General features: G+C 37.5%; 4 protein-coding genes, 2 long non-coding RNA genes and 1 other non-coding gene across 9 annotated transcripts; 3 read left to right on the forward strand and 4 right to left on the reverse strand.

Annotated features, from left to right (window-relative positions):
• Positions 1 to 6,668: 6,668 nt before the first annotated feature.
• Positions 6,669 to 11,902, reverse strand: LOC133796676 (replication factor C subunit 4-like). Its single transcript, XM_062234294.1, has 12 exons — positions 11,702 to 11,902; positions 11,517 to 11,595; positions 11,349 to 11,428; positions 10,654 to 10,776; positions 10,490 to 10,559; positions 10,325 to 10,398; positions 9,217 to 9,337; positions 9,041 to 9,103; positions 8,098 to 8,157; positions 7,355 to 7,480; positions 7,200 to 7,283; positions 6,669 to 6,882 (listed from the first exon to the last, which is right to left on the reverse strand). The coding sequence occupies exons 1-12, from the start codon at positions 11,743 to 11,745 to the stop codon at positions 6,778 to 6,780; spliced, it is 1,029 nt and encodes a 342-aa protein (XP_062090278.1). The 5' UTR covers positions 11,746 to 11,902; the 3' UTR covers positions 6,669 to 6,777.
• Positions 11,903 to 28,497: 16,595 nt separating this feature from the next.
• On the reverse strand, positions 28,498 to 30,702 carry LOC133795238 (uncharacterized). Its single transcript, XM_062232694.1, has 2 exons — positions 29,258 to 30,702; positions 28,498 to 28,723 (listed from the first exon to the last, which is right to left on the reverse strand). The coding sequence occupies exons 1-2, from the start codon at positions 30,700 to 30,702 to the stop codon at positions 28,498 to 28,500; spliced, it is 1,671 nt and encodes a 556-aa protein (XP_062088678.1).
• Positions 30,338 to 30,444, forward strand: LOC133798819 (small nucleolar RNA R71). Its single transcript, XR_009876037.1, has one exon. It is a non-coding gene; the product is annotated as a small nucleolar RNA R71 (small nucleolar RNA).
• A 303-nt stretch (positions 30,703 to 31,005) lies between the features above and the next one.
• On the forward strand, positions 31,006 to 33,583 carry LOC133795239 (uncharacterized; the record flags this gene model as incomplete). The annotated part of the gene is made up of 2 exons (XM_062232695.1): positions 31,006 to 31,095; positions 33,113 to 33,583. Coding segments are annotated over exons 1-2 (561 nt in total), but the record flags the coding sequence as incomplete, so codon positions are not given.
• Positions 33,584 to 41,571: 7,988 nt separating this feature from the next.
• On the forward strand, positions 41,572 to 43,681 carry LOC133796679 ((+)-neomenthol dehydrogenase-like). Of its 3 annotated transcripts, none has more exons than XM_062234297.1 (5): positions 41,572 to 41,672; positions 41,777 to 42,032; positions 42,262 to 42,342; positions 42,788 to 42,961; positions 43,201 to 43,681. In XM_062234297.1, exons 1-5 carry the CDS (start codon positions 41,632 to 41,634, stop codon positions 43,576 to 43,578), a joined length of 930 nt encoding a protein of 309 aa, XP_062090281.1. In that variant the 5' UTR covers positions 41,572 to 41,631; the 3' UTR covers positions 43,579 to 43,681. The 3 variants fall into 3 exon arrangements, with proteins under 3 accessions (XP_062090281.1, XP_062090282.1, XP_062090283.1); XM_062234298.1 differs by having other exon boundaries at positions 42,262 to 42,334; positions 42,792 to 42,961; XM_062234299.1 differs by lacking the exon at positions 42,262 to 42,342.
• A 4,679-nt stretch (positions 43,682 to 48,360) lies between these two features.
• LOC133793653 (uncharacterized) lies at positions 48,361 to 48,919 on the reverse strand. The gene is made up of 3 exons (XR_009874911.1): positions 48,688 to 48,919; positions 48,505 to 48,582; positions 48,361 to 48,382 (listed from the first exon to the last, which is right to left on the reverse strand). It is a non-coding gene; the product is annotated as an uncharacterized LOC133793653 (long non-coding RNA).
• A 152-nt stretch (positions 48,920 to 49,071) lies between these two features.
• On the reverse strand, positions 49,072 to 51,412 carry LOC133793654 (uncharacterized). Its single transcript, XR_009874912.1, has 3 exons — positions 51,316 to 51,412; positions 51,119 to 51,198; positions 49,072 to 49,114 (listed from the first exon to the last, which is right to left on the reverse strand). It is a non-coding gene; the product is annotated as an uncharacterized LOC133793654 (long non-coding RNA).
• Positions 51,413 to 60,948: the final 9,536 nt, after the last annotated feature.

Here is a 60,948-nt window from a genome sequence, read left to right on the forward strand (position 1 = left end):
GGGTTAATTGTGAGAGTGATTAGACTGAAATTCTGGTTGAAAAATGCAGTTGATATTTTGCAAATGATGACAATGTGTTGTGGATAAAATGGAGGCTTAACTGTTTGTGTGTCGTGTTATGTTTTAAGTCTAAAGTCAATCCTTACTCGAGGGCGAGTAAAGGTTAAGTTTAGGGGAGTTTGTTGAGTCTAGTTTTTGTCATGTTTAGGTGGTGTTTTAGGTAGTCTTTTATCTCATTTTTCTTTCATTTAGTACGGGTTTATGCTGTTGTTTGTTTGTTTTTGTAGTTTTTGTGAATATCAGGAAGATTTGAGTACTTAGAGGAAAATGTCCAAAAAAGAGAAGAAATATCCAAGTTTTATAATACTTTTGAGAAAGGATGGAACTCAACATGATTTGGAGGCATTGGTGATTTTTCGGGCTTAAAATTTAAAGAATTAAGAAATGTCTTAAGGGCCATGGCATGAGCAATGTAGAGCCGCGGCTAGCCCTTGAAACAGAACCTATGTTTTGGAGGAGAAACTTGTGCCCCGGCATGGCTAAGGAGAGTCGCGGCATAGAAGGGCAACAACCCAGAAATTAGAGACACGGGCCGCAGCATGGTTGACAAAGGCTGCGGCCTGGAAAGGAAGATCCGTGAAGGTTTTAAGACAAGGGCCACGGCATGGTACATATAGAGCCGCGGCCCGCCTCTTCAAAAACTGAAATTTTTTTAGGTTTTATAAGGAAGAAAGAAAGGAAAAAAGGACGACGGATTTTTGTTGGAGAGTCTTGGAGGCTAGAAGGCTTGGAGAATTCAAAAACTACATGTTTTTCATCTATTTTATGATGTTATTTTTAATTGTCTTTGTGATTAGAATTATGATTATGAACTAATTTTCTGTTTAGGATTTTTAATTGAATCACTTGAATCCCTATTATGAATTAATGCAATTTCAATTTTCTTCTTAAATCTCCTTCAATTCCGTATAGCCTGTTCTTATTGATTGATTATCGATTGGCCATCTATAGTCATTATTTATATGTTTTTTAATCAAAATCTGAGAAGTGCGATTTAAATTTGCTTTGGTTATATTGGACATAATTCTAATATTGGAACGAGAGTATCCATATTAATTGTGTAACTATTTATTGAGTTGTTGAGATTAATGCTATCTTTGTGAGTCAATTTACCATTGAAATATAGGAAATTGTCACTTAGGTTGAGTTTATAATTCATAATATGATTATAAGCTGCTTTTGTCAACTCGTTAATTGAAATAGGCAGAAAGAAGAAGAATTTAGTATTTTGTATTAGGGAATGATAGGGAGAATAGTTGATGAGATTAAATATCCTAATTATTCTTTCATTGTTTAAAACTAAGGTTTTGCTATTATTTGTTATTTTATTTAATTTTTAATTATTGTTCCTACATATTATATTTTCTTTAGCTTTGTCTATAAGTATCGAAATTCTAATTGACCAAATAGAAAGAAAAAAAAAAGATTAATTGACTGGTAATTGAGGATTCAATCCTTGAGGACGATACTTGGTTTTACCAAGATTATTACTAAATTGCGATACATGCACTTGCGTAGCATATAAAATCCGCAACATCTGTACAGTTGTAATGATATCCGAGAATATCTCTTCATTATGACCTGCAGATCCATTTATTAAGGATAGATATTATTTCTTAATTCATGTAATCTTTCTTGAGCCTATAAATATACAAAAAATAGCTCAAGGAAGGGGATCGATCTTTTCCTTTTAGAATTCTATTACTACTATCCATCGTTTGTATTGTTATCTTCTTCTAAGGTCTGTGAAACTCAGGAACCCTAGTTCTTTGATTACACATTTGAAGCTCAATACTAATAATAGTATCAAGTGGACATAGGTTCTTACCAATCACTGGGGCCGAACCACTATAATTCTCTGTGTTCTTTATTTTCCATTAGATCATTTTCTCAAGCTCGATATTGCTTTCCTATCGTTTTCTAAACTCCGTGTCGTTGACCAAAATCAGGGTCAACAACAGTATACCAAGATATTTGTAATCCATTTTTCTTAACCAAAGAGAAAAAAAATACTAATATAAAAGGGTACCAAAGATACCACTTCACTATTATAGAACCAATACTAAAACATCCTATAAATAATAATATTAAAAAATATATATAATAGTTGCATATATTTCAAAACAATCTTATTTAATATTGAGTTCGAGTATAGAAAAAAAAATTCAAAGTAGAATCTCGCTCCGCTTAAATTAAAAGTGGGGTGGGGCAGGGCAACACCCCGTTTTTAACGAGGCATAGTTGTCCAATTTCACTGCCCCATTTTACCATGCCTACATGTACATGTGATCAATTCATTCACAATGAGTGGGCCAACGAAGTGTCGAGCGAGGGTGAAAAGTTATCAGAAGAGCGAGTGGAGGAGGTAGTAAACGTGTGTTTTTGAAAGATTACAAAAAAGGCAAGTTAAAAGCAGAAATCAAAGGATGGCCTGCACACATGTCAGCTTACAAAGTATCAAAAGCTGCCATGAATGCCTACACAAGGATTTTGGCCAAGTATCCAAATATTTGCTTTAGTAGTGTGCATACTGGCTGTCATTCACCAATATGACTTTCAATACTGGCCAGTTGACCCCCACCGAAGGCTCTCAAACTCCAGTGAGGTGCGCACTCCCAACAACAGAACCAATCTTTCCGGCCTTTTCTTTTCACAGCCTAATCAAGTCTTAGCTTCATGAATCATCCATATATACATATATATATTATGTATGTGATCACTAGTTTGTTTATTGTTGTAATTTATTAAAGAAACTTAGGGTGTGATTGGTAGGGGATTCAAAAACAGTTTTATCATTTTCAGATTTTAAAAAATGAAAATTTGATTGGCACACTTGTTTTAGAAAATAAAAAAAACCATTTTTGAAAACTAAGTTAAAATCCTTCAGCAAAAGAGAAAACAACAAATTGTTGTTTTCTTTCTATTCTATAGATTTTAAATTTTAAAAACACCCAACCATTTAAGATCTCAAAAATTTATAATTTATTTTTAAATTCAATATTTTCAAATCATTTGATTTGAAAATAATTTTCTAAAATTATATTTTTGAATTAACTACCAATTAACCCCTTAATGTTTTCAGTATAATCTTACTATTTAAAAAAAAAAAAAAAATCTTGCTAATTTTCTTTTATTTTTCTTATAGTCTTGATTTTTTTTCTTTTGTCATTTTTACAAGTCAATCTACTTTTTAAAATTTTTATCTATATAAATTTAGTAAAATAATTAATTATAAAATTATATAACAGAATATAATTTAATTCTAATTTAATTCTAATTTACAATATATTTGCTAAAAAAAATCATTGATCAAATAAAAATTACAACAAATAAATAAAAAAATATTTTCACTTCAATTATTATTATACCAAAAATAAAAAAATATATATATTACATATTCAATTTTTAGATTTTCTACCAAAAAATTATTCAATTTTATAAAACTAAAAAATAGTTAACAGACAATACATTCAATCACATTTTCATAAACATATTTTCAGACACTAAATCTAGATTATTTATTCAGAATCATACTTTTTCAAAATACAATTTTTAAATCACTAATCAATCATGTCCTAAAAAAATATAACTTTAATATAAAAAAAATCAAAGTTAATGACAATGCAATATTGTTATGAATTTAATTAATGCACTATTATTAAATTTTAATTTATCAATATAATTAAATTTTACTTTCAGCTAAACCAATCACATATTCAGTTTCTGTTATATTTTCAAATTTAATCTCAATCACAGATTCAGTTTTTTAAAACTCAAAAACAGTTTACTAACATTAAACCAATCACATTTTCAGAAACATGTTTTCAGTCACTAAATTCATATTTTCATTTCAGAATCCCACTTTTCAAAAATACAGTTTTCTAATCGCGAACCAATCAGACCCTTAATTATTTCTGATGAATTTTAATTTGCACGAGTAATGTGAGAAACTTATAATTGATTTAATAACGAACGAAACTATATACGAGTGTCTTGCATATAGATTTCATACCAAATTGGTGATAACTTTGGCTTTGATATATTTATTGAAAATATTGATCATAAATAAGATCATGGTGGTACATATTGTAGTTGGAAGAAAAAAACATTAAAAATTACATATACGGTATTATACGTTTTGACACTAGTAAAATACCTAAACTTATAATTAGTTCATTTGGGTAGCGCAAAAATAAAGCTAAAAAAAGAAAATAAAGGACGGAAGTTCTATAAAGCGTGTACATGCCAAATAAGCTATATGATGTGGATTGTAAAGGGTTTGGTTCGCGATTGAAAAACTGTATTTTTTAAAAGTGAAATTCTGAAATGAAAATCTAAATTTAGTGACTAAAAACATGTTTCTGAATATGTGATTAGTTCAATATCTGTAAACTGTTTTAGAGTTTTAAAAAATTAAATCTGTGATTGTTATTAAATTTAAATGTGTAATTAGTTCAACTGAATATTAATTATTCTATATACATAGATTGTATAATATTAAATTTTGATTTATCAATAAATTTAATTAAGTAAAATTTAATAATATTGATAAATTAAAATTTAATAATAGTGCATTGATTAAATTCTCCTATAAGGGCTTCACTTTAAGCTCTACCGATGGGGCTCTCAGTGTTCTCGACCCGTGAACAGTTTTCGGCGCGATTTTTTTTATGACTGTGTATATTGTAGCTATTTAGGGCATCCTGCAAATTTTCAGAAAATTCCGAATAGTTTACAGTACCGAAAACTAGGTTCAAACATGTTGCACGCGTGACTAATTTTTTTTATGCGCGTGGAAAGCAACATGTTTGAACCGAATTTTCGATACTGTAAACTATTCGGAATTTTCTGAAAATTTGCAGATGCTCTAAATAGCTACAATATACATGGTCATAAAAAGAACCGCGCCGAAAACTGTTCAGGGGTCGAGAAACAGTGAGAGCCCTACCGGTAGGGCTTAAAGTGAAACCCCTATAGGAGAATTGTCTTCTATATATATATATATTTATATAGATGCATCCAACGTACAATATGCATATTTACTTAGTTTTATTTATAATATTAAATAATTTATTTATTTTATTTAAGTTTATGTTTGTTTTAATTTTTGAATTTGAGAGTGATATGAAGATATTATATATTATATGTATAATGTAATATTAAATATTATACGTGGATTTTAAATTAAAATTTTTTGTTAATTTTTTTTAAAAAAGCAATTTGTTACTAATTGATAGTAAAATACAAAATATGTATAATATGATATTATTCTAATAAGTGAGTTTAAGTTTAATTAAATTTTATTTAAGTTATAAAATGTATGATTTTATTATTTTTAAATAATTATCATTGTAAAATATTTCAAAAATATCATATTTTAATTTGTTTAATTATTTATTATTCTTAAAAAATTATCATTATAAAATATCTAAAAATATCCTATTTTAAATTGTTTAATAATTTATTATTTTAAATAATTATTATTGTAAAATATCTCAAAAATATTCTATTTTAATTTTTTTAATTATTCATTTTATTTTATTTAAATTTAAGTGTTTACAAACCGTTAAATATAATAATATTCTGTTAAATATAAAAATATTCTGTTAAAATTAACATTAAAAAAATAAAAAATCATTAAAACCAAAAAATTTCGTTATCTACACATTTATTATATAGAAGAGATATGGAAGACTTTTCAATGGTTACCACCCATAAATGTGTACTAACAATTATAATGATGTGGCAACATAGTGACTTGGTATAGTAAGTCACTAACAAATAAATATTTTTTTTTCTACAATAATTTCGCATTTAGTTTTTTTTTGTCATAATTAATGTCGTTTCCAACTAATGACAGACACTAGCTATATTTATAAAATTGACATACATTTGATAAATGAAAAGTTTACAATATTATATTTTTATAATAAATACACATTTTTCTTCAGACAGCCCTTCTAAAAATTTGAAAAAATCAAAATTTATGTTTAAAAATATTAATTAACAATTATAAATATGGATCATTAATTTTAATCCAATAATACTAAAGTAATCAACCATATATAGTAATCATTAAAAATACACTCATATATATATAAATATATATTATATATACTAACACACTAAAAGTAAGTTACAGTGAAAAAATTGAAAAATAGAGAAAACAATGTTTTGTTGTTTTCAATTATATAGGCAAAAGTTTAAAATCATATTCTGATTTTGTTTTAGGAAATAACTAACCATTCGTGGATTATTGTGGGTCTAGTTATTTTTAGTTTTTGGAAACATAAAATTGAATCTAATCACATACCAATCACACAGAAAATTGCTTATCAAGTAATGAAATGAAGGAGACAAATTAAGGTGTCAATAAAAAAAAATGGACCTCCAATCAGGGTTTTGATTTTCTAGAAGGCCGTGATGAGATATTAGACAGCTATTAGTAATGGTTATGTATTTTGGAACAGTCTCAGATGGCTTATGGGAAAACTTACCATGTTTGAGGTATGAAGCATCAAGATGGCAAACCAAGATTAGGTTGGTTCTAGGGATCTCAGAAACTCGCACAAATCATAATAATTGAGACGTTGAACATGTCAACAATCGATTGGAATGAGGCATTGTTTCACCAAATTAGATAATTTTCAGGCAATTGAATAAGTTGTTTCTGCAAAATCTCACTAAATGGTTACCTGGTTCTAGCATCTCAAACACCTAATTGCTATAAGAGAACTCTTGCGGCATGTTACAAAGAGCACGCATTGTGTTGCTAGCCACATCAAGTAGTTGCAAGTACTCATCCCCACCGTCAACAAGACACTGCAATCCACAAGACAAGTAAAATTGAGTACTAGCACATATTCTTTGTTCAACATGTCTTATTTCTAATTAACTTGCTAACTAAAACAAAAGAGGTTAAAAAGAAGCCACAGTGCCCTTTACGTAATATCTGAGAAACCCAAAGTCGATGTAAGGTTGTTTTGTTACAAAGCAAGGAAATTGACTTTAAAAGATATTTCAAATTGATTCTAAACTTCATGTGATGAAAATGTAAAATACTGTACTTAGAAAATAGAATAATGCCATATAAATCATCATCCTGAGAAGCAAAAATAAGCTATTCTCAAAGGGCTAACCTTATCTGCTTCGCCCAATTTCTTGCATATTCTAGACTTCTGTTCATCTGATACATCAGCTGCTTCTACAACCATGTCAAATAACTGGAAGCAACATAATGTTAGTATGACAGACGAGCGGCTAATGCATAAACAAAAACAATAAATATTTTGACCTGTGAAAGCATCTGAGAGACAGGATATCCCTCCGCAATAATGTTATTGACTTCCTTATTTGCATAATCAAAGTTACCACTCATGCAAGCTGTAAAAACAGCCTCAACAACCTCGAGTGGGATGACCTGAGAATGGGCGTCATAAGCCAGTATAAGTATATCGTACATCAAATAATAGAACATAAAAACTATAAAAAGAAAAGTTGGAGTTTTTTTTTTAATAGAGAAAAGAAAAAAGCCCCAAGAATTTAATTCTCTTTCGTTGCTGTTGGGTTACCAACTTACAACTTAACAAGTAAAAATGCCTGCAATAGCACAAAAAATCTCTTAGATGTCAAGAATGCCTAACTTTTCATTGCAACATGTTTATCAATATTGAAACGTGTTGCCATCAAAAACATCTTCTCTTCAAGGGATCAAAATACCATTTCTTACAATTACATACACTTGAATGCACAGACACAAGATTAGATTACCAGTCGCACCATAATACAAAAGTGAAACTAAAATACAATTTTTCTTCAACCTAAAATACAGTGTATTTCATTTTAAGATCTTTCAATTATAACTCCTTATCACATGTTAACAGCAAAGTTAACTAACAGAAATAACCAAAACTCTTCTCCAAAAAGGTAAAATTAACAAGGAAGAAAATATATATTTATATAAAACAGATCTCTTATTTTTTTATGAAGATAAGAAAAAGATTTCAAATTTAAACAGCATGCAACGTTTTATCTCACCCCAGAAACACCAATCAGATCCCTGGAAGAAATTGATGATCCAAACAAGCGAGCTGCTGACTGCAATTTCAACACAAAAAGTAAGATTTCAATCAGAGATGAGAAGCTCAGCCAAATAACTGGGTACTACCGGCATTGTCTATAGGATTAATACAAAAGGAAAAAGAAACGGTGTGTACGTGTGGGTGTGTAAAACCAAAAGGAAATATAATCCTAATAAATGGAAACACAAAAGAATAGGAGCACATCCTTACATATATGGCAAACCACCAAACACCAATGCTCAACGTGGGAAACCATACTTGGTGATTGGTTTTGGGTAATCATCCTAGAATGTTCGAATATAAATTTTCTGTTCCCAAATTACATGTCTACTCCCTGTCCTTCCACTTAAAATTTGATGATTCATCATTTTTGTATGGAAGTGGGGATTTAAATAAACATGTGAGTGAGTAAATTTAAGTAAATAGCTGATTTGTCAATTTTTAAATGGTAGGACAGGAAGGAAACTAGTAATTTGGAGACAAAAGATTTTTATTCAGATTATCCTAGAATCATCATGGAATTCTGTTAATCACCCTAGAATGCCCTAAAATTATATTTATTTGGAAAATGAGAATAAATTAAGGGAGAGTGTATGAGCAGAGGTAAGCCTAGTCTGACTGTCTTGAGTAATAGCTTTGGCCTTTGGAGAGAAACCAGTCTCTCAAATTCCTAGTAAGTTTGTGTTCCTATTTCTATAAAAATCACTCTCATTTCCTATTATCTAGTGTATTTTCTTATTTGAGCTTCTGTCGTGTATCAGTATACTAGTAAAGTAATATCTCAGTTTTATTCCATCCAAGAATTTGGAGGTGTATGCTTGATACTACAGCTATGGTATTTGAGAAACTTATATATTCGAATAGACGCATAATTTGGAAAGTTAAACAGAATCTATTACCTGCAAGTATGTAATAGCCCGGCGAAGATCACCTTGTGAAATAGAACTTAGAGTTGAAAGAGCCTGCAAAGGCACAGTACAGTTTGTGACATAGAATTAAAAATTTATGACTAACCCACTCATTGATTTTCAAGTCCATGATTTCTAACACAAGCTTTTAACCCTTTGTATCACACCTCTGAATCCAAATTCAGACCTTCTTCATTGCAAATGTACAATACACGACTAGTCATGACTTCTTCTGAAAGTGGCTTGAACCTGAACTTTGCACACCTAGATGCAAGAGGCTCTATGATCCTACACAAAGATGATTATCTACATTAGCAATAGAATAGTCAATGAATCTAAATGTAATCTGAGGATAAAAAACAAAAACTTTTACATACAATTTGACTTCCCCCTGTTAAGTTTGATTTGACAAGCTTTCACACATGAAAAAATAAAATATTAAATTAAAAAAAAAACTCAATTCCTATTTTTTCTTTTCGTTACAATTCCCAATAGCACCAGCGTTGATATATTAAACTTTGGCTCCATATGACTTTGATAAAAGAATCAGCTTCAGTTGTTGATATTATTCCACACTAACAACCAGCGTATTAATTCAGATTAAAAAAAATAAACCAGCGTATTATTTATATGTTAAAAAACTACCATAAATAGAGGATCTTGGTGTCTATAAAATGAAAATATAAGTAAAAGAGATATAGGAAGTTAGGATAAAACTGTAACAAGAGTAGAACATGTCTGACATATTCGATTATTGTGAAAATCAGAAACATCGTAAGAGTAAAAACTAATGTAGGAAATCAAGCTAGTTAATTGTTGACAGATGTTGACAACCAGGAAATTTATGTCAAATTGTTGTTTCAGTTTCCTAGTCTATAGGAATTCCTACTTATTGTATTTAATTTTGAATATAAAGGGGCTTAGATGTATGTTGTATATATAGCCTTGTTCTATGTTGTAAAGAAGATGTAGAAATGAAAATAAATTCTCTCATACCATTTTCTTCAACTAATAATAAACAAATAAATCATTTATGAGAATATGAAACTATTGTTCTAAATTTCATTTCAAACTAGGTAGATTGTTAATCTCACTCTCAAGTTATAATTCATAGGTGCATGAAAAGTTATTAAGGATGCCATGACAGCTAAAAGGAATCTCTCCAAACAAAACAAGACCGCCGTGCGGTATCAAAAGATTTGTCACAGAAACTATTATATTATACAAAATCATATTATGTCAAATTTATTCAACTATAATATCAGTACGCCGTACCTGCTGATGTAATTACATATGAAAAAGAACCTTGTGACTCTGGAATAAGTTTCCATTGTACGTCTAAGGGCATTCTGTACAATAGATACAATCATACATTTAACATGCCATCACTTAATACTTCTTGCTGAAAATACACTAGGTGGAAAAGAGATAGAAATTTGCCTGAGCATCTTCAGTCATGGAATCGGCCTCATCAAGGATAATGATCTTATAAGGTGGACAAGGGTATCCCCTGAAGTTGTGCAGTAAAATAGATCTAATATCTTTCTTAGATAAGAACATGCAAAACAAAACATATAAAGCAAATTCTAAACAAGATAACAGACCCTTGACGTTGGCCAGAGCCCACAGCAACAGCGGCAAAATCTTTGATTTTTGTCCGAACAACATTGATACCACGGTCATCACTTGCATTGAGCTCCAGCACTCTAGACTTGTATAGTTCAGGTCTAAACCAAAAAGTCTCCGGTAAGAATCAAATAAACCAAAGATCGTTCCAAAAAATTCTTACCCCATTTCTTTGTTAGTATGATGCAATGATAAGAACAATATAACCCCCATCACTAACTTCTAAAGTGACAGAAGAATAACGACTTTGAGGAGAAAATAACAACACCCTTTTTTAGGTTTCTTTTTTTCACTAATCAACTTTAAACAAAAACCTAAAACTTGAGTGATTATAATTCAAGTCAGCGGAAAACTACCAATGTGTAAATTTATAGGAAAGAAAAAACAATAATATATAACAATGCAAGCATTAAGAAATTATTGAACCCGATATCAATTTTTCAGGAATTAGAACAATTCCACAAAATCACAAATTTGAATCACATTACACTAACAAACAAGACAATTTCCCATAACCAGCAAAACAAGAATTATAAAGTCAAAAGAAAGAGTTCTAAACCCATATTCCCCATTCTTGAAAGAACAAAAAAAAGGCCACAGTTCAGTAACCCGCAAAGCAAAAGCAAAACGTGAATTATAAATTCAAAAGCAAAAGTTCATAACAGATAACTACCCAAAAAGCTGATGAGCAATGGCGAGAGCGGTGGTGGTTTTTCCGGTACCGGGGGGACCATAGAAGAGCATGTGGGGACACTGGAAAACCCGGAAAAAAAAAAATTTAATTGATTTTTGAACAATAGGGTTTCTGTAAACTGAACCGATTGAAGCTTAAAGGATTTACATTAGTGGTTTCGAGGGTGTTGGTGAGGACCCGGACCACCTCATCCTGGTGAGCCACATCTTTTACTTGCTTAGGTCGACTGGCAACAACGAAATTGAAATCAAAAAGATCATTTTAAAATAAAAAATAATAATTAATTAAAAAAATAACGAAAAATATAGAATTGAAGATGGAAGAGAGTGTACTATTTCTCCACCCATGGCTGAGAGCTTTGCATCACTGTAGCCATCTTCTTCTTTATTCTCTGCAAATTGATCTCTATTCACTAGCCCTCTGCACGCTTTACAGGGCTTCCGTCCTTTCTATTTTTTCCCGCTTTCTTTTTTGTGCGCTACCTAAAGGAACAAGTAAAAATTAATTAGGTATTTTACTTTACTCCCTAAACTAAACCAAATAGCTAATTACAGTATAAGTCCTCAAAAATTGCATTTTAACAATTAGATTTTATTTTTCTAGTGATTCAGTCTGGTAACGAAGGAGTTACTGTTTTACCAACTTGACTATTTTTTTCTGAAAAAATAAATAAATATTAAACTGTTATATTTTTTTTTGGGAGAATAAATATATTTTATATGCGAGTACAAATTAGGGAGGGATTTCTTCTAGCCAACAAAATTCATTGTCTAGCCAAATAGCATGCAAATATATTCTTGGAAATTAGATAAAAGAATTTTCATATCAAAATGACTAATACTCAGATAAATTTATTCAGAAAGCATAATATAGGGAGTACAAATTGGGGAAGGGATTTCTTCTAGCCAACAAAACTCATTGTCTAGCCAAAGAGCATGCAAAGATATTCTTGAAAATTAGACAAAAGAATTTTCATATCAAAATGAATAATACTCAAATAATTTAATAGGTTGAACTATTGTTTTAAACCAAAATCAATTGAAGAAAAATCAAAGAAATAGTCGCAAGAAGAATATCAAATGTTGAGCATAGAAAAGTCTCTTTTAGTTTCACCAGAACTTATGCTTGAAAAGATGATAAGTAAACATGCAACACAAACCAACAAATATAAGTAACTTCTTAAAAGTAAAATAAAATAAAATAAATTTTTTTAAAATATAGGAAATCAAGTCGAAGTTTCATCCTTTGGTTTTCTCTCGAATCAAATTTTAGAAATAAAATTAGTTTTTAAGTTTAGGGGTCTAATCAAAGGCTATTATTTGGTTAGACCCCATTAATTTTGTCTCGAGAGATTAAGAGTAATAAAGTAACAAAACAACCACATCCAATAATTAAAAATAATCAATTAAGATAGCTAAAATTCATTTTGACCCAAAGTGAATTGAAGGAAGTCACTAGCAACATGATTACAGTTTTATAATAGGCAATCTTGTGTGTTGACTACCAATTCATCCAGCCTATAAACAGGCACAAAAAAAAGCCTACAAACAGGCACAAAAAAAAGCCTACAAACAAGCACAAGCAAGCCTACAAACAGGCACAAAAAACAAGCCTATAACACATGCACACACAAGCTTACAAAGATGCACAAGATATGTGAGAGATAGCATATACTCAATTTAGGACTTAAGGAGATACATACCTTTTGGCTTTAACAATATCCAAGAGAAAAACTAAGATTCTTGTACAATGTACCTATATAATTTAAATAAAGAAACTACAGAAAACATAATTATAAAATAATCACTCCTAATAATAAATGAACGCCCTGGTTACCCCAGGACAGTTACGGTGAACCGAAAATTTGACCCGCTACCCGATTCCTTTGGTTAAAAACGTGATCTAAGTGTTATTATCAGGTTAAGGTGAAAAACCAACAAAAATGAAATGATATATTTTATTGAGTACATAAAATTGTTCATGGGCCCATAAAAACATTTACAAGTTATTTACAACTCAAAATGGTCATTACAGTTTCAAATTACAAACCCGCCGACCTAAGCGGCAAAAATAGGGTAAACCCCCTAGTTTCTCTGAGAACTCCTTGGCCGTGGTCGTCAAGCGGCCGCACATGTACACATCACCACCTAAGCTCTCCACTCAAGGTTGGGTGAGCTTTTCTTTCCCTTTACCTGCACCACATAGCACCCATGAGCCAAGGCCCAGTAAGAAAACACAATAAAGCATGATATAATATCAACAATGATCATAATAATCATTCAAGACCATCAGTCCAAACAAATAGGTGGCAGTCGCAAAAGTCACTAAATTGGGTCTAGCTCCCTTTAGCCTTGTGACGATAGGGTCACCGGGGCTTAATAGATAAGTGAACTTTTATTAGTTCGAACAGGATAGGTGCACGGTGACTAGTCACCAATATAACCTTCCTCATGACCTTAGAGTCATAGCCCTGGAACAGCGTTCCCTAGTCATGTGACAAACAGTCACCTGGGCCTTTGGCCCTGGCCCTAGTAACTAGTCTTAGACTAGACAAGCGCTTATAAGTTCGTCGACCTTAGGGTCGGTCCAGCGTTAATGCCTTAGAGCCATTCGACGCTGATATCGATTAGATCTAATCTTCATTTGGCTCGGCGTTCATGACGCTATGCCATTTCTGACTCTTTAGGTCAGTGTCCCTGACTAGTCAGTACATATACAAGTAAACAACAATTGCTAGCATTTAATAGGTAATCCATGTCCACATTTATCAATCAACATGCCTCAATACAAACATGCATGTCATATATACACAGGGTGCAGTTTTCTTACTTCTGGTTCGGGTGAAAATTTAATATAAGAACGACCCTTGAGAACGATCGGCCTTTTAATTCCTTGACGGTCACCTGGTCATAACCAAAATATAGGATTCATCAATAAAATGAATAACAAAGGTTCCCAAACCAAAACCTAGCCTCCAAGACATCGAATCCTACTAAACCGGGTAGTAGGATCGATCCCGAGGCCTAAGGCTTGAATCCCCAAGCTAAAAACTCATTTCTGGCAAAAAATGCCTCGAAGGGTCGCAGCCCTCCCTAGCCGCGCCGCGGCTCGCCCCTCAGACAGAGGCAGCTCTTCCCCAGCAACCAGCGTGGGCCGCGGCTCACCATAGCCGTGCCGCGACTCTTTACTGCAAAACAGCACGAAACCAGTTTTCCTTCCCTGCATTTTTCCTTGAAACCAACCCTTCAAACCAATCCCAAACATCCAATTCAACCCCTAATGTAATGACTCAACTACTCTAGACTTTGGACCATTAACAAAAACTATACATAGACACTAATTTTTAATCAAACTTACAAGTGAAATAATCATTACTTCATTAAAACTTGTAAAACAAATGTTAAACTACATAAAATTTAAAGTAGGATATGGGATCCCATTGTTTTAAAAGAAAAACATAACATAATTGTAAATAAAATTGATTACATAATAAAGTGCGGAAAAATACATATAAAACCATAAGTAAAGAAACTTCATTCTCGAATCGAACTCTCGGCCCTTCGATTCCATTCCGCCTCAATACACATCCCCAAGCTACCAAGAACCTTTCCCGCCACCAAAGCTATTTTCCTGCACATATAAACATAAAGGAATGAGCCTAATGCCCAGCAAGGAAAACCTAACACATAACCCATATACATAAAATTCATAATGCAACATAAAACATATCATAAACATATGTCACATAAACTATAATGGCCTTTATTACTTGGGGTCCCATAAACTAAACAAGTCATATGCCCATTAGATTTGTGGGACTTGCTAGTTAAGCAAGTCATATGCCCATAAATTTATTGGGGCTTGTTAGGTATACAGGTCATATGCCCAAGTCTACAAACATACATAACATCACATAAATCATAGGTTAATCATAACACATAAATTATAAGATAACACATAACATAACATATAGAATCCTATCCTATTTTCCTTACCAAAAGTACCGGGATATGAGAATAGAGTTGGGACTTTGGAACACTCCTAAAAACCATAAATGAAAGGGTGAGTATACTAAAGAAAAAGGGATGAAAGTGATGAAAGAACTATACCATCAAATGTACTTACCAAGAATCTTATGTTCAAGATCTTAGATTTCCTATCCAAGAATAAAGAATAAAGTTAGGGTGTTGAGTAGAAAACTATAAGAACTTAAGGAAAAATAATATCAAATGAACTAGAGTTTGGAATACCTTGAATGCTTCTATGACCAATCTAAACCTTGAACCGAAATGTGCTATAAACCTTACTTCCCAAGTGTTTGGTAAGCTTATAATCCCCAACCCAAGTGTTTACACTCTCAAAATACCTAGCAACTTGCAGCCTCTTAACTTAGCTTGATGAATGAATAAATGGCTGGGTACTAGGTGTAGCACCCTAAGTTGCTAATAAGGTTTAGGACCTTGATTAGCGTGCCTGGAGGGCAATAGGTGAATTAATATGTTAATATATGAATTTAGATGAATATGTGATTAGAATGCATGTTTAGATGGTATAAATGTGCATGTGGGCCCCGGTTGCATGATAGGGGTAAATTGGTAATTTTGGCCCGTTGAGAGCATAAATGTGATAATTATGTTATGTGATTTGTACCACGTGGGTGTGGTGATATTAATGTGATGCACGTGCCGAGACGGTCCTAGCGAGCTAGATAACTCAAAAGTCACAACGGGATTTTATACCCGGCTCAGGAGGAGCCTAGGGGTATTCTGGGGATTTTGTAATTTAGTTCTTGAGGGATAATGGTAACTGGTAATTTGGTAACTTGTGTAACTGTTAGTAACCGCTGAGAGTAACAGGTTTTGATGGAGAAATGGTAGAATTGTAATGGATAAGAAAAGACAAGAGAGCCCTTGAGGTTTAGTTAGGAAAGGATATGTAAGGAAGGGTAAAATGGTCAATTGGCTAGGCATAGATAAGCTTGAGCTGAAGGGAAAGGGTGGTACACGTATAATACTTGGTGATGGTGGTTTATGCTAAATTTTGAGACCTAGAAATAGAGCAAAAGAAAAGTAGAAGAAGGAAGCTGAATTTGGGTCTTGGAAGGAGAATCAAGGGGTTTGAAGTAATCAAAATCAAGCTTAGGCCAAGGTTATTCAGAGGTAAGGATTAGAACTTTGCTTTGTTGAATTTAAGTTTGGATTTTCAGAGATTGAATGTGGAAATTCAAGGATAGCTATGGCTGTTTTGTGGGAATTCAGCTTGTGGGATTATAAGGCTTGACTTGGAGCTGGAAACAAGGAAGCTAGAGGTTGGACTCTTCATTCAAGGTAAGGATTCTGTGTAATTGTAAAGTTTATTTCTGTTATGAATTAGGGAATTTGAAGTGTGGTTTGGGTTTAGGTTTAAGCTTTTAACTTTCTGGTTTGAATTACTAAGGCATGGAACTCAAGAGTGAATTTTGGGAATGATTGTGTAATTGAGCTAGGTTATGATGTTTTTAGTTTGTTGTGTGGTCTATTAGGGGTTTTGAGTTGGTTTTGGGGCTTAGGTGTGAGTTTGGGATGATTTGGGAGTGTTTTGGCTTGGGGAAACGCAGGGGAAAAACCCAGATTTCTGGGCTCGCGAAGGAGCGGCGTGGCCCTGTTCTTGGGCGCCGCGGCGCGAGGCTGTTTTTGGGCAAAGGAGGTTCTCTGACTTGTTGGGCGTCGCAGCCCTCTAGGGCAGCGCCGCGGCGCTAGGCCATTTTTAGAACACAAGATTTTTCAATTTTGGGCCTTTGCTCCTGGGGTTCGGGGGATGTCTTCGATGTATTGTTTTAGGGATTTAGGAGTTCCGAGAGTGTGGGATTGGTCCCGGGAAGTGGTTTTAGATTGGTTAGTGATAAAGGATGTTTCATGTGTGTTGTGACTAGGTTTTTGGAGAGGCTCGGGATAGAGGACCGTGCTCGCGGCTTTGGGGCATCGAAAGCTCGGGATACAAGTAAGAGAACTGCAGCACCTGTGTAACGCCCTGGCTACCCCAGAACAGTTACGGAGAACGGTGAACCAGAAATTTGACCCTCTACCAGAGTCCTTTGGTTAAAAACGTGATCTAAGTGTCGTTAACAGGTTAAGGTGTAAAACCAGTAAAAAGGAAAGGGCACTTTTCATTAAGTAAATAAAGTGCTCATGAGCCTTTTTAAAATGTTTACAAGTAGTTCAAGTTACAAAAGAGTTGCTACAGTTCATATATACAATCCCCGCCGGCCTAAGCGGCAAAAATAGGGTAAACCCCTAGTCCCTCTGAGAACTCCTTGACCGTGGCGATCAAGCGGCCCTGTATGTACATTACATCGCCCAAGCTCTCCACTCAAGGCTGGCCAAGCTTTTCCTTTCCTTTACCTGCACCACATAGCACCCATGAGCCAAGGCCCAGCAAGAAAACATAGCAAGACATGATATAATATCAACAACGTTCATAATAACCATTCAGGACTATCAGTCCAACAAGTAGGTGACAATAGCCAAAAGTCACAATAATGAGCATCGCTCCCTCTAGCCATGTGACGATAGGGTCACCAGGGCTTAACTGATAGGTGATTTCTTTCATAAGCTTGATCAGGACAAGTGCATGGTGATTGGTCACCAACATAACCTTCCTCACGACTCTAGAGTCGAAACTATGGACAACGTCCCTTAGCCTTGTGACAAACAGTCACCGGGGTCATACACCTTGGCTATAATCATCTGGTCGTAGACCAGGCAAGCGCTTGTAAGTTTCTTCGACCCTAGGGTCGGTCTGGCATTAATGCTTTAGAGCCATTCAATGCATGATTCTCGACTTTAGAGTCGGTCCCTGACTAGTCAGTGTCTCAAGCAGGTAATCAGCATTCAATAGCATTTAATATGCAATCCATGTCCACATATATCAACCAACATGCCTTAATATCAAACCATGCATGTCATATACCTATACAGGGTGCAACTGTATTCATACACTGTTTTCTTACCTCTGGTTCGAGTGAGTATTATAATATGAACGACCCCTGAGAACGATCAACCTTTAAATTCCTCGACGGTCACCTGGTCATAACCAAAATATAGGATTCATCAATAAAAATGATAACCAAGGGTTCCCAAACCAAATCCCAGCCCCCGAGACATCAAACACTACCCAACCGGGTACTAGGTTCAACCCCGAGGCCTATGGTTTGAATCCCCGAGCCAAAAACCTCATTTTAGCAAAATTGGCCTTAAGGGCCGCGGCCCTCCCTGCTTCTGCGCCGCGGCGCGCCTCCAGATAGAGAGGCTCCCTGCCTGCCTAACGCCAAGGGCCGCGGCGCTCCCCTGCTGCGCCGCGGCGCTCAGCCCAGAATGGCTAAGTCGGCCACACGAACCAGTTTTTCTCCCTGCACAATTCCCTCTCAAACCAGACCTTTAAACCCTCATAAAACCTCCCTCAAACATGTAATTAAACCCCCACATAACCCCCTTAGCTCACTCACATCAAACCCCAATCAAACCAACACCTAAACCCCCTTTGATTCTCACTTCCCACATCAAACTCCATGAATTAAAACCAAAACGAAAAACAGAGCATGTATAAAAACCAGTGGCTAAAACTCACCTTAGAACTGATTTTGAACCTCCCACACAAGCTAAAACAAGTCTCCAATCTAGCCCTTAAGTTCCTCTAGCTTGAACTATCACCAAGAACACAAAACCATCAAAGGAGCAATGGAGAAGATGAAGCTAAGGGAAGGTACGGGAATGAAGGAGGCAAACCCCTGTTTTTACTCTGTTTTTTCCACAGCCTTCCAATCCACTTATGTCACATATATCCTCCCAAAAAGACCAAAATACCCCTTGTGTCAACTTAAGCCTCCAAAGCCACCCCAAGGGCAAAATTGGTACATTCCGCTAAACCCGTTAATTATAATTAATGCTTCCCATTTCCCGCTAATCTCAATATCCTCAAACTTCAATATTTCATAACCCGTTACCCTAAAATCCCCGATAACGCTATAACCTTTAATATCACCCCGAGACTCACCCCGAGCCCCGAGCTCAAACCTGTTATGACCAAACCGATAAATCACGTTTAAAGATCGTCTCATGTCGAAATACTCGAACCAATCCACATTATAATGTGGTCTCACAATATATCATTATCGCACATACAAATATACAATTATACCCTTAACGGGCCAAATTACCATAATACCCCTGTAAACAAATGTTGACTCACATGCATGCATTTAACATTATATTATAATATAATTCTCATAAACATGCATAAACACATTTAATGGCATAATTAAACAGTTATGGCCCTCCCGGCCTACTAATCCAGCCATTAACCATAATAGGGAATCCGGGGCATTACAACCTATGTTGCAGGCTTGGGCCCATTGAATTGTTGCAGGGCGCGGCCCTAGATTATATTTTTGCTAGGCTATAGCTCTAAATGTATCATTATATGTTTGATTTTTGAATGCGAATGCTATATGTAGTTATAGCTGAAAGAACGGTGAATGGCCGAGAACGGCAGTGGGGCCGAGAATACCACCTAGCACATGGAGTGCTCGTGGTTAGGGTGAGACCCCAGTGGATACCTGGGATATCCATACGGTGTAGATCGAGATTCCAGGCTTTGGTAACGCTTCTGGGACGGCATGGCCGTGTATGTGTTAGTTATATGGACTGTTTGACTAAATTTGAGATATCTGCTGTGATGATTGTATATTATGCATATGTTATGTACTGTTTGAGTTTTCTTGCTGGGCTTCGGCTCACGGGTGCTCTGTGTTGCAGGCAAGAGCAAAGAGAAAGTCAACCAGCCATGAGTACGGAGGGCGTGGGGGCGACGCATACATGTTCGGTCTACCCGACTGTCTTGGTTGGGGATGTTTTTGAGAAATGGTTGTATAAACCCTAGTTTTGATGGTTAATTACTTATAATCTTGCTTTGAGTTATAAATATTTTATAAACTGAGTTATGGGATCCCGAATGTTAAACTCTTAAACTTTTAATGAAATAGAGTAACTTTTTAAAGATTACAGCCTAAACTTTCACTTAATCACACTTTTGTTTTAAAAACCTCGTTTAGCGAGTTGGTTGCACATTTTAACTTCACTTAGTAACGGCTCTAAGGTAGTAGGGCGTTACACTAGGTCCTATTTATAGAGTTTAAGAATGAAAAGATCTTCATTTAACTTGAATAAAATAATGGCTTTTTAAGTGAAAAATATTTGAATTATCGTTCAGCAGAGGCTGAAGACTCGGCCAGAAAGATGCTGGACTTATCAAGAGGTTAAAGATTAAAATGGGAATGTTTTCAAAAATATTCAAAAGTACATTGAAGGAGTCGATATATCGCCCCTTGTAGGCGATATATCGCCTGGGCCAGCATGCCCGAGGCTCGTCGAGGTGCTCGTGCGAAGTTACGTGTTTTTCGTATCCCCGTATTGCGATATATCACCCCCTATAGCTGCGATATATCGACATACGCTGAATATTTAAACATGAAATTGCACATTTCAAGCTTAATTTGAATTGAGTAAACAGCCTTGACTAAGTCCTCTAACGTTTTCAAAGCTACTGACAGGCCCTAGGATATTCAAATATTACTCTTAATAAACTTATTCCTCAAAAATACTTAATTATCATTAAACATACACATGACAAGTGTTACTTTCTTATTGGGTCTATCTAAACCTTATAATATAATAAATATCACCATCAATATCAGTCATATTAATCAAACCTTAGGTTAAAATTAATATTCTTAAACTATAGGTTAAACTTAGAAAATCTACAAGTGTTACTATGAGTGTCCAAATAAATCCCGGTCTGAACCAAAGTCCACAGTCATAAAAATACTATTATCTAACTAGCTAAGTAAAGTTTCTTGGACTTTACACCTAAACTTCATCTATATCACACCCTCATCAAAACCTAAGTTAAACACCAACCAAAACTTCCATTAATTCCAACTATCCTTAACAAAACCACAAGCTGAAAACTTAAACCAAAATAGAGTATAGCTTAAAATTCATGGACAGTTTCTTACCTCAAGCTGGTTTGAATCCTCCTCAATAGATGAACTAAGTCTATAACCCCCAAGCTTTGATTTCCTAGCTTGATTCTTCAATTTGGGACCAAAAACTTCCAAGGAGAATGGAGAGAAAATGATGAACGGTTGAAGGAGAAGAGTGCCCTGTTTTTTGTTCTGTATGTTTCTACAGCCAACCAAAATCAAATATAATCCCAGCCAAATGACCTTAATGCCCCTAGGTCATTTAAAGTTTCTAAAGTCTCCCCAAGGGTAAAATTGGTATTTCCCACCTATCTCGTTAATCATAATTAACGCTCTCCAATTCCCGCTAATCTCAATATTCCCAAATACCAAATATTCTTATCCCGTTACCCTCTAATTCCCGGTAACGCTCTAATCACCAAAACACCCCGAGACTCACCCCGAGCCCCAAGCTTAAGCCTGTTATGACCAAACCGATAATTTATATTTAAAGATCCTCTCATGCCGAATAACTCGAACCAATCCACATTATAATGTGGCCTCACAATTAAACACAAGCATGCACCCAAAATATACAAATATGCTCTCAATGAGCCAAATTACCAAAATACCCCTATCATAAAATGTGGACCCACATGCATGCATTTAACATCATATTATAATATAATTTACATAAACATGCATATATTCATTTAATGACATAATTAAACAATTATGGCTCTCCCGGCCCACTAATCCAGCCATTAAAACACATCGGAGAAATCGGAGCATTACAATAAAAATGAAAAAACAATATTAGGTTAATTATAAAATACCATTTAACTTCCAAATATTTTTTGATCAAGAAGAATGGATTACTTCATTAATCAAACAAGAACAGTACAAACACCAAACCAAATTCACAACTAACAGCGGCTAAGAACAAACAGCCTCACCAAAATATTTTTATTATAATATTTTGTTTTTAACTTCCAAATATAAAAACAAAATATTGTAATAAAAATATTAATAGGTTAAAATCATTTTAATTACATATTACCATTTAATTAATATAAATGAGCAATTAAAATTTTAATTAAAAATTCATTTAATTTCCATATTATACGTTTTTCAACTAAAATTGGAAAAATCTCTCAATTAATTAACCATATTAATTGTAATCGATGGAAAATTTCAACTACTGAATTAAAACTCCTTGGTAGAAAAAACGAATTAATATTAAAAAGTAATAAATATTATTTACTATTAGAAAAAAATTATAAACAATTATACAAAAGCTTATTACAATCAGTTTTATGAAAGATATGATATGCCAAAATTGATTACATTGAACTCAAGTACCAAGAAAACAAAATAATATATCTAATCAAATGATAAATCGACACTACCAATTTATAGAATTTCACACATCTGCGATCTCCCACAGTTGGAATACCAAAGAGAAATCACCATAGATCTAGTCTACTAAGAAATCTTGGTTGAAGATGAATAACAAGAGTCTACTTTAAAAGAAGGTTTTGAGAAGTTTCCAGGCTTATATAATATATATATATATACATATATATATAATACAAAATGCACATAAATCATACAAACAACAATACATGAGATATTAGATATTGTAAATTCAAATACATGAGATTTGAAAAAAAAGAAAAAACATGGGATATTAACAGGAAACTTATCTAATCCATATTGGCAGGGCAGGCATAGTATTTCTTCTTTGAACTAGATCTGCCTGCGATCATGACGGCAGTGGTGTGCGATGCTTGTAGTGGTCACCTATGCGACTGACACTTATCTGCTTTACTGATTGACGCCTTTTCGTCGACTCGGTGCCATCGAAGAACCACCCTTATTTGATTCCCAACAAAGAACTCAAAGCATTTTGGCTTTTGGCACAAATCTAGATTTGATTATATATTAAACTGTTATATTGTGTATTGTTAATCATTCAATCTAATCCAAAAAAAAAATTACACCTAATTGATCCATTACAATTCAATTTAGCTCAACATCCCGTCGAATTAATAATCAAATTGGTTCAATTATTTTATTGAGTTTTTAATTTTTAACCTTATTGATAATAACAAAAAAACAACTAAGCATATAAAATTATATAAAAATAACAGTTAATATCAATAATAAATAATAAATACTAATAAGAAATTGAAATGTAAAAGTAACTAACACAACACAACTACCAAAATTAATCATATATTTATTTTTTTTCTTTCTAAATCAAATGAATGATTCCATAATTTAAGCAAATCTTCATCCATCCAATGCGTATTACAATCACAATTTTTCATCCAACAACATAGGACACCGTATGGGCATTATGAGTTTTTGGTCATGTCTTTTGGTTTGACCAATGCCTCGGCAGCTTTTATGGATCTGCTGAACAGGGTGTTCAAGGACTTCTTGGATCAGTTCGTCATTGTTTTCATTGATGACATCTTGGTTTACTCCAATTCAGAGGCAGAGCATGAGCAGCATCTCCGACAGGTTTTACAGAGGTTAAAGGAGCATCTGTTGTACGCTAAGTTCAAGAAGTGTGAGTTTTGGTTGCCAGAGGTGACTTTTCTTGGGCATATAGTTGGTGCAGAAGGGATTAAGGTGGATCCGTCCAAGGTAGAAGCAGTAAGGGATTGGCCGAGGCCAAGGAATGCCTCGGAGGTGTGGAGTTTCCTTGGGTTAGCAGGTTATTACAGACGGTTTGTAGAGGGGTTCTCAAAGATTTCTTCACCAATGACAGAGTTGACGAGGAAGAATCAGAAGTTTGTTTGGTCGGAGAAGTGTGAGAACAGTTTTCAAGAGTTGAAGCGACAGCTTATTTCTGCACCTGTGTTGAGTCTTCCTTCGGAGGAAGGAAAGTTTGTAGTATATTGTGATGCATCGAGGATGGGTTTGGGCTGTGTGTTGATGCAGAATGGGAAAGTTATAGCTTATGCATCACGACAACTAAAAGAGTATGAGCAGCGGTATTCGACTCATGATTTGGAACTAGCAGCAGTGGTATTCGCACTGAAGGTGTGGCGTCATTATTTGTATGGGGAGAAGTGCGAGATATACACTGACCATAAGAATTTGAAGTATTTCTTTACTCAGAAGGATCTGAACATGAGGCAAAGGCGTTGGTTGGAGCTGGTTAAGGATTATGACTGCGATATTCTTTATCACCCTGGGAAGGCCAATGTGGTGGCAGATGCGTTGAGTAGGAGGGGCCCAGAACAATTGTATAGTTCCACTCAGATCTCGAAGGAGTTAGCGGATGAGATGGCCAGGGCAAAGATAGAACTGGTGGTAGGCCAGTTAGCTAATATTACCCTGCAGTCGACCCTGTTAGAGCGGGTCAAGGAGGGTCAATTAGTGGACGCACAGTTGCAGGAGTTTAGACAACATGTCTTAGCGGGGATAGCTAAGGATTATTCTGTTTCTGAGACAGGTTTGCTTCGATATCAGGGACGGATTTGTGTTTCGGCAGATGAGGGGGTCAGACGAGAGATACTGGATGAGTCTCACACTACGCTATATTCGCTTCATCTGGGTACCACAAAGATGTATCAGGATCTACGCTATATTCGCTATATTCGCACTGAAGGTGTGGCGTCATTATTTGTATGGGGAGAAGTGCGAGATATACACTGACCATAAGAGTTTGAAGTATTTCTTTACTCAGAAGGATCTGAACATGAGGCAAAGGCATTTGTTGGAGCTGGTTAAGGATTATGACTGTGATATTCTTTATCACCCTGGGAAGGCCAATGTGGTGGTAGATGCGTTGAGTAGGAGGGGCCCAGAACAATTGTATAGTTCCACTCAGATCTCGAAGGAGTTAGCTGATGAGATGGCCAGGGCAAAGATAGAACTGGTGGTAGGCCAGTTAGCTAATATTACCCTGCAGTCGACCCTGTTAGAGCAGGTCAAGGAGGGTCAGTTAGTGGACGCACAGTTGCAGGAGGTTAGACAACATGTCTTAGCGGGGACAGCTAAGGATTATTCTGTTTCTGAGACAGGTTTGCTTCGATATCAGGGACGGATTTGTGTTTTGGCAGATGAGGGTGTTGCGATATTTTATTACACGCAAGTGCACGTATCATACAAGTAGTAACTCACACAGGTGAGGTCGAACCCAAGGGAATTGCAGCTAAGTACTAACCAAATTGGATCTATATTTCTATTTGGCAACAATAAAATTTGGTGTTAAAATAATAATGCAGAAAACAAAACAACAATTAAAAAGGGGTTTAACAATGGATGTGAAATTAGGAATATGATTTCAATTGCTTTGATTACCCAATTGTTAATACTAGTTAACTATTCTTCTTCCTCCTATGTGATGACAGATTATAAAATCACCTAAACTCTTTTCAAATCATAAAGGTACTAAATTGCATGTCAACTACTGCATCTCTGAGATAGTATAACAAACAATTCGCATTAAGCAATAATATAAAAGTCACACAAGCTATGCAAATACTTTCGTTTCACATCAAAACCTATGTTTATTCATTTAGAGCATTCCTAATATTCACTTTTCAGATTTCATATTAGGATCATGAATCATGCTTAAGGTGATCAATCTCAAACATGTATTAAGCACAAAAATGAACAAATCACATAAACAAGGAAGAAAGAACAATCAAATAGCATTAATCCATGGAATAATCTCAGTCAATATCCATCAAATCCCTAAATAGGAGTTTAGCTCATAATCTCAGTATTCATATCCATAATCAAACTAAACATAAACAATAACATAGAAAATTAAAGAAAAGGAGAATGAAACTAGATTGGGAATTGTCACAGATCGCCCATGCTTGCTCCAAGCTTCTTCTTCTTCTTTCCTCCACTTGTTTCTGTCTCCACCTTCTAATTCACGTTTTTCCCCTCTAAAAATCGCATAAGAAATCCTAACCCTAAATTATCCCATGTGAATTAACCAAAATGCCTTTCATTTAAAAATTTGCCGAATTTCAATTTCCAGCAACCTAGCGCGGTCGCTCTCTACAGTAGCGAGGTCGCTCTACTCTCTCAGAAAAGGCATTTTTGACAGCTTTACTAATTTTTGTGCTTTTTTGGCATCTTTTTTTCATTCTAAATCATCCCAATCCTTCAAAACCTGAAAATAAACAAAAACAACACAAAACAAGCGTAAAATAGAACAAAACAACCCTAAACCTCTAAAATACTTCCTAAGTAGACATACTAAAACAAGTCTAAAACTCGCTAATCAAATTCCCCCAAACTTAACCTTTACTCGCCCTCGAGTAAAGAACTCTAAACAAACCTAAAAACCTAAAACAACTAAACAAAGACAAATCAAATTGACAACGACAAATCAAGCCTCCAAATTATGTTTTTCATGCTCATATAGTTTTCAGAAAATCCAGCCATCATGATAATCTAGAATTTTGATCAAAATATTTCTTCAACTCACTCAATTCCAAACAAATATATGCTCGCCTGATCATGATCAATAAATAACATGCATGTGAATCTATTTAAACTTACCAAATTACTCACCACAAACCATCAAATCTTATTATCTCATATGCTTGCATCACTTACTACTCTCCACTAATATAGATAACACATGCTCAAGAATCAATAGGGCTTTTATAGCTTATAACGATAGGCTTAGGCATGGGTAGACGAGATGTCATTTAGGCTCAAAATTACCATATTCATACAAACCATACAAACCACACTTGATATCCACATTACAGTTCACAAACAATCCCAGTATTTCCTTTTTTTTCAAGATTGAGATAATTCACACTTAGATTTTTTTTTTTTTCAAACTACACTCCCCCAAACTTGTTTTTTTTTAATTTTTACTATATGTTTAAAAGGAGTGTAGTTTACTTTCAATATTTTTATCTATTTTTTTTTTTAAGGAAATCTCAATCTTTTTATTTATAACACTCCACAATACACCCTATTACAAAACCAATCCCCCAATCATCATTCACTTGTATGCTCACGGTAATCATTCAAGGGAAGGAAATATAATAACATGTTTAAAGTAAGCTCAAAATAGGTGTCAAAACAAAGAATGTAACATTAGGCTCAAAAAGGACAACTAGGGATTAAATTAATCAAGGTTGGCTTGAAAGGCTCAATCGTTCCAAAAAAATCACCTAAATCATCTTCCTAAGTATGCATTGTCTATGATTTCGCCTCAAGTAGCAAGCAAGCAAGTTCTAAGCATAATCATCCATCTTTCCTTAAACCAAAATTAAGCAAGCATAAATATCATCAAATGCACGAGATTTATCTAAAAATCATGATCAAGCTCTCACATATTTAGATAGACCCAAGCAACTCAAAGAAACATTCAACCAAGCACACAGATTTTGTTCAATTTTATGGCTTTCATTTCATCCAACTATACAAGCAATTCATTCAATCATTATCATCAGCTAATCATCATCAACTTGATTTATCAGACACTATAAACACCCTAAACAAGACACAAACACCCTAAACAAGACACACTAGCACAAGACACACATAAAAGACAAACACTCAAACAACAATAAATTCCTTTCCCCCAAACTTAATCTAAACATTGTCCCCAATGTTTTAAAGAAAAGCTAAGGAAAAAGAAACTTACCTGAAAATTCAAACATCTCACAACGAAGGACCCTCACCACCATCTCCCTCAGGTGGAGGATAACCAAAATGCCGTGGCTGAGAAAACTGGGGCAACTGACTAGTGAAAAAAAGTCGTGTTTTAAACACTTTGATGCGCTCCAGCGCGGTCGCGGCACATATAGCGCGATCGCACTACTGTCCTCCAAAGCCGCATATGTTCGGTGTCGAGCGCGGTCGCGGCACTCCTAGCGCGGTCACGCTGATGGCCCAGATTGGCCTGGCTCTCTGTGAGCCCGGTCGCGCCCCTCCTGGCGCGGTCGCGCTAATGGCCTATAATTTTTTTTGTTTTTTTTTTGTTCATTACATAAAAAAAGCTACATAAATAATTAAGAAAAATTAAAACTTAGAATGTCTCAAACTGAACAAAAATTACTGTAAAAACTTGGGGTGCCTCCCAAGAGCGTTGTCGTTAATGTCATATAGTTGGACGCTCACTTCTCTACACCTTCAACTTGGGTCAAGTCCACCCCTTGCATCCTTGAGAGCCATCGTGTCATACGAGGAAAATTCCCTTCTACTGTTGAGAATATTGAAATTATCCCCAATGTCATCGAAACCTTGAAACTTGCCACACAATAATCTTTTCATACGATGTCGAACTGTTCGAAATCGTTCTTTGGTCTTCTTCTTCTTTTTACCAATTGATTCTTGACAATCATTCTCCACATCAACTCTACAACATGTAGGAATTTCAGTTGCTGCAAAGACATTAAAACTTATTTCCTCATTTTGGACTCGCAACCTTAACTCCCCTTTTTGTACATCGATTAAAGCTCGTCCTGTGGCTAAGAATGGTCTTCCCAAAATAATGGGAATGTTTGCATCTTCCTTGATGTCAAGAATTATGAAATCAGCGGGGAAAATAATTTTACCCACCTTCACCAAGACATCCTCTATCACCTCACGAGGATGTTTAATGGAGCGATCAGCCATCTGTAAGGAAACTATTTTCGGGCGAGATTCTCCCAATTTTAGCCTTCGAAAAATAGATAGAGGCATTAGATTCACACTTGCCCCTAAATCACATAAAGCTTTTGTTTCGACTGAGCCCCCTATAGAACATGGAATATTGAAACTACCCGGATCTTTAAGCTTGGGAGGTAGTTTCTTCTGCAAGATTGCACTGCACTCCTCAGTAAGTGCCACTGTCTCATATTCCTCCAACTTCCTTTTCTTGGCAAAAATATCCTTCATGAATTTAACATACCTTGGCATTTGCTCCAAGGCCTCCGTAAACGGGATATTGATATGTAGTTTCTTGAATATTTCAAGGAACTTTGAGAATTGCTTATCAAGGTTGTTCTTGCGGAGCCTTTGTGGGTAGGGAATCTTGATGTGGTGATCTATGCTCACTTGTGGTGTAGCTTCTTTGGTTGGGCGGTATTCAGTAACCTTGTTTTCACCTTGCTTCTTTTCCACTGTGCCCTGTGCTTGTTGATCTTGAACCTTGTCTTCATCTGACTGCTCCACACTTGGCTCTTCATATTTCTTCCCACTTCTCAATGTAATAGCCTGGCACTCTTCTTTTGGATTGACTTCAGTGGTGCTAGGAAGGTTAACTTGAGCACAATTAGCCATGAGAGTAGCCAATTGTCCCATTTGGGTCTCCAGATTTCTAATAGAAGACCGAGTTTCAGTCATGAATTGGTTTAACACATCTGACTGAGCATTAGAATTTCCACCAGAATTTTGTTGTTGTTGATGATGAGTGGGCGGTTGAGGTTGTTGCTGCTGCCTTAATCTCGGCTGAAAGAACCCCTGTGGCTGTTGTTGGAATGACTGTTGTTGGTTTGAAGATTGGCCTTGCTGATCATTCTTCCAAGAAAAATTGGGATGATTCCTCCACCCTTGATTGAAGGAATTGGAATAAGGGTTATTGTTGCTCTGTTGAGGAAAATTCCCAATAGCTTGAGCTTGCTCCATAGGCATGTTGTTTACATCAGCATACTGACACTGTTCATATGCATGAGGGCCCCCACATACTTCACACAGAGTCTGGGCCTGTTGCACTGGAGCTGCTATTATATTGCCTTGCAATTGCTTAGTTAAGGCCTCAACTTGAGCAGTCAATTTCGAAATTGCATCCACTTCATACATACCGGCCACTTTCCTTGAAGAGCTTCTTTCACTTGGCCACTGCTGATTATTCATGGCCATTTCTTCCAACAAGTCATATGCCTCATTGGTGCTCTTTCTCATAAACGCACCACCAGCTGCTGCATCAATGAGTGTGCGAGTAGTACCACACAACTCATTATAAAAATTATGGACTAGCATCCATTTCTCTATTTCGTGATGTGGGCACTTTCTTATCAATTCTTTGAATCTCTCCCAAGCTTCATAAAGAGACTCATTATCCAACTGAGAAAAATTATTGATCTCTCCTCTCAATTTAGCTGCTTTAGCTGGAGGGAAAAACTTGGAGAGGAACTTCAGTGCTAGATCATTCCATGTATTGATTGAGTTAGGTGGCAAAGATACCAACCTACTCTTAGCTCGCTCCCTCAGAGAAAATGGGAACAATCTAAGTCTGATAGCATCATCACTAACTCCATTCATCTTAAATGTCTGACAGAGCTCCATGAAGTTAGAGAGATGCATGTTTGGGTCTTCAGTGGATAGTCCCCCAAACTGGACTGTGGATTGAACCATCTGAAGTATGGCTAGCTTTATCTCAAAATTGTTTGCATCTACGGTGGGTGGTCTTATACAAGACTAGACCCCTGTCATTTTTGGCAACACATAGTCCCTCAGGCTACGGTCGGGTGGATTCTGACCATTAGCCGGGTCTTCTATGGCACCCCCATTATTACCGTTGTTGGCCATAACTTCCTCTTGCTCAATCCTTTGTACAACTCTTTCCAACCTTTTGTTTCTTCTGTTCTGCCGGCAAGTCTTCTCTATCTCAGGATCAACAGGCACTCTTGCAGCTGGTCCTTGACGTCGCATAAACCAATGGTACCTGAGATGAGACAAGAAGAATTGGACACAAACAAGTTAGCAAAAAGTGAAAAGAAAACCAAATTAGAATTTAATCCAATTAACGTAATATCAACTAAACAATTCCCGGGCAACGGCGCCAAAAACTTGTTGCGATATTTTATTACACGCAAGTGCACGTATCATACAAGTAGTAACTCACACAGGTGAGGTCGAACCCAAGGGAATTGCAGCTAAGTACTAACCAAATTGGATCTATATTTCTATTTGGCAACAATAAAATTTGGTGTTAAAATAATAATGCAGAAAACAAAACAACAATTAAAAAGGGGTTTAACAATGGATGTGAAATTAGGAATATGATTTCAATTGCTTTGATTACCCAATTGTTAATACTAGTTAACTATTCTTCCTCCTCCTATGTGATGACAGATTATAAAATCACCTAAACTCTTTTCAGATCATAAAGGTACTAAATTGCATGTCAACTACTGCATCTCTGAGATAATACAACAAACAATTCGCATTAAGCAATAATATAAAAGTCACACAAGCTATGCAAATACTTTCGTTTCACATCAAAACCTATGTTTATTCATTTAGAGCATTCCTAATATTCACTTTTCAGATTTCATATTAGGATCATGAATCATGCTTAAGGTGATCAATCTCAAACATGTATTAAGCACAAAAATGAACAAATCGCATAAACAAGGAAGAAAGAACAATCAAATAGCATTAATCCATGGAATAATCTCAATCAATATCCATCAAATCCCTAAATAGGAGTTTAGCTCATAATCTCAGTATTCATATCCATAATCAAACTAAACATAAACAATAACATAGAAAATTAAAGAAAATGAGAATGAAACTAGATTGGGAATTGTCACAGATCGCCCACGCTTGCTCCAAGCTTCTTCTTATTCTTTCCTCCACTTGTTTCTGTCTCCCCCTTCTAATTCACGTTTTTCCCCTCTAAAAATCGCATCAGAAATCGTAACCCTAAATTATCCCATGTGAATTGACCAAAATGCCTTTCATTTAAAAATCTGCCGAATTTCAATTTCCAGCAACCTAGCGCGGTCGCGCTCTACAATAGCGAGGTCGCTCTACTCTCTCAGAAAAGGCATTTTTGACAGCTTTACGAATTTTTGTGCTTTTTTGGCATCTTTTTTTCATTCTAAATCATTCCAATCCTTCAAAACCTGAAAATAAACAAAAACAAGCGTAAAATAGAACAAAACAACCCTAAACCTCTAAAATACTTCCTAAGTAGACACACTAAAACAAGTCTAAAACTCGCTAATCAGAGGGGGTCAGACGAGAGATACTGGATGAGTCTCACACTACGCTATATTCGCTTCATCTGGGTACCACAAAGATGTATCAGGATCTACGAACATTATATTGGTGGCCCGGGATGAAGACGGATGCGGTAGAGTATATGGCTAGATGTTTGACATGTCAACAGGTAAAGGCTGAGCATCAGCGACCAGCGGGATTACTCCAGCCTTTGGGTATCCCAGAATGGAAGTGGGAGGACATCACCATGGGTTTTGTGGGAGGATTACCCAGAACAGTGGGACTTTGTGACTCGGCGTGAGTGATAGTAGACAGATACACCAAGTCAGCCCATTTTCTACCAGTGAGGTCGACCTATACAGTGGAATAGTATGCAGAGTTGTATGTGAGGGAGATAGTTCGTCTCCATGGGGTTCCAAAGTCTATTGTATCTGATCGAGACCCTATCTTTACCTTCAAGTTTTGGGGAGCTCTGCAGAGAGCTATGGGGACTCAGTTGAAGTTTAGCACAGTTTTTCATCCTTAGACTGATGGACAGTCTGAGAGGACGATTAGGGTGTTGGAGGACATGCTTAGGGCATGTATGATTGATTTTGAGGGGTCTTGGAGTAAGTAATTACCGTTGATTGAATTCTCGTATAACAACAGTTATCAGTCCACGATTGGGGTGGCCCCTTATGAGATGTTATATGGGAGAAAGTGTAGGTCACCCATACACTGGGATGAAATGGGTGAGAGGAGGTACTTAGGACCAAATATGGTTCAGAGGACTAATGAGGCTATTGAGAAGATTCGAGCTAGAATGCTTGCTTCGCAGAGTAGACAAAAAAGCTACGCTGATCCTAAGCGTAGGAACGTGGAGTTCCAGGTTGGAGACCACGTGTTTCTGCGAGTTTCACCACTGAGAGGAGTGAGGAGATTTGGAGTGAAGGGCAAGCTGAGCCCTCAGTTTGTTGGACCTTTTGAGATTTTAGAGAGGATTGGACAGGTGGCTTATAGGTTGGCCTTGCCACCGTCGCTGTCAGGAGTTCATGATGTATTCCATGTCTCCATGTTGCGGAAGTATGTTTCTGATACAACACATGTGCTGAAGTATGAGGACTTAGAGCTACAGACAGATTTGTCCTATGAAGAGCGACCAGTTCAGATTTTGGATCGGAAGGATAAAGTCTTACGGAATAAGACGATCCCGTTAGTTAAGGTATTGTGGAGAAATAGCAAGGTCGAGGAAGCAACCTGGGAGTTAGAGACAGCAATGCGGGATCAGTATCCCGAGCTATTCAGGGAAATTTCGAGGACGAAATTCTCAGTAGGAGGGGATAGTTGTAACGACCCAAAATCACTAATATGGCTTAATGGGCCTTGATTAGTGTGCCAGGAGGGCATAATTGGCTTATGTGTGAATTTATTGATTTAATGCATGATTACATGATAAGCATGCTTGCATGATTATATGAATATAAATGTGATTAAATGTTATACTTGTGAGAACCACATTATTATGTGGGTAAATCTGCAGCAGGCGACTTGAGGCGATCCTAAGGAGCTTGATAGCGGGAAAGTCACAACAGGGCTTAATGCTTGACTTTGGACAAGTTAAGGGGTATTTTAGGTATCGGGTGGATATTTAGATTACCAGGTTATGAAAATAAATAATTGGAGATATATTCGATGTTAGGAAGTCTAGGTGGGAATATTGGGGAATTTTACCATTTTGCCCTCGGGGATGTTTCTGGTACCCCGAGCCTTGGGATTAACTTGATTGCTTAAGGATAGACTTAAGAAGATTTCAGAAAACAGTAGAACAAAATAAGACCGACTCTTTTCTCAGCCCTTTTCTCTCTTTTCTCTCTCAAGGAAAAACTCTGAGAATTTTGGAGGAATTGCTGGAATTTAGCTGGGATTTCAGAAGAATTCAGAGGGGAAATTAGAGGCTAGCTCAAGGATTATTCAGGGAACATTTAATCAAGGCTAAGGTAAGAGTTAAACTGGGTTTTGAAGATAGAAACTTTGAGCTTTTGGCTGAGTAATGAGGTGATTGTGATTTTGATGTTAAGGGCAGAATTAAGGTGGAAAAGCTTGGGAATTGACTTGGATTCTCCTTAGAGAAGTGGTTCTACAGCTGAGGTAAGCTCTAATCTAAGGTTTAATGGCTGAGTTATAGTGTTTTCATGGCTGGGTTTTGTATTCTTGAGTTAGAAAGTTTCAGTAATTGGAATGGTTTCTTGATGGGTTTCTAGCCTAGGTTTCAGCTGGATTGTGTTGTTGGAATCTTGTGGGAAGTTTTTGGATAATTGAGTTGTGGAATTGGGGTAGTTTTGAGTGAGTTTGCATGAGGTTTGAAAGTTAAAAATGGAGGTTTTTCTGTGTAACATCCCAAATTTCCTAATATGGCTTAGTGCCTGGATTAAGGGGCCGAGAGGCAATAATTGAGCTAATATGTGAATTATATTATAATATAATTATGCTTGTATTTTAAAGATATTAAATATGTGTTTGTGTGATTGAGATCACATTATTATGTGGATATATTTGGCTTACTCGGCGAGAGGCGATCCCAATGAGCAAGTTAGCGAGAAAGTCACAACGGGGTCTTAATACCTGGTTCGGGGTGAGCTTAGGGGTATTCTAGCAATTTAGTACATTACCGGGAATTAGTGGGTAATGGGAATGTATTGGTAACCGTGTGAGAATATTGGAAGTGGCGGGAATTATAGGATGCAAATTGTGGATAGCGGGATTTAAGGCAAAGGACAAAATTGCCCTTGTGAGCATTTGAGGAATAAGCTAAGGGCAAGGGGCAATTCGGTCATTTCCACTTCAGTTTAGGACCTAGATGGCTGGGAAATTATCAGAAGGTTTGAGAAATTAAAGGAAGGAAATACAGCAGCAACTCTCCCTTTCTCTCTCCCTCGTTTTCTCTATGCACCATGGAAGCTTGGGGAATTTTTGGGGAAATTGAAGATCAAAGCTTGGGAATTAAGGTGCCAAACTTGGGGAACTAGAGGTTTAGCTCAAGAGTTTCATCACAGTTAAGGTAAGAGTTCTGAACTAAATTACTTGGTTAGTTTTGCTGAACATTTAGAGTAAGGATGTCTATGCATGCTTGATAATTGAGAGGTTGGGTTTGGTAAGTTTGATGAGCTTTAGTGTGATAATTAGTTGAGTTTTATTGGTGAGAATGAATGTATATGTTGTGGGAACTGAATTGGAAGGTTAGGGTGGAATTAGATGGGTTTTAGTTGGGTTCGATTGAAGAAAAACCCAGAAATTTTTGGGTTCGTGGTGGTGAGCCTGCGAAGGGATTTTTGGGCCAACAGGGCTCGGAGGTAGGGGCGGGCCGCGGCACGCGTTGGTTTCCAGGGAGGCCGAGCCTCTGGAATTAGAGGCGGGCCGTGGCTCGAGTGTGAGGGGTCGCGGCTCTTAAGGGGAATTTTGGCTTAAATGGGATTTTTAGATTGGGAACTTAACCATTTGGGCTCGGGATCGATTTTACTTCCTTGTTAAGTGGAATTCGATGTCCCGGAGGTTAAGAGTTGGTATGGAAGTTGTTATTTACCTGTTATTGATGGGAACTTCTTTATCGTAGTTGTGACTAGGTTTTCGCTAAGGGCTTGAATCGGGGGTCATACTCAAAGGGTCGTCGCTAATAACCCGCATACGGACCAAAGGTAAGAAAATTGCACCTGTTATGTGAATGCTTGATTAGAGCTTAGTTAAGGTAATGAACATGACTATAATTATGTTGCGAATGTCTGATTAGGTATACTGCAACGTGCATAATTATGATTATGCTTATGACTGTTGAGTGAATGTATTATAATGCATTGTGTGACTATTTGATAAGTATGCTATACGAAACATGTGACTGTCTGTTATGACTGTGAAGCTTAGTTTATAAACTAGGGTATTATGAGGATGTTAAGTGGGGATCAACATATTAGTTGAGAATATAATGGGCTCTAGGAGATCCTTATTGGTTGAGAATCCCAAGGCTTCAACTTATAAGTTGGAGGCATGTGGTGGCTTGACTTATAAGTCAAGGGCTTAAGGAACTTAGTTTATAAGCTAAGTGTTATCCCCATTTCCTGCAGGGGCTTTGGGCCTTCGCCCTGGCCCACGGTCAGAGGACCAGCTCGGCATATGGGCCCGGCCCAAGGTCCCTTGGTTTGAATACTGCCCAAGGGGACTGGTACGGACCAGGGACTCCAAACTGGGCCCATTGGAGGAGTCCGGGACGTCCCTCCGGGTTCGTCCTCAGGAAGAACGGTCTCGGCGATGTCCAGAGCGCCCGGACCGTCGCGGCCTACGCGTTCCTGTCCCGGACCTTGGTGTGGTCCGGGCCTATGGTAAATGGAGTGGGCCAATGGTAAACGGACCTGGATCACCTCCTCCCCGGTTGAAGGGCCAAGCGTCCAGGATCATGAAGCCGCCTCATTTCGCGTGGGCATTGTCCCCCACTTTTCGCCTGCAGAAAGGGTCGCCTCGGGATTGCTCACTGATGTGTCAGGACTGCACAGCCAAGTACCCTGACCGGTCTTGTCTCCTGATTCAGCCTCGTGACTCGAAGTGGTCAGAGCCAAAGCGCCATTTTGTCGGGCGAGGCTTGTGTCTCAGGTCAACCAATTGGGCCTTAGCTTGTTTGAATTTCGTGTATTGTATACCTTTTTGTATTGGGCCTCCACTAGACAGGCCCCTTGTACCCCTTTCTCTGATGGGCCCGGGTCGGATCCGGCCCAGACCCGGGATTCCCCTCAGCTTATAAATATAAGCTGTAGAACAATGTAAAGAAAAAAAAGGAAAAAAAAAGGAAGAAAAAACTCTGTTCAGAGATTACTAGAAAACTCCATTGAAAAAAGCTTCTTCTAGCTCTAATACATAGACTTGTGGACTAAGGCTAGTTAACGCCCCAACCACGTAAAAACCCTGTGTCGATTTCATACTTTCATTATTATTCTCAGCAAATATTATTCATTGATAGAGTTGCCGAAAATCTCAGTTAACAGTTTGGTGCTTTCATTGAGAGCTGAAGGAAGCTAGCGCCAACGCCAGGCCTTTACTACGATGGTGAACACACGACACACCACCTTCGACCCAACCGACCCAGAGCAAGGTAACGGGGACCCACTGCCTTCTCAGAACATTCCTCTGGACCCGCCCGAGGACGTGCCTCAGGCATCCCACCAAGACGAGTCGCAAAACTACGAGGGTGGGGCAGAGTACGAAGTAGAAAACGAAGAAGATTACTACGAGGAGGAGAACGAGGGGGAGTATCACGATGAAGTCGTGGATCCTGGAATCCCCCGTGACGATCAGCATGCTACGGAGGTGACTAGACTAAGGCGGAAAATCCTGGATCAAGAAGCCAGAATGGCTGAGCAGGCGGAGGCGCACCGCTGGGTGCAGGAGTCTCTACGAGCCCTGCAGGCGCTTATGGCCGCGCAGGGCCCAGCAGCCAACCCCACAGTTGGCCCACTTCCAGAAACGCAACAACCCGCTCCCCAAGAGCAAGCCGGGGGCCCCAGGGGTGCCAGCCCGATCCGTCCCCCAAAGCCTTTTCCCGACACGGCTCCGAAAGTCCCGGAAAAGGAGCGAAGGAAGACCCGGAAGATCACCACCCCCGTCGAGAAAGCCGAGGCACATTCACGGCCGTTGCCTAGGAAAGAGAAGGTGCGCCCCGTCCCAGGACGAGGCCACCCAATCGATCCGCAGGGAGCGCGGCCACGGAACGAGCAGCCCCGGCACGCCCTAGGGCCAAACGGGCGGGAAAGGTCTTTGCACCCAAGTGCCTCGGTCAACAAGAACCACCGGGAACGATCTCGCCGCGAGAATCGTCACGCTCTCAGCTCAGGGGACGACACTTCCCAGGTAGATTTACGTGATGGACTGAATGCCCGGAAGGAGCGGGCCCGGAAGGAAAAAATCCTCCCTCGGGACGGCGACCTCAGGAACGACATCAACGACAGGAGGAACGAGAGAATCCCCCTGGAGGATAGCACGACCAAGCTGCTCATGGAGCAAATGGCCGCATTAAAAAAGGTCACTGATCGCCTGGTCCGCAAGCAGGACGGCGCGGACACTGACTCCGACGAAGAGGATAAAGAGCCGTGCGCGAGGCACATCCTGGACGCCGTATTGCCCAAGGGGTTCAAGATGCTGAGCCTCACTGCCTATACTGGAAATACGGATCCTAGGGATTATCTGTCTCGGTACAACCGACTCATGACCGTGGCTCACATCAGCGACGACGGAAAATGCCTCTGCTTCTCCATCACGTTGGACGGTCCCGCCGAAGAATGATGGAAAAGGCTTAAGCCGGGGTCCATCCAATCATGGTCCGGGCTACAGTCAGCATTTCAGAAGCAGTTCGTGGCCGCCATGAGGATGGACATGCAAATCAGCGCCCTTGCCAATATTAAGCAGCTACCCGCGGAGACATTGAGAGCCTACATCCAGCACTTTACTGAAGAAGCCTCCAAGACAAAGGTCGATGACGGACAGCGCCTGGTGGCACTACAGACTGGAATCCGGGCCGGGTCCCCACTTTGGGACGACATGCAGCGCAGTAAAGTCGCCACTTTGGAAAAATTCATCAGGAGGGCCCAAGGATTCATCAACTGGGAGGAGGCTCAGATCCAGGCCTTCAGATGGCCCCCGACTCCTCACCCCATCCCTCCGACGATCCCTCAGACGATTCCGGGAGGTGCAGGACAGTTCCCTGCACAGTCCTCCGCCACGCCCCCCATAGTCCCGGGGACGGCCGTCACGCCCGGCATCAGTTACACCCCTACGGTATACGGCCCTGCCGCTTCGGGGTACGCCCCGACCCAATCAACGCACTTCTCCGGTTATGGTGTCGCGTCGGCAGGACACAGTATGGCCCCCATCGTAGCCCAGCAATCGCAGACGGGAGTAACCGAGGCAAGCGTGAATCCCTCCCGGGGGAAGCGATCCGGCAAAAGCCAGAACCGGTCGGAGCTGGCCAAAAAGGGGAAGAGGGGCTATGAGCCCCAATATTCGAAATACACCAACTTGGTGGACACCCGGGAAAACATCTACCTGGCGACAGAAAGAGCGGTCCACTACCGGAAGCCTAGGCCCATGTTTAAGGGGGGGAGGAATCCGAGAGACACCAGCAAATGGTGCGCCTATCACAAAGACGTGGGCCACACCACCGACGAGTGTTGGCAGCTCAAAGATGAGATTGAAAACCTCATCAAGCTAGGGCACCTCCATCAGTGGGTAAGAGTGCCCGTGGGTGTCCCGGGCATTTCAGCAAGCCCCGGGCAATCCACGGCGCCGGTGACGACTCGTACATACCCGCCCCAGGGAGGGTATGCACAGGGACCTCCAGTGCAGGCCCCTCAGGGGGCCCTCGCCGTGCCGGCTCCCGATCCGGGAATGCCCTATTCTTCCGGGGCCGCACCCCCTCGAGTGAACGAACATGTGGCGACCATATCGGGCGGACCCCACCTAGGAGGACCTTCGAAGAATGACCAAAAGCGCTATCTGAGCGAACTGGACCACGACCAAGAAGTTTGCGCCCTTGTCCAGGCCCCGGCTCAGCGCCCGAAGAATGCTGACTAAAGATAGACTTTTCAGATTTGGAATTACTCAAGATACTCTGTGTGTTATCTGTGGTTAGTGCATTGAAAGTCATAGACATTTATTTTTTGAATGTAAGTTTAGTAAGAGTTGTATGGATTCTATCTTGGCTTGGTTAGGGATAGGAACCCATCGTTTTGAACTGGCTGGGATGATGAATTGGATCAGGAGAAGTAGACAATCCGCCTGCAGAAGAAGAGTATATACTTGTTCACTTAGTACTTGGGTGTACCACATATGGAGAGCTAGAAATTCAGCTTATTGGAAGCTTCAGGTGCCATTAGTGGGTTATGTAACTCAGAAGATTAAAACTGAAATTTGTAATAGATTTTGTATGTTGTTGGAAAGGAATCTAGGAAAGGAGGATTTAGCGTGGGTGAGGAAGTTACAATGTAATTAATAGATTGGTGTTTGTTTTGTTTAAGTGGTAGGAGTCTGGAATTGATTGATGTTTGTAAGTTGTTGTGCATAATACAAGCTAACTGATTTACCAAAAAAAAAAAAGAACATAATAAATATATTTAACAATTTTTTAATATAAAACTTGCAAATGAGCATTGCACTTTGTTTGCACCTAGTTATTATACATACATGTTAGAAAATATGTATGTGATAATTGTTATTAAAGAAATACGTACTTATATTATGAGAATTTTTTTGGTGCAAATCACAAAAGGAGGTGCATTGTACCCCGTGAACCGTTTTCGACACAATTTTTTATGAGCGTATATATTATAGTTATTTATAGCATTCTTTATATTTTCAGAAAATTCTGAATAATTTAGAGCACCGAAAATAATGTTCAAATATATTATTTTCCACACGTATAAAAAAATAGTTACGCGTACAATAATTTGGTTGAACCTTGTTTTTAGTACTATAAATTTTCTGAAAATTTACAGAATACTATAAATAATTACAATATACATGATCATAAAAAATTTGTGCCGAAAAACTGTACACGAGGTGCAAACAAAAATAGGTATACTTGTGCACCTCTTTTTGTAGAAATACCCATTATATTATTCCCTTTTCCCACATTTAGGTCTTCATTATTATTATAGTACGACACGCTATGTGCTTCCTCAACCTTTTTTCAATCATATATAAATTTTATATTACAATAATTAAGGATTGTGTATTGTATGCGTACGTAAAATAATTCTTTTAATAATATTCCATAGGGGAACGAGAATAGGACTTCAAACAACATATTCTTCAAGATAATTTAACATATTCTCGAGGATTAAATTAAGTCAATCAAATTTTTTATCTTTCTCTCTTCATATAATATTTCTTTCAATAAAATAAAGCAAAGAAAAGCCAAACAAACTCTAAACGGCCACAATTAATATATTTTATTTGTTATGATTAATACAGCTAACCTTTAATAAAATTATCATAATTAACATGCACGTATGAATGAGCAATACATAATGCTTTTTATAGCTGGATCATGTTATTATATATATCTGAGTTGAGTACACTTAATTATTATTACAATTTTTTTATTAAATACAATGTTAGGTATATAAATAACTTGACCAATTATAAAAATCCATCTGGCCATATAAAAAATTCAATCAAGCCAAATAGCAGTGCTCATTTATTATATATATAAATAAAGAGCACGCTTACCAAGAAGATCGATATACTTGATAGACCCAAGTTATTTTTTTTGGACATCATCGTCATCACTTGCCACTTTAATTATTAATCTCATAATTTGTAATGGAACAAGAGTACTCCCCTTCATTTCTCTCAACAAAGAGGTAACGATAATTGGTATTCATTTTTTTTTTTAGTTTTTCATTAAAAAAAAAAAATTCTAAAATTTTGCCTTTGATAATTTTTGTATTTACTTTTTGATGTTCAGGTATGCTGTTGTTACAGGTGGAAACAAGGGGATTGGGATTGAAATATGCAGACAATTAGCTTCAAATGGCATCAAGGTTGTGTTAACTGCCAGAGATGAAAAGAGGGGTCTTGAAGCTGTTGAGAAACTGATCAAAGAATCAAATTTCACTCGTGAAGACCATGTCGTTTTTCACAGGCTTGATGTCGTTGACCCTGATAGCATTGCTTCTTTGGCAGATTTCATCAAAACCCAGTTCGGGAAGCTTGACATTTTGGTACGTTTCGATATTTAAATATCAAGATAATATGAAAACATGTTTATATAATTGCAATAAGCTTTAATCCATATACGTATATTACTTAAAAATATTTAAAAATGGAAAAAAAATAATTCGTAATTTTAAAAAGTATTGTGTTGTATTATTTTTTAAAATACAAAAAGGTGCTTTTATAAAATAAAATATTTGGATGTCAATATATAATAACCTTTATTATTGTATGCAGATAAATAATGCAGGAATTGCTGGGGGTACACTTGATTCTTATGGTTATGCACAAGCCACTGAGCTTGCTGGTGGTAATTGGGTTCATAATTTTTTATTTTTGTTAGAAAATTTAATTAAGAGGTTCAATTAATTATATATGATCAACTCATTATCTAAAGGGTTACTTTCTCAGTTTATTATGCCACATCAATATATATAATTTTCTCTTTTTAAATTTTAGCATTTTTTTTTTTACTTCTGATCACTTTTTGTTTTTTACTCAATTTATCTTATATTAAAAAGTTAATGTATAAATTCTTACATTGGAAACGAAAAGGAAATTATATTTTTTAAAAGAGAGAGATTTTGTTTTTTTCACATCCAATTAACTAAACAAAATTATGATTAATTGAGCCATGATTAGAAAAAAAAAGCTCATTAATTACATAATATTGATTTTTTTTCAATTATCATTACGCACCCTTCTCAGTCACACAAGAAAACTTCTCTGTTTTTGGTGGGTATTATATATAATATAAATATAGCCAGAGAACGGCAACTGGAATGAGATCATGACCCAGAACTATGAATCGGCTGAAGAATGCCTAAAAACAAATTATTACGGAGCCAAAGCAACGATCGAAGCACTTCTTCCGCTCCTCCAATTGTCTGATTCACCCAGAATCGTCAATGTCTCATCCTCCATTGGCCTGTTGCAGGTAATCAATTATATTTAAGACCTTGATACTATAAGCTAGGGCATATGGTGCGTTGAACTTGTAACTAGTTGAATTTTCTCAAAATTATGGATTAATATATATATATTAATGTGTATAAACTACAGATCAGAGTCTGATATCTTATAGCTTATACCATGTATATGGACTCGTATTAATTAAGTGAGAATCTCTAGCAATAATATTAATTGATTAATATACTCTTATGATTTTAATGACAGTACATGCCAAATGAATGGGCCAAAAACATGTTGAGCGATGTTGATAAGCTAAGAGAAGAGCGAATCGATGAGGTAGTGAGTGAGTTTCTGAAAGATTTCAAACAAGGTAACTTAGAAGCCAAGAAATGGCCTACAGAAATTTCGGGCTACAAAGTTTCGAAAGCTTCCCTTAATGCCTACCAAAGGATTTTGGCCAAGAAATACCCTCACATCTGCGTTAACTGTGTGTGCCCTGGCTACGTCAAAACTGATATCACTTGCAATACTGGCCAGTTGGTTGCTGCCGAAGGTGCTGAAAGTCCGGTGATGCTGGCCTTGTTGCCCCACGCCAAGCCTTCTGGCTTGTTCTTTTCCAGGAAGCAAGTCTCCCCTTTCTGATGTGATCAATTTGTTGATGCACGTCAATTATGTTCAAGTTTTATAACTACAAATTATAAAGCAACTTGTGATGATTGTACGCACTCACTATATATATATATCTATGTATACGCATGACGGAATACTAAGAATATAATAACCAATCACAATCACATACTTTTTATCTGTATAAAAGCAGTATTACATGTTAAGAAAGAATGGTATATATGTTTATGGGCAATTCTCAAGTAACTACTTGAGAATACCCATTTTCTTATATTACTAATGGTGGTTAGAAATATGGTGAAAGACATGGAATATTTAGTACCACACATGCAAGTAATGAATTAGCTGTAAGCTACACTACTAAACTAATTGACGTAATAAAATTAAGGGATATTTGCGGCAATAATGCTTATGTAGTTCATTTTGTAGCACTTAAATTCTTATGTAAAATTTTTGGCGGCAATAATGCCTACCGTTAATGTTTTGTTGCAACCGTTGGTCCCTGAGCCGTTAGAGGTATACAGCGTACACGTGGCATAACCCGATTGGGTTAAATTATTAAATTTTAAAAAATAAATATATATTTCTGTTTTCTATTAAATTTATAAAAAGAAAAGATAAAAGAGAAAAAAATAATAATAAAGAAACAAAAAATTGGGTCTGTTTTGAGGGATTTGTCACGTTTTCTTCTTCACAAACTCCCCAGCCGCTGCCTCCAATCCGATCACCACCGCCCCCGGCACACCACTTCGGCGAAGCACGCCCACTGTTCTAGGCACAAGAATCCGGCCATGCAGCTCGTGTCGGTGTTGGTTGGCTCGTTCTCCAGATGCACAGCCACGTAGCTCGACGTCTTCTCCGTCTTCTCCAGATGCACGTCTTCTCCGTCGGCCTCTTCTTCCCAAAGTGGAGGTGGACTTCCAGATCTGAAGCTCGGCGTCTTCTTCGTCGGGGGCGAAGGGAGTACTGATCCAGGAACCAATCTTCCATCTTCTTTCTTCTCCAGCAACGACAACCACAGAAGGTTGTTGCCGTTGACCTTCCATCTTCCATCTTCTTTCTTCTCCACTTCAGTTGCTGTAGATCTGAGGAAGGCCGACGCCGGAGCTGGCTCTTGGGTCTGGGCTTCAGGAACAATGGGTCTTGAGTAAAGCTCTTCAGTGGATCTGAGGAATCTCCTTTTTTCTCTCTGATTTTTTTCTTTCTGAAATGATTGAGTAAAGCTCATTGGTTTTTGAATTCATTTTTTACCAGATTATGAACATTTGAAGATTATAGATATGGGTTTTGAATGTTTATATTGGTTTGGGTAATTTCCTAGCTAAAATCTGAGAATGAGGTGTACATTTGAAGACGATGAAAGACCTTAGGGACGATGTCGATTTGTGGGGCTTGGTCGAACAACGATCTGGGCAACGGGGATTTGGTTGTGATGATGATGAAAATTTCTTGAGAAGAAGATGAACAAATTGGTAGTATCAGATTTATTTAATTTTTTGCTTGAAACGATTAACATATCTATTTTAATTTTTTATTATTTGAAAATATTTTTTAATTTTTTAATTATTTAATTATTTGAAAATATTTTCTATAAATATATATTTATTTTTTTAAAATTTAATAATTTAACCCAATCGGGTTATGCCACGTGTACGCTGTATACCTCTAACGGCTCAAGGACCAACGGCTGCAACAAAACATTAACGGTAGGCATTATTGCTGCCAAAAATTTTACATAAGCATTTAAGTGCTACAAAATGAACTACATAGGCATTATTGCCGCAAATATCCCTAAAATTAATTTATTACCCTGTTAATTTAAAGAGAAAATGCTAAGGGGCACCATGCAGACAGAGCCCCATCGAGGCTCTGGGGTTCGCTCAAGTCGCGACGCCTAAGAACTTAGCCGCGACTTGACCCTGCGAACCCAGCTCCCCTGCATTTCTTTTAATTCAAACTCTGCCTAAAATACTTCCAATCAATCAAAAAATCAAAACCATAACTCACAACAACATTATCATCAATCCAGCAATAAAACCCAAGCTTAGAAACACTCCCAACAACACCAAAAACCTAATTTCATGATCAAACTTCCAAGCTTATAAACAACATAAAAATAGAGGAAAACTTCAAAGTTTAAGCTTAGAATCATTGCCTCAATCTCTGAATTAATACTAAGCTTCGCCCAATCAAGAACCTAGCTCAACTTAGCTTCAATCACTACAAGAAAAAATGCTTTTAATAACACCGAAAATGTGTTATCAAAATATACGATAACACTTTCTGATGTGTTAAGACCGACTATGTTATCGTAGGTCATGGTACTTTACATAACACTTTATTAGTGTTATATAGATGTGTTATTGTACTGTCAACGATAACACAATTTCTGTGTTATTTTAATATATAGATAAGTGTTTAATTATGTTATTTATAGTCGATTATATAACACTTTGTTGTGTTATACTACACTTTAGAATAACACTTTTTTTGTGTTATACTACACTTTAGTATAACACATTTTTTGTGTTATACTATACTTTAGTATAACACATTTTTTGTGTTATACTACACTTTAGTATAACACATGTGTTATATTAGCTTAGAGAAACATAATCTTTTTTTACTTACACAAAACTAGGAAAACAAATATGAAAGTTGAAGCCAAATAAGGTAACATAAATAAATTTTTATTAATTACTCAAATGTAATTACAATATTTAGTCTACTAGTCTAGGCTTAAGAAATCATATTACAACATAATTTATGCCCAATTCAGATTCCTTTATCACTAAATACAAAACAAGAAATGTATACAAAAATTAGTGAAATACATTCTTCCATTCTAAAGGTCTCAACTACAAATGTTGTCAAGAATTGTTCCAAAGAAATCATCTCAATATACTTGCACATTGTAAAAAAAAAGTCCTTTTATTATTAAGAACGCCACCACAACAACAAACTTACAGTCTTTTCTTAAATGATACATTGAAAACTTCAAAAGAAGAAAATGGAAAACTAAGATAAATACTTATCTGTTTTAGTTCAATAAAATAAGAGAGCTATCAAGAAAGAGCTAGGGAATTTTCAGATGAACAATAAAATAAGAGAGAATCAGTAGAGAATTTTTCAGCGTTAGAAATAAAATCCATGATTATTTCTTAGTATTTATAGACACAAGATGATTAATAGCAAGCATGCCTCTTAATGAGACTACGGTATGTATCAAGATGAACTTTGTTCAAATCATTGACAATTTGATGAATCAAGATTCAAAAGTTCACAGTGAAGAAATTAGTATCATGCAAGTAAAAGTTAGAAATAAAATCAGTACGCGTGTGTTAAAAAAGGAACAAGCAAATGATTAGAAAAGAATAAGATAATGATTATGTAAAAGCTTACTTGCTTCAGAAGCTCTGCATTAGATGAACAAGAATCCATTAAGTTAAAATTAAAATATGCCTGTTTTAAGTGGCATATTTTGGTTCTTTAGCAGTTGGTTTATATGGTAGTACATCATGTACCCCACTTTTTCTCTGCTTACCCCACTATCGTAACAGATTTAAAGGCTGAGGCACCCAAATAAATTCACATTATGATTAGGACCAACAACAGTTTTCCAAAGATAGTAAAAAAGGCAATCATCAAAATCATCTGTCAAAAAACAGTCAAAGTACCACAACTTTTCTGCAAATTAAGGTTAGTAAGAGTACTGAGACTATTCCAGTACAACTTACTGTATCCTTAGTGTCATTCAACTAGTCAACTGTCAAAAACATTTGAATCCAACTATCCCATTTCTACACATTGCACACTATGAAGCAATAAAACCAACAAAAATAACCAATTACCTTTTCAAATGATCCCTGAAACAAAATGTATCAAATTGCTTGGGGTAGAAAGAGGGTGGGCAGAAAAATCATCGTTGACTGAAAGCTCGTCTGAAGATGAAAGGTGTATAACTCTGTGTGTTCATATAAATGAAAAAAAATGCAAGTATGAACTTTTAGATAGTGATAGAAAGAAAAACACACTGGCATCCACACGGATTACTTCGAGATCAGGAAAAAAGAACTAAAACAAAATGATCAAAAAGCAGAAAGTGAATAGTTTAGGTTGACTTCTACCTCTAGATTAAGATCAATGTAAGCAAGAATTATTGGTTGAGGCTTCATGTCAATAGGAACCATTGAAAGGTGACCTTTAATAGCAGCTCCTCGAAGCTTCACTAGTTCATGTAGAATAGTTTTCACCATGCGCAATGGCTTGTCATTAGCACCAGCACTGAATAGTTTTTATACATTGCAAGAGAGAAGAAACCAATTATTATGCAATCACAAATTGTAACTATCAGTCATAGTAGTAGATTGCATGTTATTCCAAATAAAATAAAAGAAAAAAGCATACCGTCTTCTAATTTCTTCCATCCCCAAGTCTTGCAGATACAAATGGATGCTTTGAAGGATGCGGTCAAGGTCGACTTCATAAATAGTGCTTTGAAGAACCTATGAGAAGCTGGCAAGCCAAGTTTTAAAATATGTCAGATTACCCATTGAAACAGAAGATAACAAAAAAAAAAACTTTAGAAAAAAGGTAAACAAAATAGCCAAAACAAGAAGTTACCTTTGTAAGTTTTATCAAACATTTAACAACCAGATCAGAGAACTTCTGATTTCTGACAGCAAATGTCTCATTTGATGCAGGTGAGGGCCACCTTGAAGGATCTAATGGAGGTAAGAGATTGATGAGAACAACAACTAGTTAGACTATCAAGAGTGCTTTCCTTGACAACATAAGTCAGTCTCTTGTTTTGAAATGTCTAAAAATCAATTAGAATTTTACATCAACTAGTTAGGTTTATAGTAAGGTATATAAAAAAATGGAAAAACAGAGTACAGTGTTAGCATTAAGACATTCAACAATAACATAAACCAAACTTACCTGCATGAGGGTGTTGAGAGCATATTTACAAGATCTAGATGATGCTCCTGTCAAGCTGAAATCAAAGGTCTTGGCAACCTATTTTATGGGAAAAAGTTCATAATCAAAGCCTAAATAATGCCAAAAAAAAAAAAACCCAGAAACAAAATCTAAAGTACAGGGAAGGACAAAGTAAAGCGCTACCTTGTTTGCAAGGCATGAAACAAGTTTGTCTGCATCTTTAATAAGTTCATCCATTGCACTGCCTTCTGGATCATTGGTGGCTTGTGTCAGCTCATGACACACGACTTTCATTCCTTCAACAGACTGCAAAAAGGCACACAAATATTAAAACTTTTTTAATTTTGGAAAAATAAAAATAACAAAGAAGAAGAGAAAAAGAGAAAAAGGAACAATAAACAATAAACAAAGTTGCTTTACCCTACAAACACAAACGAAAGCTTTCATAACAAATAAAATGTATAGCAATGAGGCCAGACATTTGAATTATTAAATCAGACCAAAATGTAAGAATTACTCTTTTTTAACCAGAATAATAGCTGCAAGGAGAATATAAGGACTGACAAAGACAGATCGTGTAACCTCTCCACTTTGCTCTGCTACATCCAATCTACAATAAATCAAAATAAATAAAAGTTCAGAGTTAGTAGTGTTGACTGTGATTTTAGCCAACGACGTGAGAACATAAAATACGACAAGCCTTCAAGAGAATATAAACGACAACAGACAGTTTTAATCAATGAAAATAAATAACACGAGATTTTTATAGTGGTTCAGCCCCGATAGTCAGTAATAGCCTAATCCACTTAGAGATTTTATTACTGTATTCACACTCAAGATCAGATGAACCAGTGTCAACTGAGTTTCTTCAGTGCAAATAATCCAGAATACAAAAAAGGGGTTCTCCCAAGAAAAACACACTTTCTCTCTCTAGACACAGATATACTCTTAAATTGCCCAAAAGTCCTGTTACGATCCTCCCAACCCTCTATTTATAGGCTTGGGATCCTCAACTGATATCCCCTTTAGATAGGGACATTTTATCATTCATCTTATATTTATATTACAAGAAATGTTTAAAATACAACTGATTCCTCAATTTAAGTGAGGAGTGAGAGATTCCCGGGTGTTTAGACCAATTCTTGCCAAATTCGTTCCGAGGATTTTGACGTAGTCTCACATGCATGTTGATTACTCCTTCAAGCTTTCCATGGACCAAAGGTGGTATATGCATGGCTCTCCTCGGACCAAAGGTCATGCAAGCTTGGCTCTCCTCGGACCAAGGTGGTCCGAGCCAACTCCCTTGGCACCTCACCTCGGGTAGGTCCGAGGCAATTCTCTTGGCTTCTTTCCTCGGACAACTTTGAGGCAACCTCCTCCATGACATGTCCGATCGGACATGATGGCCTTCTCCTCGGACCAAGGTGGTCCGAGGCATCCTTCACATGCCTTCTCCTCGGACCAAGGTGGTCCATGCCCACCTTCTCTCTTGCCTTTCACCTCGGACAAGTCCGAGGCATACCTTCTCCAATCAAGGTCCGATCGGACCTTGTGGCCTTCTCCTCGGACCAAGGTGGTCCGAGCCTTCCTCATTGGCATCTCACCTCGGACAAGTCTGAGGCACTTCACTTGGCATCTCAGCTTGGACAAATCCGAGGCAAGCCCTAGGCTCCTCCAACCATGTTCGATCGGACATTGCGTAGGCTCTTCTTGGCCAACACCTAAATCTCAATTCTTGGCTTGTATGGGACTCCTCCTTAGCTACTTACCCTGGACACGTTCGAGCCAACACTTAGGAAACCTTGGGATGCTTACCTCGGACACACCCGAGCCAGATACTTGAGAGGCTCCCAAGCTAAGGTCCGATCGGACCTCCTGCCTTTATCCCTCGAGCCAAAATCCAAACCCCTCCTTTAAGCGCCTTGGACTTGGGTTTGAACCAATCAATTGGGTCTTCAAACTGGGGTCTGAGCCAAGCACTCCTTAGACCAAATATTCTCCTTGGGTGTATTTGACTTGACCATGCATCTCTCAAGCAGTCCAACTTCTTAACTAATGCATTGGGCTACTGCTAAGCCAGATCACCCAACTAACTCATGCCATGTGTTAATTTTATTGCCACATCATCCTTTTCAAATTTTTGGGATAACAAGTAGTCTAATAGGCTTGTATCAAAAGGACTCTCTAGATCCTAGTGATGAATTTTTTTAGCTATAAAAATAAAGTAAATGTCCTCAAACAAGTTCAAAAATATTGGACGCAATGCAACAATTTGAAAATCAAATAAGTGCAGCCCAAGAGCAGGAATGAAGAAGCACCAACGTGACCTCTGTTTATGTCACAGCTAACTATAAAGAGACCTTTTAAACGCATCAGCAATCAACATGTTTTTTTATTTGATATGACGAGTACCAAAAGAAACAAGATTGAGAAAGCTTTACAATGAGACAAACAATTCAAAGAAAAGACAGTTGAGAAAGAAACAGAAAACTACACAAAAAATTGACAGAAAATAAAATATTATACTTTATTAAAATGTTGATAATCATCATTAGAAATAATAAAAGTAGCAGAGACACTACTAAAGATAAAAAAGACAAGCTAAAAAACATACCCAATTTCCCTCACAGAACGTCTCAAAGCAGCTCTGGCTTCGCCAGGCTTCCCTTCCTTCCATTTTTCCATCTCTCGAACCTAAAAGATGAAATATCATTAGAAGGATGGAATGGATAATAGAAACAGATCATTTAATCCCATAACAAATTTAAAAGTTTACCTTACTTTAAATTCTAAGCTCAAATATATACTAACCTTCCATTTAAACCTATCATCCATCATGCTTTTCTGAGCATCTGTTAGCTTCCCAACATACCTCCGTATATCCTCACCTAATGGGGAAAAAAAGGTCATTAACAGTTAACAATAAAATATTAAAATTAAACAGATAAAATCTAATTGCATTCACTGTAAAGCTTGGGCTTGCTACAAAGGAAAATAAAGAGAGTGTTGTTACTTCAGAACATGTGTTTGCAAACAAGGAAACTGAAGGTCCTCGCCAGCCCAAGGAAAACCTACAAAAGCAGTCTACTGTGAAGTCTGAGGCTGCTGATGTCAATGATAACCTGTCAGCTCTAAGGACTACTAGAAAAGAAAAAGGGCTGGGAATTCTTCAAATAACAACAATAATGAAGAATCTGGTCTTAAGGTACCACCATATTTCTTTTACCATATTACTAGTACAAATAAATTTTTAATTTGATGGTCACTTTACCTTTTTCTCACTTGCTGATTCTACATGTCCAGCAATCCAAAGGTAAGGACTATACAATTACAATTAAAAAGAAGAAACATATATCACTTTATAATTAAAATTGACAAATGTAAGGACCCAATGTTAACTCAGATTAAAAGGACATTAATATAAAAAAAAAAATCAGAAAGAGCTCAGCCTCAAATACTTAACAATCTTACTAATACTAGTAAACATCTGCATTATTAAGCTAATCTGATGCACATATCTCAAAACTCCAATCAATCATATCTTACTTCAAAGTAGTTATTTTTACAACAATTTAACTAGGACCCTGTCTGTAACGCCCTGGCTACCCCAGAATAGTTACGGTGAACGGTGGACCGGAAATTTGACTCGCTACCCGAGTCCTTTGGTCAAAAACGTGCTCTAAGTGTAATTAACAGGTTAAGGTATAAAACCAATAAAAAGGAAATGGTTATTTTATTACAAACTGCTCTGCAGAGCTAAACAAAATATTTACAAGTGGTTCTCAGTTCAAAATGGTCATTACAGTGTTAAATTTACAATCCCGCCGACCTAAGCGACAAAAATAGGATTAACCCCCTAGTTCCTCTGAGAACTCCTTGGCCGTGGTGGTCAAGAAACCACATATGTACACATCACCACATCAGCTCTCCACTCAAGGCTAGGTGAGCTTTTCTTTCCCTTTACCTGCACCACATTGCACCCATGAGCCAAAGCCCAGCAAGAAAACATAATACTTTTCATAACATTATCAAATGATTATCATTATAATCACACCGAGCATAAAGCTTTCCAACAAGTGAGTGAACGTCACATAATCTTAGCGGGGGAGAGTGGTTGCTAGGTAAGCCACTAGCCTCCAGGCGCTTATTTCACTCATCGACCCTCGAGGCCGGTCTGGCATTAATGCTCTTTGAGCCATTCAATGCTAATAGTCGATTAGATCTAATCTCTGCTGGCTTGCGTGATCCACGCTAAGGCCGTCCTCACTAATGAGTCAGCGCTACGTGACCAGTGTCCAGTATCACTGCCGAACCTGACTAATAAGTCACAGCTTCACAGCTGATACTAACACCTTTGCCAATTCTGACTAATGAGTCAGTGCAACGTGACCAGTGCCCAGTACCACTGCCGAACCTGACTAGTGAGTCACACCTTCACAGTTGATACTAGCACCTTTGCCAAACCTGACTAATCAGTCAGTACCATGCACAAGTGAGCAACTTATGCTAAGCATTCTATATTCAATCCATGTCCATATTACACAACCAACATGCCTCACGAATATCCATGCATGTCACACTTGGGGTGCAATTTTCTTACCTCTGGTTCGAGCTAGAATGAATAAAAGAATGACCCTGAGAACGATCGACCTTTTGGTCCTTTAGTGGTTACCTGGTCATAACCAAATATGGGATTCCATCAATAAAATGAACTATAAAAGGTTCCCAAACCAAAACCTAATCTCCGGGACATCAAACACTACTCAACCGGGTAGTAGGTTCAACCCAGAGGCATTAGGCTTGAATCCCCATGCTAAAAACGCTGTTTTGGCCAAAAATGCCTTAAGGGCCGCGGCCCTCCTTGGCCATGCCACGGCCCGCCCCTCAAACAGAGGCGCCCAAACCCAGCAGCCCCCAAGGGCCGCGGCACACCCTGGCCATGCCGCGGCGCAAGCTCCAGTTTAGCCAAAACCCCTGTTTTTCTTCCCTTGCGTTTTCACTTGGAACCAACCCTTCAAACCCAATTTAAACACCACCCAAACCTCTTTCAAACACCCATTTAAACCTCCAAACATCACCCATAACTCTCCCTCATCATAACCCAAGTAAAACACCACAAAAACTCCCCTTGATTCCAACTTTCCACACCAAAATCTAGAGCTGAAATCTAACATTAAAACAGGGCAAAACCAGAAAAACAATGGATAAAACTCACCTCAAATTTGAAACCAAACTCTCTTCAATGGCTGAGCTATGTCTACAACCTCAACCTTCAAGTTCCCTAGCTTAATTCCACACCTTGAGCTCAAAACTCCAAAGAGGAAGAAGAGAGAGATGAACGTACGGGAAGGAGGTTCTTGCTCTGTTTTTCTCTGTTTATTCTACAGCCTTCCAAACTTCATATATATCCAAGCCAAAAGACTAAAATACCCCTAGGTCTTTTAAAGCTTCTATAACCACTTCAAGGGTAATTTTGACACTTTCCACCTACACCGTTAATGATATTTAACGCTTCCCAATTCCCGCTAATCTCAATACCCTCAAACACCAATAATTCACATCCCGTTACCCTTTAATGCCCGGTAACACTCTAATCATTAAAACACCCCGAGACTCACCCCGAGCCCCGAGCTCAAGCCTGTTGTGACCAAACCGATAATTAACATTCCTTGATCGTCTCATGCCAAATGGCTCGAACAAACCCACATCATAATGTGGTCTCAAGATATATCACCAACATGCGTACAAATAGTCAATTTACCCTCAACGGGCCAAATTACCATCACACCCCTGTAATTAGGAATATGGACTCACATGCATGCATTTCACATCATATCATAATATAATCAACATATACATGCATTTTATCAATTATTAGCATAATTAAGCAAGTATGGCCCTCCCGGCCTACTGTTCACACCGTTAAACACAATGGAGAATTCGGGGCATTACACTGTCTCCATTTTTTTTTCAATAATGAAAAAAATCAATTAGTTTAGACCACTAGATGAGTGAACTAGTTTACACCACAAGCTTAATGCTTAGTTTTTCTATAAGGAAAGTATAAATTAGCTAATTTCAAATATATAAAAGATATATAGTCAATATCATTGTTCTGTATTTTCCTAGTATTCCATGAATGAATAATTAATAAACTAGTGATAGATCATTAACAAATGATACCAAGCATACTTAATACAAAATTAAACATATAGACAATATATAAATCAATATACAACCTCTCCTCTACGGACCTTAGAGTATGTAGAAGTTATTATTCATTAAACTATAAGGGTCTCATTTGCATACCAGATTTTATAACCAATTTGGTCTGTCTATTGAGATTAAGAAGATTATATGTAGATCTAGGAGAGCCTGATTTCTCTCTTTCTCTCTAATATGGGTGATAACTAAACAGTTTCTTATAACATATTATACATAACTTTGGTCTAAGGAATTGGCTTTCATTGATTTAGGAAAATCAAACAAACAGAGTGATATGTCCAAAAGTAAAAAAATAAAAACACATTTTCATTACTTCAAAAGCGTTATTGTACAGTTTGGTAAAAGATATATACTGTAGAAAACATGAAGAAGAAGAAACTATATAGATCATCCTAGTTTCTACATAAAACAATAACATAAAGAAAGATTATAACATAAAAATACAGTGAACTCAACAAAGCCTTTAAAACTTCCTCATCTCATTTCAGAGGAATATGATTAATTCCTGAGACTATTGCAAAGCATTTGAAATAGAATAAATAAAGTCCAAGAAACCTGTTCCCTTAAGAATACCTTTACTAGTCAATAGCTCAAAATCCAACAACAGTAAGAACCCAATTACAGCTGCCTTCCCATTTATAATCTCATTCTTCCCTGTGAAACCAAATCCTCCAGAGCTCTCATCAACCACCATCCTTACCTATCAAGCAAAAAATATGACATTAAAGAGAAGAAGAAAAAAATGCTGCAGCAACTTACTCCCAATACTATAATCAGCTGTTCTTGCTGCCTACAAAAGCATTAGAGGTGAAACATATAACACAAACAAAAGCTAAACCCGCAACCTGCATAATCGAGCAAAACCAAAGATTGAAAAATAACCACCAATAATTTGTAGACTCACTATAAACTGTTAAAGAATAAATTTAATAAGAAAAAAAAGGGAAAAATTAAATACTGCTCATTAGGAGAAAAAATATCAATCGACATCAACCTTAGTAAGTACATTAAGATTAAAAAAATACAAAAACTGCTATATAAATGATAAACAAAATTACACCATAAAGGACTGACAAAGAAGAGAATAACATACCAGTAATTTGAGATATCATAAAAAAATGACAATATCTTCATATTATTACATAAGGAAATAATGTAACGCCCCAACTCCTGGGACCGTTACGGTGTGCCTTGTAAACAGTGCTAAACTCGCTAATCGAGTCATTTGGCCAAAATCGTGAACTAAGTATGATTAGCGGTTTAGGGATTAAACATTTTGGTTAAGATGTAATGTTTCACTAGAACGTTTAATATATACATTGGGATCCCGAAAATAAAGTTTCAAAGTTTATTACAGAAAGTATTTACAACAGGCCGTTCTAAGCGGCAAAACAAGGTTCAACCCTAGTTCCACTTTAAACCTCGGCCGTGGAGGACGAGCAGCTGCATATGTACACGTCATCACCTAAGCTCTCCAACTCAAGGATGGTCCAGCTTCCTCTTGCCTTTACCTGCACCACGTAGCACCCGTGAGCCAAAGCCCAGCAAGAAAACACAATAGAGCATGATATAATATCAACAACGATCATAATAACCATTCGGGACTATCAGTCCAAGCAAATAGGTGACAATAGCCAAAAGTCACAATAATGAGCATCGCTCCCTCTAGCCATGTGACGATAGGGTCACCAGGGCTTAACCGATAAGTGATTCTTTCTTAAGTTTGATTAGGATAGGTGCAAGGTGATTAGTCACCAACATAACCTTCCTCACGACTCTAGAGTCGAAACTATGGACAACGTCCCTTAGCCATGTGACAAACGGTCACCGGGGTCATATACCTTGGCTATAGTCATCTGGTCGTAGACCAGGCAAGCGCTTATAAGTTCTTCGACCCTAGGGTCGGTCTAGCATTAATTCCATAGAGCTATTCAATGCGTGATTCTCGACTCTAGAGTCGGTCCCTGACTAGTCAGTGTCATACACAAGTAAGTCATGCTGCCAATCATATATCACATGTTCCATATCCATAAACAAGGCACTCAGCATGCTTACTAAACAGGTATTAGTACAACTAGGACCATGCATAAACACAGAGGCTCAAGCTCTGAACGATATCATACCCAGTATACAAACCATGTCCTAATCACATGTTTCTCATGCATCATATGCAATAAATCCAGCAATCTAACATGCACCAATAACAGCCATGCATGTCACGTTTAATAGTCAACCAACATGCATCAAGAATAGCCATGCATGTCACACATAATAATCAACCGACATGCATCAATAATAACCACGCATGTCACACTCATTAATCAACCAACATGCATCATAATAACCATGCATGTCATACATAATAATTAACCAACATGCATCATAATAGCCATGCATGTCACATATACACAGGGTGCAGTTTTCTTACCTCAACGTCGAGCTAAAACGATTAAAAGAACGACCCTTGAGAACGATCAACTTTTAGTCCTTTAGCGGTCACCTAGTCATAACCAAATATAAGTTATCATAAAAAAAAATGATAACTGAGGGTTCCCAAACAAAATCCCAGCCCCCGAGACATCAAATACTACCCAGCCGGGTACTAGGTCCAACCCCGAGGCCTAAGGTTTGAATCCCCAAGCTAAAAACCACATTTTGGCAAAATTGGCCTTAAGGGCCGCGGCCCTCCCCTGCTGCACCGCGGCGCGCCCTCAAACAGAGAGGGCTCTCCCTCTGCCATACGCCAAGGGCCGTGGCGCACCACAGCTGCACCGCGGCGCCCAGCCCAGACCAGACCAGCAACACGCCTTTAAACGAACCAGTTTTTCCCCTGTGCTCCTTCCTCTCAAACCATCCCCTCAAACCATCTCTAATCTTCCTCCAAACCTACAATTAAACCCCCAAATAACACCCATAGCTCACCCTCATCAAATCCCAATCAAACCAATACAAAAACTCCCTTTGATTCTCACTTCTCACATCAAGATTCATGAGCTAAAAACTTAAACGAAAACAGAGCAACACCTGAAATCAAAGACTAAAACTCACCTTGAAACCGGTTTTGGACCTCCCTTACAAGCTGAATCAAGCCACCAACCTAGCCTTTAAGTTTCCCTTGGTTGAATCCCCACTTAGAACTCAAAACCCCAATGAAAGAATAAGAGGAAGGTGATGCACGGGAAGGAAGAGGAAGCAAATTCTCTGTTTTGTTCTGTTTAAGTCTACCACCTTCTATAGCCACTTAAGTCACATATATCCTCCCTAAAATGACCAAATTACCCCTGAGCCATCTAAAGCTTCTCAAGCTATTCTAGGGGTAAAATTGGTACTTCTCGCTTAACCCGTTAATCATAATTAACGCTCTCCAATTCCCGCTATTCTCAATATTCCCAAATACCAATAAATCATATCCCATTACCCTTTAATTTTTGGTAATGCTCTAATCATTAAATTCACCCCGAGACTCACCCCGATCCCCGAACTTAAACCCGTTATGACTAGACCGAACACTTACATCTCATGATCGTCTCATGTCGATAGCTCAAACCAATCCACCTTATAATGTGGCTATATTAATTAATCACAATCACGCACCCAAAATATACAATTACGCCCAAAGTGGCCAAATTACCAAATTACCCTCATAATTAACATATGAGCCCATATGCATGCATTCACCATCATATAATAATATAATTCACGTAAACATGCATATAATCATTAAATATTATAATAAATCAATTATGGCCCTCCTGGCCTCCTAATCAAGGTCCTAAACCTTATTAGGAAATTTGGGGCATTACAAATAAAATATATATTTTGTAGATGTAAAAAGAGACCATTGTAATATATAAATGTCCTCAGAGATTAATGCTAGAAATTTCATGAACATTGAAAATTCATTAAGAACCAATCACATCTTCAAGGTTTAAACACCACCACTTCAACCATCACCTTTGGCATTCACCACCACCAACAGCAAACACAGATCATCATCACCACATCCAACATGAGAAAATAGTAATAAATAAATAAATAAAATAAAATAATGGATCGTGGTGAGTACCAAAGATGGTGAGAGCAGAAAAGATGGAGGCTCAAAATGAAATCAATGCACATATCAATACAAAAATAAAAGTTTTCATCATCAGGCACAAAGTAATCTAGAAAACAAACTTCTATTACCTTTCGAGCTACCCCAAGGAGAAAAAGATGTTTGAGGATCTTCCCAACCATCCTCCTGACTTTAAGAATGCCTTCTTCTGGACAGATGGCCTAGCTTCGTCTCGATACTATTCATTCAGACGGATTCGTAAGTACCCCAACCTCCTTTATCTCTGTGCTCGGACTTTTGTTTATAGGCTCGTACTTAGTTGAAATGTATTTTATTTTCCAGCCAACTATCATCGTCCCACTCCTTCTGACGAGATGAAGGAGCATAGAGAGACTCTGCTTCAACTCCCTTATGCAAGGCCGGCCCTGGGCATAGGCGGGCTAGGCCCGTGCCTAGGGCCCACCCCTACCCAGGGCCCATTTTATTTAAAATTAGTTTGATTTTATATTACTAAATATTAGTTTAATTTTATTTAAAATTACATATACAAAAAGGCCTATTTTTTTCAAATTTATTAAAACCGTCTTAGGCCCACTTTTTTTCAGGGCCGGCCCTGCCCTTATGGCAGGAGATCTCTCTCATACCTTTTGCACGAAGGTAAGCTCCGAGCTTGCGGGCTCTTGGGAGATGGCCAGTCCACCTCAGATTGGTCCAACAAAAAATATGACCACTGGGAGCTCGTGCCCTTGCCAACAGGCATCCTCCCCCCAAGGAGAGAGGTGAGGCCCCCGCCTCCAGTTCGCTGAAGGAGCCCACAATCAGGGAACGAGGCCAACGATGAAGCCTCAAGCTCGGGCTCGGATGATCAAGGTACAGTCATCCTAAGCTAAAAAATGTGGTCCCCCACCCTACTAAAACACAAACCTGATAGGTTAGTATTGTGCAAGGACGATAGGGATCATTTTTATGTATGGACTTGGGTAGATGAACGCGTTCATAGGTTCGATAGCTGGCTCGGGAAATACGACACTATGTATAGCCTGAACGAGGTATGGGACGGAATAACCATCCAATATGGGACCAACGACTATAGGGACCTTTCGAGGTTGACGTCCACCTATAGGGAAGGTACTCCCTCCGCCTCTTCTGAAGATGGGGGAATTTCATGGTCTCTGAGCTCAAGCTCGGAGGGGAGTTCCAGTTAGGTTTCTTTCCACTCGCCTTTTCATCACTTTGTATATTTGCGTGATGCTGAGTTACTGTATATATTTTTTCTTTTTTGATAACTCATATTGTGGTGTGACTGTGTAGGTGAGATGGACTCCGATCTTGACAATATTCTTGAGAGTGGCGGAGCCAAAAGGAGCAAGCGCTCCAGAGGGTCGGGAAAGACTGACCGGCCTGCCAAGGTCCTTAAGAGGACTGAAAAAACACCTCCTCCACCAGCTTTGCCTGCCACGAGCTCCGCTGTGGGGCTGACTCCGCAGGTCGGGGCATCCACTATGGTCGAGCCCCAACCTCCCATCCTGGTTCACTCGACGCTCGATCCACCTCCTAAAAAACCTTATGCTTCCTTAACCCACAAGTTGTCAGTTTCTACTCACGTTGAGGAGTATGTAGTTGACAATGCTGCTGGGTCTCATGGGGCTATGCTAGGCTCGGACATCTTGTCCTGAGTGGGCCAGAGCTTTAGTAGTTTTGATGCTCCTCATTGGCAATTTTTGAACGACGCCCGAGACTGCAACACACACTACGAGAAAAGTGTCAAGCTTACCGCCGCGGTAACTTTTCTTTTCTCGCTACTAGCTATATTTATAGACAGTCCGTATGCTAGTGTTGATTTCTTTGTATGCCAGGCTCTTGCTGTCTCTGCTCAGCTCAACTATAAGTTGAATAACGAGATCTGATAACTCTACAAAATAGAGTTATTTTACCACTTTTTATGTGCTAATTGTTGCTTAGTTCTTGAGTTCTTAATTGATTTATTAAGTTTTTAAGTAATTTTGCATTTATTAGTCTTATTGTAATTTTATAGATTTTTATATGTTTTTATAGATAGTTTATTGTGTTATGTTGTAATTGAATTATTTAAAATTAGTATTGTTAGTTTGAATGCTAAAAATATGATTTAATTGAAACAAAATGTTATGTAAATTAAATTTTAA

The sequence above is a fragment of the Humulus lupulus genome, chromosome 8 (assembly GCF_963169125.1).
Source record: "Humulus lupulus chromosome 8, drHumLupu1.1, whole genome shotgun sequence".
NCBI classification, from domain to species: domain Eukaryota; kingdom Viridiplantae; phylum Streptophyta; class Magnoliopsida; order Rosales; family Cannabaceae; genus Humulus; species Humulus lupulus.

What these genes read in the sequence shown, in the direction of transcription:
- LOC133796676 (XM_062234294.1), bottom strand. Translation starts at nt 11,745, where the DNA reads ATGGCTACAGTGATGCAAAGCTCTCAGCCATGGGTGGAGAAATA. An exon ending in GGCTCTGGCCAACGTCAAGG is followed by an intron (nt 10,560 to 10,653) that starts GTCTGTTATCTT and finishes GCACAACTTCAG; the next exon opens with GGGATACCCTTGTCCACCTT. An exon ending in CCATGACTGAAGATGCTCAG is followed by an intron (nt 10,399 to 10,489) that starts GCAAATTTCTAT and finishes TCTATTGTACAG; the next exon opens with AATGCCCTTAGACGTACAAT.
- LOC133795238 (XM_062232694.1), bottom strand. Translation starts at nt 30,702, where the DNA reads ATGGTTCAATCCACAGTCCAGTTTGGGGGACTATCCACTGAAGACCCA. An exon ending in GCCTTGGAGCAAATGCCAAG is followed by an intron (nt 28,724 to 29,257) that starts GTATGTTAAATT and finishes TACATGTTGTAG; the next exon opens with AGTTGATGTGGAGAATGATT.
- LOC133796679 (XM_062234297.1), top strand. Translation starts at nt 41,632, where the DNA reads ATGGAACAAGAGTACTCCCCTTCATTTCTCTCAACAAAGAG. An exon ending in AGCTTGCTGGTGGTAATTGG is followed by an intron (nt 42,343 to 42,787) that starts GTTCATAATTTT and finishes ATATAAATATAG; the next exon opens with CCAGAGAACGGCAACTGGAA. An exon ending in CCTCCATTGGCCTGTTGCAG is followed by an intron (nt 42,962 to 43,200) that starts GTAATCAATTAT and finishes TTTTAATGACAG; the next exon opens with TACATGCCAAATGAATGGGC.